Source organism: Drosophila subpulchrella, unplaced genomic scaffold, assembly GCF_014743375.2.
Source record: "Drosophila subpulchrella strain 33 F10 #4 breed RU33 unplaced genomic scaffold, RU_Dsub_v1.1 Primary Assembly Seq420, whole genome shotgun sequence".
NCBI classification, from domain to species: domain Eukaryota; kingdom Metazoa; phylum Arthropoda; class Insecta; order Diptera; family Drosophilidae; genus Drosophila; species Drosophila subpulchrella.
Window position 1 is genome coordinate 1,209,575 of NW_023665636.1, and position 72,089 is coordinate 1,281,663.

Consider the following 72,089-nt stretch of genomic DNA (forward strand, 5'->3'; position numbering starts at 1 on the left):
TTATTAACCTTTTTAGCACCCCCAACTGTAAAGCAATTTTCTCAAAATCGTTGGGATTGATTTTGATAAAATTTTCACAGAACACTCCTTAGATTATCCCCTATCTACCCATATACCGTGCATGTTGGCACAACCTCTAGGAGTGGAGCCGTAGGTAATTTAATTTTTACCCTCCTTTTTGTATGGGGATAATCCGAGGTTGCGTCACTGTTGGGCGATTTTCTCGAAAATTGTGGGTTTGATTTTCTGACTTTCAGACAAGAAGCTTGAACTAACCCTCGACAGCTTGGCTTATCGTGCATATTGGCACAACCTCTGTAAGGGGAGCAGTTAAAAAAATTGTGGAGACACGATTTTTTAAATGCATTTTTGAAACATTAATAGGAACCGGATGTGTTCTAAGCCTACCAAAATCGATAGATCTTTTCCTTCTAAACAATTTTGCTTATAAGCCTAGTACTCAGATCGGCTAAGAGTTTCACTAGTCGAAAAATCTTAAGTTTTCAAAGTTCACCCGCAATGCATGTAGCATGGTCCTACTGTCAAGCGGCTGGGTTTGTTGCCAAACGGAAAACAAATCAATTGGAGGAATTTAAAAAGGAGGAGTCTGCTGGTACTCAAAGAAAGTAAAATAAAACTAAATAGAATGTTTAACGAACGTTTTTATTTATGTAAATTAGTAGTTTAAAGCTTCCTTCACGTCCCACAGATGCTTCGCCCATTTTTCCGTGCCATCGCAGTCCAGCTCCGAGTCCCAATGGGAATATTGGACCTTGAGGAAGTGGGAGCCGGATTGGGAAAGGGGTTGATCCGCTGATGCTACAGAAAGTCGCCCAGCATCCTGGCAGTAGCTGGCCATGGCTTCTCCAACTGTTCCTTCTCGGGCGCCCTATTTTCCTCCTCCTTATAGAAGACAGCGCGTCCTCCAGCTCCGCTTAAGCTGCCTATAAGCTGGTGGTTATGGTATTCATTCATTGCGAGCACACGCCCGGCAGGATGTCCATGTAGAGAGCGAAGTCCCACTCGGCATGTTCCTTCCCACTGAGATTCTCTAGTGGATCTCCTCCAGTGCTTCAACTATTCTGCGGATTTGCCCCTGTTGTGGTATTGCTTCCTGTCGGTCAAGTCCCACAATAATGGGCAACAGCTTGGATTAGGCGTCCATTTTCATCTGCACTGACCTCCTTTAACCGTTTTTGGGGTTTTTCTTCCATGTAAAATTTTTAAATTCCCCACCGCTTCTGCACCAACACCGCCAAAGATTAAATTTCTTATTCTTTGGGCCGCGGCTAACGGCGTTCATCGAAAATTCACTCCCGAAATCTGGTATTTTTTCTGGTATTTCCTTAGCTCATCTGAGTACCGCGCTGAAAAGCAGACCCGACACAAAGCGTTAGCCGTGTGTTTGCCCCTCGCTCACTCCTATGGTTAGCTCGCGGTTTTCGTCGATGTGAGTACTAGGCTATAAGATTTTTCGATTTGGTCCCCAAATAGCGAAAAAAATTTAAAAATAAAGAGAGCCCCCATGCTCCAATTTCCACCGTTTCACTTTCGTTGCTAACAGGACGACGCTAATTTTACGGACATTATTTATCTAAAGAAAAAGCCATTTGAAGACGCATCCATCTCCCAAAATTGTTGTCCAAAAAAAGGGTATATAAAGTCAAAGAACTGTATGCGAGGAAGGTGTTATAAACAGCGTCCGAACGTTTCTTACTTGTGAAAATTCTCGTGGCGTCCCATTTGGCCCACAATGGTCCCTATTCAGTTTTCACTACGCTTGCCTGAATGGAAATCTCATTCTTCATAAATTTGCTAATAACAATAAATTAATAATTTGGCGCAGAAAACAATTCACTTGCTAGCTTTCAAATTCTATTTAGTTTAGCGTTGTCTTGCATTTTTTTTCGGAGCAACTGAATTTGTACGTCCTGTCCCTGCGGATACAATTTGCTTATCCCTATCAGCTGTTCGCCTCACACCGTTTCACATTGGAAAATGGAAGGCGTCAGGTCTGCAGATCAGCTGTTATAGGGTGTTAGGTGGTGGATGTGCTTTGTGGGAATCGGAGTTTCACATATGTCAAGAATCCCAACCGTTTTAAACGGATGGTCTCTAAGAGATCCTGATCAAGAATATATATACTTTATGGGGTCGGAAACGCTTCCTTCTGCCTGTTAAATACTTTCCGACGAATCTAGTATACCCTCTTACTCTACGAGTAACGGGTATAAAAAGGGGACGCTAGACGGGTTATATGGTTAAGGGCAATTGTTGGACAGACAGAGGAACATGACTAGATCAAGAATAATTTTATTTATGGGGTTTCAAAGCGCTTCCTTCTACCTGTCGCATACTTTCCGACGAACCTAGTATACCTAGGATACGCAACAACTCGCTGCAGCGGATAATTGGCCCGCACACACAAATTGAGTTGGTATTGCAATGATTTCATTCAGTATTTTTTACGGGATTAGGTAGTTTTTGTTTTTGACGTTTTGCGATTTTTTTTCTAGAAGGGAATGCATTTTAACTGCAATCGCGCCGTTATAAGGAATTTATTGTTGGTGCTGGCCCAAGGAGCCTTCCAACGGCGGGGATCCCAGCAATTGATCTCATCTTGAAAAGAAAGATTGATATGCTCGATTTTAATGGAAATGATAAACCTCCAGCGTATATCTGGAACTATAAGTCTAATCATTTGAACAGGCGAAATTGATCGATGTTTAAAAAAAGGGTATTTGGAAAAATGTACACAATGCGACCAACACCAATCAGAAGGTGAGTTAAAAAGTCTAAAAATTGTAGTAATATTGTTTGCCGATTAAAAAATCGACATATCATATTGAAAATAATTATTGATATGCTCGGTTTTTAAGGAAATAATCAACCTCCAGCGAATGTCCTTCGTGGCAAGTTTAAATACATTTCCTTTTCAAGAAATGCCGAAACGGAAGGTACAGAAATAACCTAAGCTCGAAAAAATTCTGAACAATCACAGTGGAATATTGATTCGATTGTGCTCTAAAGCGATTAGTCGAAAAGCGATTGTTCCCAAGATAGCAGACACAGCAATAGCGCCACCTTGCGTAGATAATATATGGCATATATCGGCCCTGAGAATTCTTCTGTTGACTTGTTCGTTGTCAACAAACAAAGCTTATTGCCAGTAAAACTATTTATAATTCGTTCACCCTACAAATAATAATGTATAAATAGTTCACCTGGCGTTTACATGTTTCTTGAGCAATAGTGGTGGCTGGTGTGAATATGCCGCTACAACTCTTTTGAGCTGTGTGCAAAGGGTATAAGTTGCCTTAGTTGAGGGCCACCAAGCAATATAATGAATATATATAGATATGTGTTATAATGTACTCTTGGTATATATTCCAAGATGGCGGAATATGCGAAGAAGAAAAGACCAAAAGCAAGCGACAAGTTTTTATGAGTGTATTTAAATGTTTGAATGCATTAATCTATGCATTTGTTTAGCCAAAGCACATAGTTAATGTGAATATCAATATCAAATCTACAGCGCAGAATCGCTACGTTTTGCGCCTCCTCCATATCGCAGAGCTTTTCAATAAGCTAAAAATCCAAAATCTTTTATTCACGGACGACGACCTAGTATCTCTGTAAAGCAGAATAAGATCGACGTCCGAGATTATTAGTCTTTTGGTATTGGGGGAAGGGTTGCGGCTGACCCAAGGTAAATATTCATTGTCCAGGAGCTGAGCATCTGCGTTTTCCTGTAAGTCTTTCCATTGAACTGGGTGCACGGATACTTGCGCGCCTCTACGAAACTGAACTGTCGAATCTCGGAATATTTCGACGCCACGCCGCGTTAGTTGTGTGCGTGCATGCGCACCCAGTTGTAGGCTCCAATTTTCCACCATCTCTTATCCAGATAAACGGTATTGTAACCAAATCACCGCCACATCTAACAGCAGACTATGTCTGTCTTTTTGCGTCACCAAAATCCACAAGAGCACACATAGCTATGGCTGCAACGAGAAAACTGCAAGGTAAACAAAACTTCCTTCTGAGAGTGGTTCCAATATCTAAAACTATAAACATAATCTTTTGACCAGGCGAAATTGATCGATGTTTAAAAAAGGTAGCAGAGGGTGTTGAAACGTTTGAGGATATTTGGAAAAAAGTACACAATGCTACAAACACCAATCAGAAGGTGAGTTAAAAAGTCTAAAAATTGGAGTACTATTGTTTGCCGATTAAAAAATCGACATGTCATCTCTATCAGCAAAAACATCTGCAAGAAAAGTACGAGGCAGATCTTAAAAAGGAAATTAAGAAGCTGCAGCGATTGCGCGATCAGATCAAATCATGGATTGCATCGGCCGAAATCAAGGATAAAAGCTCGCTTCTTGAAAATCGTAGGCTCATTGAAACCGTAGGTTTTTCCCTTTGTTTTTGAGTATGCATTTTGAATTATTTATTTTCAGCAAATGGAACGCTTTAAAGTGGTGGAGCGCGAGACAAAAACAAAAGCGTACTCCAAGGAAGGTTTGGGCGCTGCACAAAAGATGGATCCTGCCCAGCGGATCAAAGATGACGCCCGCAATTGGTTAACCAGTTCAATAAGTTCACTTCAAATTCAAATTGACCAGTATGAGAGCGAGATCGAATCGTTGCTGGCAGGTAAAAAGAAACGATTGGATCGTGACAAACAAGAGCGAATGGATGACCTGAGAGGGAAGCTGGACCGGCATAAATTCCATATAACAAAACTAGAGACTCTGCTCAGGCTGCTCGACAACGACGGAGTCGAAGCAGAACAGGTGAACAAGATCAAGGACGATGTCGAATACTACATTGATTCATCTCAAGAGCCGGACTTTGAAGAAAATGAGTTCATCTATGATGATATTATCGGACTCGACGAAGTTGAGCTTAGCGGAACGGCCACGACAGATAGTAACAACAGTAACGAGACAAGTGGGTCCCCAAGTAGCGTTACCTCCGGAGGCAGTCCATCACAGTCACCCGTCACGGTTCAACAAATTTTAAACACACCGTCGCAGCCACTGTCCAGTAGTGGCAGCAGCGCAGCCAGCGCAGCACTGTTTCAGCAGCAGCAGGCGACGACGTCAAATGGCAACAACGGAGGAAGTGCGAGCGAAACAATTTCAGCCACATCATCGGTCACCACGTCTATAGAAGCAGCATGTGGCACAGTTGCTATAAATTGTGGTGGAGGAGGGGTTGGTGATAAACGTAACAAGATCAACGAAAGCAATGCCAACAGCAAATCGAAAGTATGTATAAATATATATAAATTACGCAATAAATGGTTTACTTCTGTTTGCAGACACAGCACCTTATTAAGCCAACACCCGTACGAGCGACGACCAAGCCGCCTTTAAGTAGTGATGGTAAGTTTTTGGAGATAGTATCCGTTGAATGTCCGTTATATTTACCGTAAATCCTTATGCAGTTCAAGTCAATAAGATTGCCAGTTCAACTCCCAGCAAAATCCAGCCACAGCTGTCCACAGCATCTTCACTCATCGCAGCCTCTACACTTCAGCCGCAAAACGGTAGCAGTGGAAATTTCAACTCCACAGGGACGGGAGCAGCACAATCAATATCCAGTGGTAATATTCCTGCGGTACAGCCACACGCTCCAACGCCTGGCCACAGCGGCTCCAGTATCGCAGCCGCCACAGCAGGTGCATCTAATGCCGCCACAGCAGCTACACCTAATGCCGGTTCGGCAACGATCAGCGTCAATCTCCAAGCCCCATCTGTGATCCAAGCAACACCAACAATTGCATTTGCTGCAGTAGCAAAACACAATACATGTAGGACGACAGGCCAGACATACGAAAAGTTCTCACTTAAAAATATGTCCTTATTTCAGCATTACTAGAAAATGGTCCAGTACTACAGCAGCAACCAACAACAGCTCCCACAGTAGCAGCTATCGTAGGAGCTGTAGCGCAGCCTCAGCAGCAACATGGGCCCCAATTATCTAATCTTCAAATGAATTCCCCAAACATGCAAAATGGTAAGATCATGCTTACAAATGAAATTCAAGTAATAAGAGAATATCAGGTTATACTTTTCATAAAAATTAGTAATGGCAACTTAAGAAATGTTTATTTGACAGTTAAAGTAAAAGGGTGAACTTCCGTTTATCTTCAATATCCTTTAATACTTGAAAAATAATGAAAGTGGGCGCAAATATTATTATCTTGAAAATAATATAGTAAAACCGTTATTTGAGTAATTTGAAAATATCTTCAAACATTTTTACTTGTTCATTATTATTATACATGCAAAAATTTAAATGTAAACCACATGGTTTTCAGAATAAAATGTAAATTATATATAATAATAGAGGTACAAGTTGGAAGATAAAATGAAAATACCCTGATAATGATATTATGATTTCAGTCAGAAGTTTGCAACGCAGTAAAGAAGACGTTTCCGACCCCATAAAGTATATATATGTATTCTTGATTAGCATCACTAGACGAGTCGATCTAGCCATGTCCGTCCGTTTCTACGCAAACTAGTCTCAGTTTAAAAGCAATCGGGCTTATACTTTCCCAAAAGTCTTCTTTCTTTTGCACGTAGTATATAAGTCGGCAGCAGCCGGATCAGAAAACTATATCTTATAGCTCCCATAGGAATAATCGGAAAAAAAAAAATGTTAAAAATTATATCTCTGGTGTTTTTTAACATATAACCTCCTACGGTTGGAAATAACATTTTTTAATAGTTCTGAATTTTGAATTTAATTTTATAAAAATCGGACGACTATATCATATAGCTGCCATAGGAACGCTCGTAAAATTGGTGAGAAAATAATATGAAACAAATTATAGCTTCGGTGTTTTTTAACATATAAGCTCCTACGCTTGGAAATAACATTTTTTAATTAGTTCTGAATTTCGAATTTAATTTTATCAAAATCGGACGACTATATCATATAGCTGCCATAGGAACGATCGGAAATTTTTTTTTTGTATTTTTAAGAATTTCGAATTAAATTTTATATTGTTAACTGCAAGGGTATACAAACTTCGGCTTGCCGAAGTTAACTTCCTTTTTTGTTTTAATATCTTTCAGTTATGTGTGAAACCATTTTGACTTTAAGGATACTTTGGGAAAATCAGAAAAAAAAATTATAATTATGATGAAAACGAAATTTGTTAATATATTTGTTGTTCGTAATCGGGATATCGAAAATACGTGGACTTAGAACAAAATCGGAGGGTGAGCTCAACGGAAATGTAGCTATATTGTACTATTCGTATTTATTTTGTTAGATTAAAAATATTAAACAAAAGTCGGGAAAAGTTTTTTTGGTATCTCCATGGGTTTAGTTATATCTCGAGTTGCGCCTAACAAATTTAGTTTATCTATGTTTTAGCTTACAATTATAATGTCACTCCTTAATTTTTCTGAGTAAATTAATCGGCTATGTTGAATGTATTGTAAGCTACAATTCGTCCAACTTTGAAAATGTGGAATATTTTAACAATTTAGTGACCGTAAGGCGTCTGTGGTATATACAAGGGTGGTCAAAAGTATTTTCACAAAAAAAAAGTTAAATATACTCATAATTTGAACTTACATCTTGTTAACTTTGGCATCAAAGGAAAGGTAATTTAAATGCCGTTTGAATGATACAATACATTTCTTAACCCATTCAGTACTTATTGAAAAGGACGAATTTGTGTGAAAATGTCCTTTTTGAACTTTTTTCCTCGCCTTGAAAACTTAAATTTGATGCAAAAAGTTTCTTCAAACAAAAAAAATAGTAACTGCAAAAAGAATTTTTCAAAAATCATTTTGCTTATATTTTTTAAGATTTTTTGAAAATGCTTAGAAACATGCATTTTAGCCATATTTTTCTCTTTTTCATACAAATTTTTTCCGACATTGTCACCTTTAAAAAATCATAAAAAATATAAGCAAAATGATTTTTGAAAAATTCTTTTTGCAGTTACTATTATTTTTGTTTGAAGAAACTTTTTGCATCAAAAAATTTAATTTTTTCAAGGCGAGGAAAAAAGTTCAAAAAGGACATTTTCACACAAATTCGTCCTTTTCAATAAGTACTGAATGGGTTAAGAAATGTATTGTATAATTCAAACGGCATTTAAATTACCTTTCCATTGATGCCAAAGTTAACAAGATGTAAGTTCAAATTATGAGTATATTTAACTTTTTTTTGTGAAAATACTTTTGACCACCCTTGTATATCGTAAAAGATTTGAAAAAGTCCAACAAAAAACAGAGACATGCATAATTTTAAAGTTACCGTCCAAATGAACCAAACAAGACAATTTTGGACGAAATCTATGGAAAAATAGATATAGTTATACTATTTACTCGTAGAGTAAAAGGGAAAGTATGTAACATATAGAAGAAATATTCTTGACCAGGATCAATAGCCGAGTCGATCTAGCCATGTCCGTTTGTCCGTATGAACGCTTAAATATCGATAATACTCGGTAATCTATAAAAACTATTTATACAAATAAATATATAAGAATTAAATTAATAATAATATATAGGTTGTGTAAAAAAAAATTTTTTTTAAAAGGAGTATTTGTAGTTATTCTATGTTTATTTGCTTAAATAAGTGAGTATAGGAAATTGTTATGTCCATCCGTTGCTCGCTCTCTGGTCTTTTTTTCTCAGCTTCGGCGCGCTTTTTTGCTGCTGCGGCAAAGGTTCTCAGTGCAAAGCAGAGAAACGTCAGGCATCAGCGCGCTGCGTGCCAACTTCGTGTTTTTTACACTCACACTAATGCAAGGCAAACTCGTGATGGTATGTGTGTGCCGACCGCTGGTTTAAATAGTTTTCCCAATATTTATACCCTTGCAGAGGGTGTAATGATTTCAGTCAGAAGTTTGAAACGCAGTGAAGGAGACGTTTCTGACCCCATAAAGTATATATATTCTTGATCAACATCACTAGACGAGTCGATTTAGCCATGCCCGTCTGTCCGTTCCTACGCTAACTAATCTCTCACTTTTAAAGCAATCGGGATGACCCCTTCCCATAAATTTGATTTATATTGCAGGTGGTACATAAGACAATTTATAACTTCTGTGTTTTTTAAAATATTTTCTTTTATTCTTATGAATATCATTTTTTTTTAATATTTCTAGAACTTTGAATTTAATTTTTAAAAAATTGGACTATTATATCATATCAATAAAATTCGTTTTTTTTTAAATCATATTCTCTTCTACTCCAGTATATAATTTTTTTTTTTTTACTTCTCAATAATGAAAAAAAATGTACTTAGGAAAATCGTAAAACTAGTGCCAAAAACACATAAATCGTTATGTATGCTTTTTCAAAACGCACTCGCTAATAAATTGAAGTGTACTATTGATCTTGATCTTGATGTTTCTGTGATTATTTTGTATTTTCTAAAAGTCGGAAAGCTCTTTAAATTTCGATCGTACCAATAATTTAGAAGATATTCACCAGTAGGCAAACAAAAGTTAAATATACTCAAAATTTGAACCTGCTTCATGTACAATTTGACATCATTGGAAAAGTCATTTGAATTCCGTTTGAATGGTACAACACTTTTTAACCCATTTAGCACTTAATAAAAATGTCGAATTTTTGTCAAAACAAAACATTTTTTGGTGCTAAACATTTTCTCAAAGAAAATTAATAGTAACTGCAAAATTATTTTTTGAAAATATTAGCAGATTTTCAGTTACTATTAATTTTCTTTGGGAAAAGACTCGGAAAAATGTAGTATAAAAACAAGGAAGAACACTATAGTCGAGCATCTCGTTTAATTAAAAAAAAATTTTTCAAAAAGGCAAAGGGCAAAAAAAATCAAACAAACATTTTTCATGTTAGATAAACAATTTTAACTGAAATGTATTGGTCTCGTCAATACCTATTGATCAAAAAAAAATTGCCACGCCCACTCTAACGCCCATAACGCTTAAATCTGTCTACCGCCGGTAGGTGGCGCATTTCAGACTCGCTTTGCTGCTTGCATATCTCCATTTCCCCTTTGTCCCTTTAGCTGAGTAACGGGTATCTGATAGTCGAGGTACTCGACTACAGCGTTCTTCCTTATTAAGTAATAATTTGTTCATGTTCTTAACAAGTTCTTGGCTATACCAGATTTCTGACAGTATTGCTCCTTTTTTATCTTTAATTATGGTCACCCGTTTAAGTAGCGCTACTCATAGCTGTGATTGCTTTTTCCCTGCGCAAAGATATTTCTGTCTGTACTGACTTCTTGTAGTGACTTGTAGTATAGGTAAGGTTAGGTGTTTTTGGCGAAAGCAAGAAGTTCGCCTGGTTTCCTGCTGGAGGCGTCTCCTAGTGATGCCAGTACTGGGGCACCGAGGTATCTTCTTCTTGCTCGCGAGAGAGCCGGGCAAGTGCAGATCAGATGTTCCAGGGTTTCGATAGCCCCCGTTTCATCGACTTTTCTTCAGGTGCGGCTATTGAGTATTCCGAGTGTGGTTGCGTGTGATGCGGCCAGACAGTGGCCTGTGAGGATTCCCACCAACAGTCTGCAGTCTTTCCGTGGTATATGCAGTACATAGTGACTGAGTTTATCGTTGCGCTCTTTGTACAAATTTCTAGAGATTCGGCAAATCTTGGTATTTCTTCACCTGCTATTTGCTCGCGTGTCCGCCTGTTTCTCCAGGGCGCTTTATAGCGTTCGTAGGGAGAAAGGCACGTTCTCCGTTCTGTCGTTCGTCAGCTCTACGCCGTTTGCAAGAAAGTCAACTGTCTCGTTGCCAGAGATCCGCACTGACTTTTTCGTGCTGAGGCTGTGTAGTGCCTACCTGCTCGCCAGTACATTTTTTGAACTGACCGTTGACGACTGCATGGATCTTATCGCCGCTTGGCTGTCCACGAACAAGTTGACCACATCATGTGGTCGGCTTATATTTTGAGTCTCTTCTGCCGCTTTTCTTATGGCAAAGGCTTTTGCCTGGAATATGCAGCAGTCTTTGCACCAAATTGTGGCGTACCTTTTACCATTGCCCCACTCTGAATGTACCCGCCTGCAGCTGAGCAGGTTTCTTATCCAGAGGCTTATTGCGGGGTACGTGTTGGTCGCTAGGCGATCCATTATAGCATCCGTTTTGACATTGTTGAATGCTCCGGATATATCTACGAATACTCCAAGTGCATATTCCTTAATGTGTAGGGCTCTATCAACGGTTACTACTAGCGAGTGTAGTGCCGTTTCCACAGATTTCCTATTGGTGTAGGTGTGCTGGTTGGATGACATAAGTTTTCCTACATCGTTCCTGATGTGTAGATCCAGCAGCTTTTCCAGTGTTTTGAGTGAGAAAGATGTAAAGCTTTTCGGCCTGTAATCCTTGGGGCTTGCGTGACGGCACTTTCCCGCTTTTGGGAGGAAGACAAGCCGAAAGGTCCTCCACTGGATTGGGATATAGCCCGTGCTTAGACATGCCGAATATATTTCTTATAGTCATGGGGTGATCCTTTCCTTGGTCACCTGTAACATGGCTGGAAATATTCCATCTAGTCCTGGTGCCTTAAAGCCTGCAAAGAAATCTATGGCCCAGTTGATTTTCCTAGGTGTTATTAGATTGTTCGGGGGCGCTCTTCGCCAGTTGCTATGTCCTGATGCGTGCTGGCGTCTGGGACATCCGTGCATCCTGGGAACTGCGATTGCATAAGTGCTGTTAGGGCCTCTTTACTGCCCTCAGACCACTGTCCGACTCTGTATGGTAGGTTGCTTCGAAAGCAGCCCCCGGAGTCTGTCTGTTTCCGGGACGTTCTCGATGCTGGAGCAGAAGTTTCTCCACGACCTTCTTTGTGCCCTGCGTGATTCCTCCTTGTCATCTCTGAGTAGAATCTTGTATTCCTCGTTGATGATCTCATTGTCTGCCTTTTTGGCGATTTTGAAGAATTCTCGGAGGTTATTTCTTTTGAGTGTCAGTTCCCGATTCCACCATGGTGGCCTGGCCTTTTTCCTTGTTCTTGAAGTCGGGCATGATGCGTGATACGCATCCAGTAATTTCTTGGACCGGGTCTATAGGGACGTTTCTTTGTCTTTCAGGGATTTTACTACGCCCGGGCTAGTCACGAGTTTCGAGGTAACTGTCCTTAAAAGCTTTTCCCAGTTCGTGTTCCGGGGGTTTCTGTAGACAGTTACCTTTGGAGTACTTTTAAAAACATACCTGAACTGTATATACCTATGGTCTGAAAAGGATGGTGTTTTTAGGACTCTCCATTCAAAGACCAAAGTACTCTGTCTCCTTACGAGCGTTATATCTAGCACGTTTGACGAGGAAGGACCTACGAAGGTCCACGTTTGCTATATATAAGTTAGTAGATAGAATAAAGTCTAAGAGTGCCTCACCTCTGTCGTTGATGTCGGAGCTTCCCAACACGCGGTGGTGTGCATTGGCATCTGCGACAATAAGAAGTTAGTTATCCTTCGAGCCGAATTCCACCAAGCTGCTCAGCTCGTCTGGTGGCGCCGGTCTGTCGTGTGCCATGTAGCAGGAGGCTACCACCAGGCTCTGCTCCTCGCTTTCTAGCATCACGGTAGTCAAGCCATCAGAGCTGTAATGAGGCATAAGGTTAGCATGGATACCCTTCCGCACAAGTACGGCGCTTATGTTCCTGATTACCGTTGGTGAGTAGAATGTACTGCAGTTTAAGGACCATAGTCCGGCCACGATATTGCCCGAGGCAATTCATGGCTCTGTGAGCCCTTGCTCCAGGACAATCAATAGCTCCGCCGACGCAAGTCTGCTTTAATGGAGATTGAGCTGTGGCTGCTCATCTCCGCTCGACGGGTGAGGTCACCATGTTCTTCGTCCTCCGAGTCGTCTAGCGCAAGGTCCTGGGCGGCTTCCACGATGGCTTCTAGACCTAGGTCTTTCTACACCTCGCCTGCCTGCAGGATGTGTGCGCCTTTGTCGTCGGGGTGGCGCTTCTTAAGACTCAGATAGACACTACCCATGCCCCACGTCATCTTCCCGAATCTTGGGTACAGCAGATCCTCCGCCTCCTTGGTGATTCGCCTTAGTTAGACACTGCACTACTACTACTGGGGTATTGAAGTAATGTCGATAAAAGTGTTGATTCAATTTTTCGTTGATACACACAGGCAGACAGCCAACATGTTCCACAAACTATTTCTAATTTTCCTTGATAATTTGATCCTCCTGAGTAAAAGACCAATACAAACTTGTGTTCCATCACCTACTGGTTCCGCGGTATAGCTAAGAATAAAAAAAAACGGATGAACGCGGATATCTCGGAAACTATCTCAGTTTTAGATTCCGTAGCCTTGTACGCAGCGCAAGTTTGTTACGCGAATATGCCACGCCCACTCTAGCCTTGTCAATATCTATCGATTGATCCAAAAAAATATTGCCACGACCACAAGCCGACCAAACCTGTGGCGCCCATATATTGAGATCACGGGTAGGTGGCGCATTTCAATCTCGCTTTGCTGCTTGCATATCTCCATTTCCCTTTGGTCCCATAAGCTGAGTTACGGGTATCTGATAGTCGAGGTACTCGACTATAGCCTTCTTCCTTGTTATATTTTAACCGGTTGGTTCTGTGCGACGTCAGCCTAAGGGGGTGATCTGTAGTTTTTGTGCTTTGACGAATGGTTTGACAACAGGTAGAAAACCGCTTTGGCGCTTATTATATTGCGGGGAATGTTTTTTGTCACCGCAAAGTCTATTAGGTCTGGAACTTTCCTGGGGTCTGTTGGCCAGTATGTGGGGCTGCCAGGGGAAACATAGTCTAATTTGTTGTTTGGTTTTATGATTGCATTGTATAATTGTCTTCCTTTGGGAGTCACAAGGCGTGATCCCCAGTGCGTGTGTTCGGCGTTATAATCCCCTGCAGCTATAAAGCGATCTCCAAGCAAGTTGTATAAGTCCATGAATTGTCCTTCAGAAATTGTAAAGCGAGGCGGGCAGTAGACAGCGGCAGAAAGTGTAGCCTCTTATTTGGAAGTGGAAGGTGAAAGGTGCGTCTCTACCAGTAGCATAATGTCGATATAATTATCATTCAGGAACTGTGTTACTTCAAGGTTATGCCGTGAAACGCCATTGGCGTTCCACATTGTTATTCGTAGATTTGCCATCTGTTATTTGGACTGCTTAGCTGCAAGTAGCTGTAACACCATGTTCTGGTTTTGAACCAGTGCATGGTCGTTTTCATGAATGACATGAATTCCATCATACTTTGTTGCATGGTGACCATCATAGATTCCAGAGTGCTTCGTGAGTTACTTGGATCTGCTGAGCGTTTCCTAGATTAGACTGGAGTGGGTTTTCCGTCCCCGATCGAAGGGCATCGGCGTATAAGAAGCCCTTCTGGGTATTTAGTTGACCAAATGAGGATCTTGCAGCCGTGCCGAAAAATACTTCCGGCGTCGTACGCGAGTAAGTGTACGCAATTTGGGTATTCTGATGACGCGTTGCTGTCACTTTTCGCATGCGGTTCTTCATCTTCTTGTAGTTTTCCGTGTGGTTTTCTTGGCAGTTTACGCATTTCTTCTTTTTGGGGTCTTCCTTGAAAGGGCAGTTAGCCGAGTTGTGAAAGTCTCCACAAACTACACAGACTGTTCGAAGTAAACAGTATGCCCTGGTGTGTCCATACTCCTGACAATTTGTGCATTGCACTGTGCCGTTCCTTCTATGTGGCTCTTCCACGTTAATTCTTCGGTGCAATAAGTATTGCAGGTTATAAATGGGGTGTACTTAATTTTTCTTCAAGACTCTGCTGTCTGGCTCCAGCTCGACCCAGAAGAGTGGTTGCGGCTCTTTTTTCCTGTTTATAATGTTACTAACGTTCTTTGCAGAAAACCCTTTTTCCTTGAGAGCATCGATAACTTCCTTGACGGTTACGTCGGGCTCGATTCCTTTTAGTACCACTTGCAGGCCCTTGCTGCTTTTTAGTTGGTACGTGTAGTAGCTTTTCCTAGCTTCCTCCAGGTATTTGGATACTGCTCGGAAATGTTCTTCAGATTTGGTCTGAAGCTTGGTTTCATGGATATCCCCTTTTGTGACCGGAACGACATGCAAGTTTCCGTCCCCGGTCAGCGCAACAATTTTGTTGACCCAGGGCGTTCGAGATTTTCTCGGGCTCTAGGGGCTTAGGTTTCGGTTGGGTCTCCTGAGCCTGTTCTGGTTCATTTTCTGCTAGAAGCGCAAATCTATTGCTGTTGGATCTCCCGGGTAATTTATTTTCTATTTGGACACGGTTTATTTTTGACTTGTTACCTACCGCGGTATTCTGCGGGCTAAGCTTACGCTTGATATGGATGTACCGGTCTAGTCCGGTCTGTATGGCCGGACCCGCTGGCTGAATTTTGTTTTGGTTTTGATTTGTTGTCGTGGTTTTTGTTGCCGTTGTATTTAGAGCTGCGGTTGCAGTCGATTCCGAAATAATAGCCGTAGCTGTGGTTGAAGTTTTACCGTTGCATGTTGTTGGTGCGCCAGGGGTCGAAACTGGTGGTGGGGGGTTTTGCATTGTTGACTTCACGCCGTCGGAGTAGGGGTAGCCGTAAGTAAGCATGGTGAGCAAGATCGTGCTCTTTGGCTATCGACCGACTGTAGGGTCGCCTTTTGCACTTTGCTATCACGCGTTGACATACGAAAAGTAACCGTCTCTTCGGCTCGCGGAGCTTAGTCTCTCTTTATTTTGTTCGTAGCTCATTGAGCTTTTATTAGCATGGCACTTATTTATTATTATAAGATAAAATAATTGAAACCTAAATTTCTTTGGGTTTTAGCGTCTTTTCGCTTACTTGAAATTAACCAGTTTAGTTTTTGTGTTTTGTTTGCATTTAATTTATCAACTTTCTTGCACTTTTCGCGGAGCTCGCGCGAGACACGTCCGCTCTCTTTAGCTGTCACGATGATGAATGTGAATGTGACGAATGTGTGTCTTCGGAACTTGACGACAAAGTTGAAACTCCTAAATTTGTTACAATTTCTGTGATGGAAAACCGCCCCTAAGCTATACATTTTAAATGGAATTAATTTTTATTTTTCTTGGAATCTATTGTCCACTGTATGCTTTTGTTTCCTTTTAAAGCGATTTCATAAGTATATTTTATTGGACTTGTTAGAGCATTAAAACAGTTAATTTTTTTATTTTTATTACCTGCTCCTATATGTTGTTAACTTTAAAATATGTCATGGGATCCTATAAAATGCGAGTAAACAAGAAAATTGGAAAAACTTTGGAGTATAAGCAAGCATCGTTTTGTTGTATTTTAGCTATTATTATATGCTAATTTTGTTCAGGAGCAAAAATTGTCGAAATCGGGTTATCCATTAAAAAGTTATAACCAAATAAAGAAATCGACGCTAGGTGACGCTGTTTCGGGGTGTGTAGATGTGAACAGTCGCTTTGTTGCATATCTCAATCTCACTCGCACTCCCCTTAGCTGAGTATCGGGTATTTGCTAGTCGATGGCATGGACTATAGCGTTTTATCTTGTTAAATTTGGAAATCAACATTGAGATGTTAGTCCAATGTCTACTTGATAGGTTATCTCTATGCTCGTAGATTATGCGGCGTGCTTCACTAAAGCTTTCTACTTGCTTCTTGCACGATTCTATTTAAAAAAAAAACATTTGTAAGATTTCTTTTTTTCCTTTTTCTTTTAGTTTATCGGAAAAGTTTACCAATCCGTTTAGATTTATTTGGAAACTACTTTAATAATAATTACATTGCCTATTAAGGAGTTTTGATCGTAAACAGAGTAAACTTTACAATTTCCTATGGTGGAGGTTACAATGGCAGAGATATTTTTCAATGTACTCATGTCCATGTTGGTAAATGGAAATGGAAAGAGCTGTTTAGTTCCGACACAAACACAATTTTTTTAATTTAACGCATTATTATTATATTATATGCTTGTTCAAGAAAGCTTGTATTTTTATACCCTTTCAGGGGATATGATTTCAGTCAAAAGCTTGCAAGCTTCTTGATCAGCATCACTAGACGAGTCTTTCTAGCCATGTCCGTCTGTCCGTCCTTTTATACGCAAACTAGTCTCTCAGCTTTAAAGCTATCGGGCTTAAACTTTCCCAAAAGTCTTATTTTTTTGCAGGTAGTATATAAGTCGGAACCAGCCGAATCGGACAACAATATCTAATAGCTCCCATAGAAAAAATCGAAAGAAACATTTTTTTTTTTAAATGATACCTTTGGTGTTTTTATACCCGTTACTCGTAGAGTAAAAGGGTATACTAGATTCGTCGGAAAGTATGTAACAGGCAGAAGGAAGCGTTTCCGACCCCATAAAGTATATATATATTCTTGATCAGGATCACTAGCCGAGTCGATCTAGCCATGTCCGTCTGTCCGAAGGTCCGTCTGTCTGTCCGTCCGGATGAACGCTGAGATCTCGGAAACTATAAGAGCTAGATTGAGATTTGGCATGCAGATTCCTGAGCTTCTTACGCAGCGCAAGTTTGTTTCAGCAGAGTACCACGCCCACTCTAACGCCCACAAACCGCCCAAAACTGTGGCTCCTACAGTTTTGATGCTGGAATAAAAATTTTAACTGAAATGAATTTTTCTCATCAATACCTATCGATAGACCCAAAGTTTGCCATGCCCACTTTAACGCCCACAAACACAAAAAATCGTACATATGAACGTGGATATCTCGGAAACGATAAAATGTAGAGAACTGGGATCTAAGATTTAGATTCCGTAGCCTTGTACGCAGCGCAAGTTTGTTACGCGAATATGCCACGCCCACTCTAACGCCCACAAAATTCAAAAAATCGTAAGTATGAACGTGGATATCTCGGAAACTATCAAAAATAGAGAATTGGAATTTGAGCCTAAATTTGAGCCTGAATTTCGAATTAAATTTAATATTTATAACTGCAAGGGTATTCAAAATTCAGGTTGCCGAAGTTAATTTCCTGTCTTGTTTTGACTTTCCTTAGTTTGAGAAACATTTGAAACAATATTTTAACATTGATCGATTTTCTCATTTTTCTATTTCTAAATTTGAGCCTGCTGTTCCGCTAATTTTTTATTTTCTTCCCAACTATTGCCATTGGGGATGTTAAAAATTTAGTGGCAATCCTTTTACTAATTTTTTTTTTGCCTCCACCCTTACTTTTCTTTTTCTTTAATTTTTCTTTATAAACTTTTCAAATTTTCTTTATAAATATAAAAAAAATGTCTCGTTTTGGCTACGAAAAAGGCAGTTCCGCTGTAAATTTGTATACCCGTTACTCGTAGAGTAAAAGGGTATAACGCCCACAAACCCCCCACAAACTTAAAAAAAATCGTAAATATGAACGCGGATATCTCGGAAACTACCAAAGTTAGAGAATCGGGATTTTAGATTTAGATTCCGTAGCCTTCTACGAAGAGCAAGTTTGTTACGCGAATATGCCACGCCCACTCTGACTCACAAACCGCCCAAACCTGTGGCGCCCCCATTTTTAAATAAACAATTTTAGCTGAAATGTATTAGTCTCGTCAATACCTATCGATTGATCCAAAAAAAGTTTACACACGCCAAATCTAACGCCCACAAACCGCCTAAGCCTGTGGCGCCCACAAATTTCGTGCTAGCAAAAAATTTGAACTAAAATGTATTAGTCTCGTCAATACGTATCGATTGACCCAAAAAACAGTTTGCCACGCCCACTCTAAGGCTCATAACGTTTAAATCCGTCTACCGCCCACATAAAATTTATCGATAAAAGCTACATACAACTTTTTTACGTGAGACCTCTTTTGATATCGATTAACTATTAATCAAAAACTTACCTCGGCAGAAAAATTGAATAAACTCGTGAACATTTTCGTGCAATCATTTTTAGCAACAAAGGTCGTAAAGGTCCTCCCAAAACAGTCGTTGTCCCAGAGAACTTCGATGCCGTGCGTGAACTGATAATGCGAGATCGTCATAAGGCATACCGTGAGATAGAGGCATCCTTGGGATTTTCTTCCACCAGTATATATTCGATATTTCACTTAACTTCTTGGACGTTGATGCACTATGGTCAGTACAAACAAGTGGCCCTACGACACCAAGCAAAGCTTGTTACGCGCGGAGCCCATCACCGTTTTGGGCGAGTAAACATAATCGCGGACAAAGAAAAGGACAATGTAACAATAGACAATTAAAAATACAGGTCAATACACGAATAGACAAAATACATCAAGTAAAACTAATTAGTTACTAGGGAGGATAGTATTATTGATTTAAAGATAGGAAGTGAGTCAGTAGTAGATATTAGATGATATAGTCTATTATAATCATTGCAAAGTACTCTAAAAGGTTCATGCATTGCGTAATTAGAGATACAGTGATTTAATACTAAAGGAATATAGTTTCTAGTGAATCTATTTGGCACATTGAAATGCAGGAGACCCAGTAACTCGGGACTCTCTACATCACCATGAATAAGATTTCTAATAAACGTAATACCAAGCATAGTTCTACGGTTAGCTAACGATGGTAAGTTAATTAGAAGTAGTCTACTAGAGTAGGATGGTAGTATTAGGCTTGTATCCCAGTTAAGTCTCCGTAAGGCAAATATTAAGAAGTTTTTTTGCACAGACTCAATCCGGTCTATATGCACCCCATATTGGGGACTCCAAACAGGAGCGCAGTACTCAAGAATTGGTCGGACTAATGAAATAAACAAGGTCTTTGTGACATAGGGATCATCGAATTCCTTCGACCACCTTTTGATAAATGCAAGCACGCCCCTGGCTTTATTTACCATAGTAGTAATGTGATCGGAAAATTTAAGTCTAGGATCCATGTAGACTCCAAGGTCGTCAGCATGCGTTATCCTATCTAACGCACAACCACTCAAAGTATACGTTGAGTAGTGGGGGCTGACACGAAAAAAGGTCATTAGTTTACACTTAGAACCATTTAAATTCAATTCATTATCCATGCACCATGTTTGAAATGCATTTAGATCCGATTGTAAAGCTAAACTTTGTGCGGGGTCATTATATTGCAGGCACAACTTAACGTCATCTGCGTACATAAGAACCCGTGACTTCGTTAAGACTAATGGAAGGTCATTTATAAATAATGTAAACAGGAGCGGACCAAGATGACTTCCTTGTGGTACACCGGAAGTAACTCGGATTAGGGATGACAAAGAGTTTTTAAAAATGACCCTTTGAGTCCTATCATTCAAATAACTTAAAATCCACCTAAGAAGATCACCTGGAAACCCTAAAAGGTCCAATTTCCGGACTAAAATCGGGTGATTTACAGAATCAAACGCCTTACTAAAATCAGTGTAGACCACATCAGTCTGACGATTCTTTCTAAAACCTCCTATAACAAATGAAGTAAACTCCAAAAGGTTGGTTGTCGTTGACCTACGTTTTACAAATCCGTGTTGACAAGAGGAAATAAGGGACCTACAACTGTGTTGTAAATGAGGCGTAATAATGTTCTCAAAGAGCTTCGGTATTGCTGATAGCTTTGAAATACCTCTGTAATTACTTGCGTTCAATTTACTCCCTTTTTTATGAAGCGGGATAACAAACGATTCCTTCCATCTGTGTGGGGAATCGGATGTTTCTAAAGACAAAGTAAACAGTTTGTGCAATGGTCTACACAAAGTCTCAGCGCAATACCTAAGCACACATCCAGGGACTCCGTCAGGACCCGGAGAGTAGACTGGTTTGACCCTTTGCAAATCTAAAAGAAGTGAGCTTTTACTTATAACAGGACAACAAATAAAGTTTGATTTAGGAATGACATATGGGTAAGACTGATCTGGAGAACTTGATGTTGAATAGGTGGTTTGAAAAAACTGTGCAAAAAGATCGGCTATGGCTTGATCAGTGCTAGCAGCCGAATTTTCAAATTTAAGTGATGATGGGTAACTAGAAGATTTACGCTTTGTGTTAACAAAATTATAAAACTGTTTTGGATCCAGTGTAAACTGGGTCTTGCAACGAGCTAAATAGTTTTTATAACACTGGGCGTTAAGCACGGTGAAATCAGACCGAGCACTTAAGTATCGGGAAAAGGCAGCTTGTGAACCTGAAGCTCTAAACTTTTTGTAGAGTCTAGACTTTACATTTTTAAGTCGTGCCAGCTCTTTGTTAAACCACGGAGGTTGGTTTGAAATTTTAGGATAATACGTAGGAACGCATGTATCAAAAACTTCGTTTAATATGTTATAAAATATATTAACCGCTTCATTTATATTAGTACTTAAGTACAGATTGGACCAATCCGAGCAAGCTATAAGGCTATTAATGAGTGCAAAGTTCGCTCTACGAAAGCAGGGGATGCGTTTAGCTATTTTTTCAGATACTTCATACACTTTTGTACCCGTGTCAATAGTCAGCTCTAGCGTTGGGTGATAAGGGTCTTCTGGTAAAGTAATTGCAGAGGTTCTAGCTATGCAGACACAATCTGGACTGGAAACAAAGCATAGATCCAGTAATCGTCCTAAGAAATTTAATACATGATTTACTTGAGACAATGAAATATCAAGCAAACCGTCAAGAAAATCATGCTGCGTTGAAGGTAACAATATATTTGAGGTTTCGACGGTGGACCATGTCGCCCTAGGTATATTAAAGTCACCTAAAACTATTAACTGATCCCTATCTGATAGTTTACTTGAAATAAACTGGATAGCGAACAGATGATTCGCATATGTCGGGAATTCCGATGATGGCGGAATATATGAACATGTTATGTATATAGAAATACCCGGAAGGGATAGTTTTATACACAGAAATTCAATGTCATTTATTTCGTCGGACGTTATTACTTCAGACGTTAATTCTGAGTCAACTGCAATTAAAACTCCACCTCCACGTCGGGACGGACGATCAAGCCTGTAAGTTGTGTACTTACTTGGAAAAACTTCGGAACTTAGAACTTCCGGTTTTAACCAGGTTTCAGTAAAAACAATAACATGTGAAGACAAGGAAAAACTATCAGTATACAATTTGGTCAACTTACTTTGTAAACCTCTTGTATTCTGATAATAAAGCTGAAGAAAAGAATCTAGTTTTTTGAGATAGATGAGGATGTAGATGTGGATGGCTCTTTAAAGGGATTTCCAACTTCCTTTGAACGAATTTTCTTTTTTTTAGCTTCGTACTCTTTAACAAAAATGCCAACAGGCCAAAAATTGGCTGAGCACATAGTTGCAAAATGAGCACAGGGAACACCGATCTTAAAAGATGATACTTCCCTAGCATATCGAAAATTAAATCGTTCAACCTTTAGATCATCAATCTGAACTTTGTTACGGATATAGGCCGTAATGTCCAGGGATGAAAGGTCAGGATTTAGCCGAGAAACAAAAATTTGTTTCCGCTGCGGTACACAGGTGACTGTTTTAGGTACCACACATGTGACAGGTTTTGGTACTACGGCATTTACGGCTGCACTACCAGTTTCATTCGGTACTCCGGACGTTAAGTCAACATGCGGCGTTGGAATTATTAATGTATTGTTTATAGCAGATTTTTCGGGCGTCTCATGCGGCAAAATCTCGCGTCCTTTGCATTCGGAAACCGAATCTTTTTTAGCTTTCGATCTCAGTACCATTTGTGCGGCGGCTGAGATCGACTGCTGTCCTACTTACTATTACATCAAGACAATTACTTTTTACTAGTGGAATGACCGATCGCGGCTTCAATCCGAAATAGACTGACTTTATAATTATAATTTCTTATCCATCGGCCCTAACCTAACCTCGGCCAGAAGCTTTTCCTTTTTAATCGATTTAGCGTTCTTGTGTTTGTTTTTTAACAAAGCTTAGCCTAATAGTTGTGTTAGTGTTTTTGACTTGATCCCCCATTAAACGGGTATGTGGTTTTAGATATTTTAACATTTCTATTAGATTTGTTTAATCTCCTAGCTTTGTTAGTGTAATTTTACACTCACTAATCTTGCTAAAACTCTTTTATTCCCACTCTCTCTCCCGCTCTATATTACAACTTTAATTTAAACTCTCTCGGAACCTGCCGATTTTCTGGTAGATTTTTGGTGTGCTTTTCTCTTATTCTCTCTCTCTCTTGCTTGCTTTACATTGTAACTGTTCGTGTGTAAAGTTGTCAGTGTCCCACAAGCAACGCTCAGTCGATAGAAGATTTATTCTCTCGTGCTCTCTTACATTTCAACTAAAACGCGATCTCGCGCTCTTATTTTTTTCGTGTTTTGTGCCTTTGTGGTTTTGGAATTTGATCCCAGTGCCAAATTTACTTAAGGTATTTTTCATATTTTATTTTATTTTTATTGTATCTCTTTAAATGGCCCTTGTCTGCTGTAAGAAAAATTGTACTCTTTCGGCTTCAACTAAAGACCCTTTTATTTTCTGCTGGCTCTGCGAATCGATGATGCACGTTAAATGCGCAGGATTTACTGGCAGAGTCAAAGACTTCATTGATCTGAATTCTGGTCTCATGTGGTCATGTGGATCCTGCAAGGAAATGGTAGTTGAGATGAGCGGCTTTATGAAGCAGACTCGAGACAGCCTTTTGAATCTCTCAGGTGCTTTTAAACAGCTCAATGAGGGGTTCAATTCCGTTTGTGCCCAATTTAATAATAAAAAATTACTAACTGAGTCGCCTAAACGCAAAAAAGCCAGCTTAGCGGCAGTTAATACGGCCACGGTATCCTCCCCTAATCCGAACTTGGTAGCTGCAGCAGTTTCTGTCGACACTGGGATAAGCGAACCAACTGCGCCTAGGGATACAGCTGATTCAGGTGGAGTCACTGTTTCTCGAAGTCTGGTGGTAAAAAAATCTTCAGTGCCGGCTACGGTGCCGACCGTACCTATAGGGACAGTAGGAACCGATTCTGCTGCTGGGGGACGTAAGAAACTGTCAGTTGTTCCTCATAGGAAGCAATTATTTGTTTCTAGATTCACCCCAGATACTACATCTGAGGATGTTTTGGAATTTATACGTGAAAAATTCCCATCCGAGAATATTTCAGTTGAACAATTTCGATTTTCATACGCTCTTAGTATATCCTCTTTTAAAATATTTGCACCGCCTGATGTGTTTAAGGTACTACTTTCTGAAAGCTTTTGGCTTAATGATGATTTAGTAATAAAAGAATTTGTTCCCAATAAACCGAGAACAAATAACAGACCCTCCACTGCGCCAAAAAACTAAAAAGTTTATTTTTGGCTTATCAAAATGTTAGGGGACTAAATATGAAGCTACCCAAGCTTTATGCTGACTCCTCTGCATTTACTGCAGATATTTTGTGATATTCTGCAGATATTCTGTCAAATAACTTTAATGGAGGCGGTGTGCTGATTGCCGTTACCACTAGCCTCACATCTGAAAAAATTTACTATGATACATAACGAAGTTGAATTTGTTAGAGTGAAAGTTTCCTTGCAATCCATATCTATTTTTGTTACATGTTCCTATATTCCACCTGGCTCTGATTTAATAATTTATGAGCACCATCTGCCTGCCATAAAATCTGTTCTATCCCTTATTTCTAACAGAGACCTTTTGATTGTTTTGGGTGACTTTAATCTTCCTGATATCTCTTGGTCTTCTCCTACTGACTCACTTGTCGCTATACCCTTATCCGTCCATGATTTTGTAGATGGTCTTTTAGAATTATCGTTACAGCAAGTAAGCTTTATACGGAATTCATTAATTAGACAACTAGATCTAGTGTTTGTTTCAGACCCGTCTGAAGTCACGGTATCTAGAATTGACGCTCTTGTTGTACCTGAAGACCGATATCATCCAACAATGGAATTGACAATCTGCCTCCCATGCGTTGATACCCTCTCTCCTTTAGTTCCTCAAACTAAAATGAGATGTTTTCGAAAATGTGACTATAAAAAACTTAACGATATGATTTCTCAATATAATTGGACAGACTTGTACAATTGTATGGATATTGAAAGTGCCACTGAACTATTCTATATAGTGTTAAATACTTTTTTTAATGAATGCGTTCCTGATAGGCTTCCTTCAAAGCTAAACAGGCCTCCTTGGTTTACCAATGCGCTTCAAAGACTTAAAAACCTTAAAACAAACACCTATAAAAAGTATAAAAAATCGGGTAAGCCATCTGATTTTTCGAAATATGTGGTGGCTCGATCGGACTTTAAGCTGAAACTTTCGTATCCCATTGTGAAATGAAATTGTGCTGACCGATGCAATTTGATAGAAAATTGGAACGCAAATTGGGCTTCGAATGTGAGAAATTGGGCTTCGATCGGATTGGTTTATTTATCTTAGCAGGACAGCTAAGCGCGGCCCTCAAAGTTAATGGCAAAGGCAAAATTATGTAAGGTGGAATTTACTATATTAATATAGTTACTAAGCTTTTCAAAAACTTCCAGTTACCAGTTGTATACATCCCCGTTGTTATTAACAATTGTCGTTTGAACGGATGTAACGGCTTACGGGTCTCTTACATTATCAAAACTTTTTTCAGAAGAACGCTGTGTCTTGACTTAAGCTTGACTGTACAGATATTCAGGTATTTGTGATAATGCATCTCAACCACATATGTTGTTCCGGGTTTATATATTATTTTTAGGGTATTTGTATTTCTATGCCAATTACTACATATACATTATTGGAATCGTAATTCCAAATCAATTGTTGAGAAATATTTAGCCTTTCTTAAATTAGCAAATATTACAGACGACGGGTATTTCATCGGGTAGATACCCGTTTAGTTTTTGGTAATTTATTACAAGTCTATGTTTAGGACTCCCATCTTCATTTTGATCTTTTTTGGGAACCACTAACACTGGTGAATTATAAGGGCTATTACTTCGACTTATTATACCTTCCTTTAGCATTCTATTGATTTACTATAAATTCCCCTGTCATTGTCGGTATTTATTTAACTTCGATTATCGGTTCAAAATAGAATTTGTAAGTTTATTTTTAAATTATTCTCTTCTATTATGTCTATTATTTTCTTTTCAAATCGTATTCGATTAGTAATTGACATTTTAATATTATTTATTTTATTTCGGTTGGACACTTTAGCTAAAAAATGGTTATAACTTATTTTATTGACGGATAAATCGACGTCAAAATATTTGTATGCCCGTTACTCTTACTCTACGAGTATGGGTATACTAAATTCGGCGGAAAGTATGTAACAGGCAGAAGGGAGCGTTTCTGAATCCATAAAGTATACAGCTGTGTTCATTAAAATAGCAGTGCTACAGAAGCGAAAATATATAACGGCTTATTAGCATAGTCCTTTTTGTTAGTTGTTAGTAGAATGGATCGTAGAGATACAAGACAAGCAAAAACCCCATTAGATTTGGCCTGTTTTTGGGTTATTTGTATATTTTTGCACACGGTCACAACATTTTGGCTGTTCACTGAAATAGCTTCTTTTTGATTTTCTTCCAGGAAAAGTCCCGAAAATGTTTGTTACTTGGGTTTAATGAAGACCATTATTATAAATTGAACCATAATACACTATAACTATGGAAAAAGATTAATTTAGTGGGTAGAGGACCTCACTGCTTCAAGGGAGAAAGGAAAAAATTATTGAGCTTAGAAAGGAGGGCAAATCGTATCAATATATTCAGTGTCCCTTATAATGTCCAGCCAATATGGTTTACAATGACATAAATTATGAACCGAAGCCCGAAAAGCGTTATGCGATACGGAAAACCACAATTGTAGAGGACATACGCAAAGTGCGCTTCATCAAAGCTCATCCTTTTGCATTCTATATGACTATAAAGGCGAATCTGAGCTTGGGAATCAGTGATGGCAATATTCTCCGAGGTTTGTTAGATGAAAATGAATGATGAATGATGATGAATGAATGATGAATGCTAGAAGTCCACGAAAAGATCCATTACTTGGTAAAAGACACCCCAAAGATAGGTTGAAGTTTGCCAAAAGCCACTTGAACTAGCCACTTTAAAAAGGTCGATTTATCGTTTGGACAGATGAGTCTTAGCTGGTGTTTTTTGGTGGAACAGGTTCAAAACAGTATGTTTGTCGACCACAAAACACCGAGTACCACCCAAACCATACGCTCAAGACCGTTAGGCAGGTGGCCTTAAAATCATGGTATGGGCATGTTTCTCATACAGCCGTGTGGGCCCCGTACGTTCGATCGACTCCATGCCACGTAGGTGTAAGTCTGTAATAGCCAATAAAGGCTATACAACAAAATATAAAGTCGTAATCAAATCGTTATTTAGTATGCTACTGCTATTTCAATGAACATCATAATTCAGTCTTTCTTTTTTGTTATTATCCATATTTGCTAAAATATTGAAGTACCCAACAGGACAAAACAGTTAAATTATTTTAAAATAAATAATTAAAACTGTTGTATCTAAGATTTGTCTTAATGTTGTGTTTATATTAGTGTTTTTGAATTTTATACGTGCAGGTCGTATGCACTGCTATTTTAATGAACACAGCTGTACATATTCTTGATCAGGATCACTAGCAGAGTCGATCTAGCCATGTCCGTCTGTCCTGTCCGTGAGAACGCTAAGATACCCTTCAGTTCTGCATTAGGGACGCGGTGACATGGCTCAAGGCAAAAAGCTTTTTTGTTTTTTTTTTGTGCCTAAAACGCTGTGCCGCTGTTGACATCAGCAGAGAAGTCGGCGCAGCGTAGAAGACTGCCTAGGAAAACGATTGTGCAACAAAGAGAGGCAGATATTCGGTGGTTCCCTCTCTTTCTTTGTCTCATAATCAGCCTGCACTCCGCGATCGCAGAGACAAATTTCGGCCGATCCGTTATTTCTTTTGCGTCTCTCCGTTATGTTCGGTTAGCGACTAATATTTCGGGGAAAAAATTTTCGTAGAGCAGCGACATGTGAATGCCCTAATATTTTAGGAGCATTATTGTATGTCGAAAATAAACAACTTTATTGTTTTTTAAAAGTATATTATATGATTATAGTAAAATTAAGTAAATTGAATTTACTTATAATGTTATGTTTACTTATTATACATTTTTATTACAACATTATTTTTTAGTTTAGTTATAGAAATTTAGTCCGTTAAAATTGATTTAAATATTTAAAACATTTTAGAATTAACATTTAAAAAAAATTCATATTGTGTTTTTTACTCAAGAAGTCAAAATTATGTAGTCGGATATTTTTCGCTTTAGAAAGGGTATAGGTGCAGTGGCACGCGCCAACAGCAGAGAGAAAACAAAAGAAATCAAGTAAAGGGGTGAGAAGAAGACTTGGTGCATTCTGTTTGAGTGATTGAAAGGGAAGCATCCATTTTAATTGTGCGTAGGAGAGTTACTTTAATAGTTTCTTAAAGTTATTATAATAAAGTCACAAAAATTTTGTGACGTTTTTTTAATGAACTTTTTGGTTTTTGGACGACTTTTTGTTAGGTTGAATACTAGGCCTAACCTTAATAACACTATTTAATTAAAATAAATTTAAAAGTAAATAAAAATGTATGTATTTTAAATTCTATTTTTTCATAAGTGAAAACTCATGGAAAAATTCTGATTTTCACAAGTGATTTCACTTGGGACGTGTCACTTGCAAGTGATTTCATAAGTTAAAACTCCTGGAAAAATTCTGATTTTCACAAGTGATTTCACTTGGGACGTGTCACTTGCCAGTGATTTCATAAGTGAAAACTCGTGGATAAATTCTGATTTTCTCAAGTGATTCACTTGGGACGTGTCACCGGCACGTGACAGGCCATACGAAAAATGAGTATAAGGAACAAGTGAAATCCCGTAGGACTTCGACAAATTTTAATTTTAATTTTCACTTGTGAAAATGCGGACATCCCATTAAATTTTCTATATGGAGCGTCACTTGTTCTTCACTTGTGCAAGAGGACATGTCCCACGTGATTCCCAAGGTGATTCACATGTGAAACTTTTTTTTGGAACTGAAGGGTATATTTAGACCAGCGGTCGGCACACACATACCATCACAAGTTGGCCTTGCATTAGTGTGAGTGTAAGGAACACGAAGTTGGCGCGCAGCGCGCTGAAGCGTGACGTTTCTCTGCTTTGCACTGATTTCTGTCGCTCCCGACAAACCCCTGCCGAAGTCACACGAACATCTACGTTATACGTGAGCGAGCAGCGGATGGGCAGAACAATTCCCTATGCTCACTTAATAGGGCGGTGCGACCGCTATAAGAGCTAGAATGTTGGGACTTGACATGCAGATTATAAGGCTTCCTGTTTGTTTCAACAGGGTGCCATGCCCACTCTAACGCCCACAAATGACCATAACGCTGAAACCCGTCGTAAATTTAAAAGAAATTATGTTCTTATTATCAATACCCATCTACATGCCAAATACTATTGAGCAGACGTCATTAAAAAGTTGTAACCAAATAATTATCCATATTTTGCAATTCAATCGAGATTGCAAACCACATGCAGCAAATTAACTGTTTTCATTAATACGCCACCAAGCCACCAATAAGCTAGGTGTGTTATTAAAAAAAACAGAGTTGGTTTAAGCATATCTCTTGTTTTATAATAAATCCTTTTGATTAAAGAATATTATTAACTTAAATTAACCTTTCGTTCTTTTTTTATTATCATAATATTTCAACTTTTCTTTCCCCTCTTTATATTCCAAGACTCTGTTTTTTATATTTGTTATAGCTCCCATGTCAATCCATCGATTTCATAAAACAAATGACTTGTTTCAAATATATTTATTAAGTGGTAATATTTAATAATGGAACAATGAACTGTAGATTCTTTTTTGTATAGTGATAACTCATTTTAATTTAAAAAATTACCTTTTTAATGTAACAAGAAGTGGCTCCAGTGTCTATTAAAATGTTTAACTCATTGTTTGTTTTTCTGACTACTCTTTTTCAATAAAGCATTCCCCTGTAGGGGTCTGATCTAATCTTGTTACCTTATAGCTCGATGCATCGATGTTTTTTTACATCACTATTTTGTGGTCAATAATTCTTTTAGTATTATTATTTTGTTGGGATTTGCTGGATTAAATTATAAGTTAGTTAGCTCCCTGATTTGTATTTTCATTTTTAAAACCATAATACCTGTTTGCAAATTGAGCACGAAAATTGTTAATTAGAATTATAATCAATTTCTGGACCTTTTGCAAAGCATTGCCACCTGAAGAAAAATTTGGTGAATGTTCGGTTGCCATTATTATTTTCTATTTTTCAAACAAATCTATTACATTTTCAGATTGTTTTCTTTAGTTTAATTAAGAAACTAACTCACTCTTTTTATAAATTTTTAATCTTATTTATTTTTATTTTTTTTTATTTATTTATTGAAGATGTTAAACTAACATTAGGGGGTTGTAGTGCTAGCTGCGGGGCCTTCGACTACGTATTTTTAATTTAGCAATATTTTAAATTTTTGGTTTTAGATTAGATTATATAAATTTGTTTTTTTTTTTTAGGAAATTTATGATAGTTGTTATATTTTCTGCTGTTGGGTGCTTGAGGTGGTCGGTTGCTTTTAGATTTTTAAAAAGTAGTTGCTTGTCATGGGTTATTTCTGGGCATGAGTCTAGGATGTGTTCCATGTTTACTGGAGTTGATTGGCAGAGAGGGCAGTTGCGTGAGGTGTTTGGATCGAGAAGGTGTTTGTGTGTTATGTTTGAATGTCCAAGGCGGAGTCTTATCAATTTAATTTGATCAACTCTGATAGTTTCTTCTTGAATTATGTTAGAGAGTGTTGATATGTGGGTGTTATTTGTGTTAATGTTTTTGTACCATGGTGTTGCATTTGTTTATTAGGGTTTCCTTTTCTTGCGTTAGATGATTTTTTAGAAGTTTTTTTTATGTCTTTTATATTTTCGTTTTTCGTATATATAAGTGACATTTTCGTTGCTTCTTTTGCCGTTTTGTCTGCGAGTTTCCTTTGATGTTGGAGTGTCCTGGGGTCCATAAAATTTTTATTTTAGGTTGCTTTGATTGTATTTGTGATCTGATGTGTGCTGGGCACTTGTTGAGGTTTTATGGATTGCGGATTGCTTCGATCGCTCCTAAGGAGTCAGAGCAGATTACAAATTTTCCTCTACTACTAATTGCAATTTTATTGCCTTCGAGGAATCCAATTATCTCTGCTGTTAGGATTGATGAATAAGGTGGCAGGTTTCCGTAGTGCAATGTTTCTATTGGATATAGCAAAAGCTGTGGTTGAATTTTGTTGAGATCCGTCCGTGTATATAAACGTATGGTTTTTGTAGATTTGTTTTGTTTCATTGAAAAGTTTTTGGAATGTTTCAGGTGAGGTGTTGTTTTTTTGTAGTTGTGCAGCGAGGTGTTGATTATATTTTGTTGTAGTTGCCATGGCGGTTTTGTTTCGTACAGTTTTGTTGGTTGGAAGGGTATGTTAAGAAGTTGACAATTTCCTATAGCTCGTCCTAGTGTTGAGGTCCATTTTTTTCTTCTGGTTACTGGTTTGATAAATTTGTATAATGGTGTATCTTTGGAGCGAATGAGGTTTTAGAAGAGTTTGATGCTGGATTCTTAAAGTAAATTATATGTTGGTGTTGTGCGAAACGCACCTAGGACTGCTCTAAGAGCTGCGTTTAGTGTGGGTTTTAATTTGTTTAGTATATTTTTTGGGGCGTACCCATATGTGTGAAGTGCATAGTCAATTTTTGATATAAGTATGGCTTTTGTGATGTGTAGTAGAGTGTTTGTGTTGCAGTTAAACTTGGGGCTGGCCAAGCATTTTATGATGTTAAGTTTGTTGGAGAGTGATGGTAGGAGTGTGTCAATATGTGAGTTTCAGTAATGTTTTTCTTGTTTTTAGATCTGTTTTATATTTTGCCAGGATGTTGGCTAGTTTATAGAAGGCTATTAGAAAGAGTACTAGAGATTTGGGGGATCCTTGTGGGATTCCGTTTTCCAAAGGGTGTATGTTTGAGTTGTGTCCCTATTCGGACTGTTATCTTTCTTTTTTTGGTGAAGTTTATAATGTAATTTATTATTTTGTGGCCACATTTCCATTTTGTCAGTTGGTCAATTATTGAGTGAGTACCTACTCGATCGAGAGCTCTTGCAAAGTCAAGAGAGATGAGTAAGGTATGTTTCCTAGTATTAAGCGACTTCGTGATGAAGTGATTTGCGTAGAGCAGATTATCCGAAGTCGATTTACCTTTTTTGAAACCGAATTGATGTGGGTGTAGAAGTTTGTCGTTGTTAAGGAACCACCATAGTCTGTTCGCTATTATTTTGTCCATTGCTTTACTTAGGCAGCAGTTAAGTGAGATGGGTCGGTATGATGAGATGTCGGTTTTATCCTTTTGAGGTTTTAGAACTGGTATGGTCAGGCTGGTTTTGTATGATTGAGGTATGCAGTGGTTGAAGATGTGGTTGAAGTGAGAAAGTATTCCATTTTTTATTGATGGTGAACTGTTTTTTATCATGGGGTATGAGATTCTATGGATTCCTGGTGTTGTGCCTTTAAGTGATTGGAGAGCAATGGTTAATTCGATTTTGGTTATGGGCTTGTCACCTTCCATAGCAGATGTGGTTGGGATGTGACTGAGGGTTATTGTGTTGTATTTATGGGAGGTGAATTCCTGGCTGAAGTTTGTGTCTTTTGAGAGATGGGACCAGTGTTGTGCGAGCATGTTAGCGATTTGGTTTTTGTCGTTGGTAGTCACGTTATTGTTGGTTGTTATGTAGTGTATTTGTTTTGCTGGGTTAAGACCGCAAAATGTGAGTGGTGTGAGTGAGGGAGAACAAAAGCTGAGGTCGATGTGTGTGAAGGTGTTGTGTGTAGTAAAGTGTGTTGGTGATTTATCATTTAGTAGGGTATGTTGTGACTGTTCAATGAACATAGTTATTGTTTTTATACCCTTGCAGAGGGTATATTGATTTCAGTCAGAAGTTTGCAACGCAGTGAATGAGACGTTTCCGACCCCATAAAGTATATATATTCTTGATCAGCATGACTAGACAAGTCGATCTAGCCATGTCCGTCTGTCCGTTCGTTTTTACGCAAACTAGTCTCTCAGTTTTAAAGCTATCGGGCTAAAACTTTCCCAAAAGTCTAATATCTTTTGAAGGTAGTATATAAGTCGGAAACAGCCGGATCGGACAACTATATCTTATAGCTCCCATAGGAATAATGGTAAAAACAATTTTAAAAAATTATATCTTTGGTTTTTTTTTAACATTTATCCTTCTAAGCTTGGAAACTACATTTTTTATTAATTTTGAATTTCGAATTAAATTTTATCAAAATCGCACAACTATATCATATAGCTGCCATAGGAACGACCGGAAAATTGGTAGAAAAATATTATGAAACAAATTATAGCTTCGGTGTTTTTTAACATATAACCTTCTACGCTTAGAAATAACTCTTTTTAGTTAGTTCTGATTTTCGAATTTAATTTGATCAAAATCGGACGACTATATCATATAGCTGCCATAGGAACGTTCGGAAAATTGGTGGAAAAATAATATGAAACAAATTATAGCTTCAATGTTTTTTGACATATTATCTTATACTATTGGGAATATCATTTTTATACCCGTTACTCGTAGAGTAAAAGGGTATACTAGATTCGTCGGAAAGTATATAACAGGCAGAAAGAAGCGTTTCCGACCCCATAAAGTATATATATTATTGATCAGGATCACTAGCCGAGTCGATCTAGCTATGTCCGTCTGCCCGTCCGGATGAACGCTGAGATCTCGGAAACTATAAGAGTTAGGCTATTGTAAATCGATTGTAAATCGTAAGTATGAACGTGGATATCTCGGAAACTATCAAAGATAAAGAATTGGGATCTCAGATTTAAAATCGCAAATATGCCTCGCCCACTCTAACTCCCACAATCCGCCCAAACCTGTGGCGCCCACAATTTTCATGCTAGATAAAAAATTTAAACTGAAATATTTTGGTCTCGTCAATACCTATCGATTGATCCAAAAAAGAAGTGGTCACGCCCACTCTAACGCCCATAACGTTCAAATCTGTCTACCGCCGGTAGGTGGCGCATTTCAATCTCGCTTTGCTGCTTGCATATCTCCATTTCCCTTTGGTCCCTTTAGCTGAGTAACGGGTATCTAATAGTCGGGGTACTCGACTATAGCGTTGTTCCTTGTATGTATTTTTAAATTTAATAATTATAACTGCAAAGGTATACAAACTTTGGCTTGCCGAAGCTAACTCCCTTTCTTGTTTCTTCTGGGACATTCCTAAGCAAATTGCAATAAATAACTCCTTTGTTGGCCACGCGAGTTCCGTAATAAACTTAATTTATTTTTTATTGAACTATTATTTCTTGGAACTTTTAATGAGGCGGCCCACGTTGGCCGCCAATAATTTTTATAATTATTCGTTATTTGTATGACCGATTGCGGCTTTAATCAGAAATAGACTGACTTTTTAATTTTAATTTATTATCCATCGGCCCTAACCTAACCTCGGCCAAAAGCTTTTCGTTTTCTAGTTTATAGAACTTTCAAACAAAAACAAAGGCAAAGGCAATATCGGTGAAGGCAAAGGGAATATCGCTGAGATTGAATTTCAAAATTATTTTTATTAATTCCTTAAGTGGAACAGTTAACATGAATGTAAAAGTGTATAAATCTTGCTCGAGAATACTTTGAAAAACAATAAAACCATTTTAGATTATAAGTACTTGCATTTTCATTACTAGGCCAGAAACATATATAGCAAGCCTCATAATATACCATTTCTTAATTCTCTTGTTATGTTCTTCGTAGACTCTCAGGAGTATTTCGCCAACGCTTACAACTGCAATGGTTATAAATAAAATACGCAGATATTGTACATTTTCTGTGTGGTCTACTTTTTTCACGTTCTTTACGACGTTAGCCGTATAACCCATTTTAGGAGAATAAAAAAAAAATACTTTTATCGCAAAAAAGGAATAAAATTTTTGACGCCGACTGGCGCTCCGCAGCGGGTAACTGCCTGACCTTTACAAACATTTCTTTTTATACCCGTTACTCGTAGAGTAAAAGGGTATACTAGATTCGTCGGAAAGTATGTAACAGGCAGAAGGAAGCGTTTTCGACCCCATAAAGTATATATATTCTTGATCAGGATCACTAGCCGAGTCGATCTAGCCATGTCCGTCTGTCCGTCTGTCTGTCTGTCCGGATGAACGCTGAGATCTCGGAAACTATAAGAGCTAGGCTATTGAGATTTGGCGTGCAGATTCCGGAGCTTCTTACGCAGCGCAAGTTTGCTTCAGTAGAGTGCCACGCCCACTCTAACGCCCACAAACCGCCCAAAACTGTGGCTCCTACAGTTTTGATGCTAGAATAAAAATTTTAAATGAAATGTATTGATCTCATCAATACCTATCGATTGACTCAAAAAAAAAATTGCCACGCCCACTTGTACGCCCACAAACCGCCCACAAACTTCAAAAAATCGTAAATATGAACGTGGATATCTCGGAAACTATCAAGGATAGAGAATTGGGATCACAGATTTAGATTCCGTAGCTTTGTGCGCAGCGCAAGTTTGTTACGAAAATATGCCACGCCCTTTCTAACGCCCACAAACCGCCCAAGGCTGTGGCGCCCACAATTTTCATGCTAGATACAAAATTTTAACTGAACTGTATTGGTCTCGTCAATACCTATCGATTGACCCAAAAAAAATTTGCCACGCCCACTCTAACGCCCATAACGCTTAAATCTGTCTACCGCCGATAGGTGGCGCATTTCAATCTCGCTTTGCTGCTTGCATATCTCCATTTCCCTTTGGTCCCTTTAGCTGAGTAACGGGTATCTAATAGTCGAGGTACTCGACTATAGCGTTCTTCCTTGTTACAATTCATTTTGGGGACTTAATATTTTCTGGACATATATATTAAAAAAGATGATTAGTATTACTATTAATCTATCACTGTTTTTTCAAGTTCTTATCTTTTCTTTAATCTAACTGTTGCGCACTCTTAAAGTGCTGTCGGTCATCTTTCAGGGGTGTTAAGCTATTTTTTAAATCGTTGGCATAGTAGGTGGATTGCCTACCATGCGCTTTATAATAAGGTGCCGGTGCTGGCTACACGGTTCATGTGCTGCAACAATATTTTCTGTTTGGCTGCACCAATTGATTTATAAATTTAATTTTTCGTGATTTCCGCGCACTTATTGTTTTTTTTTTAAATTTTTTTTTTTTCTGTTTTATAAATTTATCCTGTCACGGTCGCCATGTTACGATTGCCCTTTGACACATAAAAAAACGACACTGTTAAATTTGTGTTTTTCACTATTACCTACAATTAATAATGATTTCAAATCTTATATTTATAACAATGAGGGTCTTTTACGACACTGCATACAAAGGGAAGTCGGGAGAGAGCTTTACAAAAGTCGTTCAATGTATATACATAGCCTTAACATGAGGCGATAATAAGGTTTAGAAATGCTGAGAAAGCTTAAATTTGGAAACCGCAGTTTTGGACGACGTATGAATGTGTGTGGACGATCATGTTGCGAGAACTCTACTGCAGCCGTATGTATGTATGTACAATGTAATTCGAAATTGTAACTACAGTATTACCTCAATACAGTCTGCGATCGAAGGGGTGACATGCATCAAAAGTTGGCATTATAAGTTGAGCAAGCCCCTTTGTGTGTGTTTTGGTGTCTTTATTCTGGAAGCAGTTTTATTAAGGTTATTTAAAAATTGCATATAGCATGTTTGATAAGATTAGTTTAGTAGGGACTGATACTTAAACTCCTTCTCGCTGCATCGAACTTGGTAGCCCAGACACCTCACAATTTAGCACTTTATAGTCGTCCAATAAGACCCCTATGTACTGCTTATTTATCAGTTGAACGCTACCGACTTAACCATCGCGATCAATTTTCATTCCTCGGAAATTTTTCAGGATACCGCAATCTACGATTTTAACCTCTTCGATATTGGGTACTTGATTTCGTCCATGTCATTTTTCGTGTCGCTCGCTGAGGTCATCCACACAGACTACGATGAAACTCATCCGGGCTCCTTGACCACGTGGTAGATACAGGGTTCGTTCGGGCACCCTACCCTTTGTTTCATCACGTAGAGCGCAGCTTGTGTACCTTTTCTGGATGCTTGTCGTCAAGAAACCCCTGAGACTGCCTCATAAACACTACGTCATTGAGGTTACTGTTGAGATAAACAGAAGAAACGCTCCACTGCTACAGCAATAATTGGCCATTTTATGTCTCTCTGGTCACTGTTGAAAACGCCTGTTGTTGATGTCTACAGCCCTTTTGCGACAAGCTGTGACTTCAAGCGCCCATGTTTATTTCGCCGTCAGATAGCCCGACAAGTTTTTCTTTCTTCCAGACTAGCAATCTCCCGTTCCATCCCTTACACTTGCTGGAACTTTAAAATCGCTTTTCGTAATTACATTTATAGTTTGGTACTCTTTCCTTAGCCTCCCACGCCGTCCAGTTCTGCCTAAACCTCGTTTGTCTTCCGACAGCTCCACTGCTTCTGGGGGAACCCCTACTTCTGGCAGCACCTTGTATATGCCAGGCTCATTCTCTTCATGGACAGCTTCATGGTATGAGATAAACATCATTAATGCCTTGCTTCTGATAGTATTATAGTAGTAATAGTATTAATAGAAGTGTTATTAGAAATATTACTTGCCGAGAATCTCCCAGTTTTCCTGTACATGGGTAAAAAAAATGGTATTGTAATTTACGATGCTGTTTCTTGTTCAAGTCAGTCGCATTTACTCCAAATACTTTGAGACGAGATACACTTGGCTTCAGTCTGAACGAAGCATCGAACGGCTTCATATTCGCCAACGATTATGCTTTTGATCGATTCCGGAAGAATTAGCATACTGCAACAAGTGATCTGTTAGCTCGTTTGGTTATATCGTTTTGTTGTGGTGAACTTTCTCTTTATACCATTCCTAACCAAGAACTGCGTAAACTCTCCACTCATATATTCCCGTCCGTTGTCGCTGCGAAGGGATGTCAGCGGGTCTTCCAAAGTCTTAGAATTCCTAATCTTCTCAAAAACTTCATCCCACGTCTTCAGGAAACAAACATGCATGTATGTACAATGTATGTAGTTACATATTTATAAAAATGTTACGAGAAACCGAGATCCTTCATTTGAGGTTTTACTTATTGTACCGCAAATGTTTGTGTGTAAACGTTGCTAAATATTGTTTGCTCGATTTTCTGCAACAGCTTCGCAGTTAACTTACACTTAGCGCACGCATTGCACACATCATCACTTTATTATTTCCGATTCATTCGTCTCAACCGCAAAACATAAACTTTCCCTGTTTTCAAATATGAACAAGTAATTTTTCTTATTGGCACTTATATATTCATTAAACCCGTTACTCGTAGAGTAAAAGGGTATACTAGATTCGTCGGAAAGTTTGTAACAGGCAGAAGGAGGCGTTTCCGACCTCATAAAGTATATATATTCTTGATCAGGATCACTAGCCGAGTCGATCTAGCCATGACGTCTGTCCGTCCGGATGAACGCTGAGATCTCGGAAACTATAAGAGCTAGGATATTGAGATTTGGCGTGCAGATTCCTGAGCATCTTACGCAGCGCAAGTTTGTTTCAGCAGAGTGCCACGCCCACTCTAACGCCGACAAACCGCCCAAAACTGTGGCTCCTACAGTTTTGATGCTAAAATAAAATTTTGACCTAAAAAAAAAGTTTGCCACGCCCACTTTAACGCCCACTTTAACGCCCACAAACCGCCCACAAACTTCAAAAAATCGTATATATGAACGTCGATATCTCGGAAACTATCAAAGATAGAGAATTGGGATCTCAGACTTCGATTCCGTAGCCTTGTACGCAGAGCAAGTTTGTGACGCGAATATGCCACGCCCACTCTAACGCCCACAAACCGCCCAAGCCTGTGGCGCCCACAATTTTCATGCTAGATAAAAAGTTTTAACTGAAATGTATTGGTCCTGTCAATACCTATCGATTGATCCACAAAAAACTTTGCCACGCCCACTCTAACGCCCACAACGCTTTAATCTGTCTACCGCCGGTAGGGGGCCCATTTCAATCTCGCTTTGCTGCTTGCATATCTCCATTTTCCTTTGGTCCCTGATCGATAGTATCTTTCATCCAGCGTATACGCATATTTCCAAAACCTTCCGCCATGATCCTATTACTGCCGGACCACATTGTCTTGCTCTGTGTACTTTTATGTTTACTTTCCAAGCACCAAATGCTCTCTCGACACTCTCACAACTCACTCGCTCCGTAAGAGAAAACGGAATAGTTGCAAGGAGGCTTTTTCCCGAAGAACGCTACAGTCGAGTACCCCGACTTCAGATACTTATTACTCAGCTAAAGGGAACAAAGGGAAATGGAGATATGCATGCAGCAAAGCGAGATTGAAATGCGCCACCTACCGGCGGTAGACAGATTTAAGCGTTATGGACGTTAGAGTGGGCGACACAGGTTTGGGCGGTTTGTGGGCGTTAGAGTGGGCGTGGCATATTCTTTTAACAAACTTGCGCTGCGTACAAGGCTACGGAATCTAAATTTGAGATCCCAATTCTCTATCTTTGATAGTTTCCGAGATATCGACGTTCATACTTACGATTTTTTGAAGTTTGTGGGCGTTAAAATGGGCGTGGCAAACTTTTGTTTGGGTCAATGGATAGGTATTGATAAGAACAATACATTTTAGTTTAATTTTTTATTCTAGCATCAAAACTGTAGGAGCCACAGTTTTGGGCGGTTTGTGGGCGTTAGAGTGGGCGTGGCACTCTGCTGAAAAAAATTAGCTCTGCGTAAGAAGCTCGGAAATCTGCATGCCAATCCCAATAGCCTAGCTCTTTTAGTTTCCGAGATCTCAGCGTTCATCCGGACGGACGGACAGACAAACATGGCTAGATTGACTCGGCTAGTGATCCTGATCAAGAATATATATACTTTATGGGGTCGGAAACGCTTCCTTCTGCCTGTCACATACTTTCCGACGAATCTAGTATTCCCTTTTACTCTACGAGTAACGGGTATAATAATCACAGAAATATTAGAATAATGTTTTAATTTCAATGTTCTTTACTATATGTATTGCCGAAAAAGAAATATGACTTTTTTTTTTTTTTTTTGACGTTATTTTTGCTATCTTTCCTATGACACCTATTTGACATCCGATCGTTCCTGTAACAGCAATATAATATAGTCGACCGAATTATTACAAAAACGATATTCCTAAGAGTAAAACATAAAATGTCAAAAAACACTGAAGCGATAATTTAAAATAAATGTTGTTAATTATAGCTAGATCGGCTCGTCTAGTGATGCTGATCAAGACCTTCACTGCGTTGCAAACTTCTGACTGAAGTAGGTTTCGTCCATATGTACTAAAATACTTTTTGACCATTGTGAAGGATCCCCTAACGGCCGACAGGTTATCTGGGTACAAGCTTTGTAGGACGTTTAAACATGTCGTTGATATGCCGATATTGCTGAGCTTGTAGGTTAGGGTTCTTTTGTCTATAGAGTCAAAGGCAGCTCTGAAATCTACAAAGAACGCGTATAACTTTTTCCCGCTGTCGATATAAAACCTTGCTATACTTGTAAGACTGAAAATGTTGTCTACTGCTAAATATCCTTTTCTAAAACCGGCTTGGAATTCAGTAAGAATATTGAAGTTTTTACCCAGTTTTTTAGCCGCTCGAGTAGCAACGCAGAGAAGACTTTAGCCAACGCATTTTGAAAAGAGATTCCTCTGTAGTTAGATGTCACTTTCGGGTCGCCTTTCTTGAAGATGAGAAAAATTATAGCTTTTTGAAAGCTCTTTGGGACTGTTTCCGATTCCAAGAACTTGTTGAATGCAATGACAATGCTGGCTTTAAATTGAGGAGTAGCGTACTTTATGAACTCCGATGGTATCCTGTCAGGCCCGGGTGCTTTTCTTTCCTTTAACATTGCAAGTACATTTCCACTTCTACTCCTGATGGATGTGTACATCTAAAGAATGATTTTTTACCCACGGCATTGCAAAGTGCAGCGATAGCGTCCAATCTGGAGGCGCTAGATGATTATAGAAATGTATTCCTAGATCATCTGCATTAACTTCCATTGATTTTACAAATGAGTTTCCTTATAGTACTCTGTTATGGAGTCCAATGATCTCTCTAGGTTAATGTAAATTTGCGTCCAAGCGTTTTTACAAGTTAACTTGTATGCGGTGTTTACTTCATGATACATTACCACTGCACTTGCTGAGTTTGTTGATTTGGCCTGCCTTAGCAAGTTGAAAGAAAGTATTCGAGCTGCCGAAGAAAGCCTAACACTGCTCCGTGTACCACTCTTGCTTAAAGTAAGAGTGGTACACGGAGCAGTGTTAGGCTTTCTTCGGTCCCGATTATTAACGGCATTGGTAATGCACTTTGTAAGAAATCCTTCAATTTCGTCAGGGGTTATCAAATCTGCCACACAATTTGTTGCCAGGTTTCGGTCCAACTTTGTCCTACAGTTTTCACTCTCTCGATTTCGCCAAATAAAACTTGGCGCTGTGATTGCGTTCGATGTTGTGGAGAGAATGACTTTAACTTCCTGTAAATTGTAACTTACTGTAACTGGTCAAAGAATATTTGACTGCTCACTTGGAAGTCTTTGATAGTTTCTATCCATGTACCGCGTGGATGGTGGACCTCTCAAAAGTGTAATCGCCCAAAGGATCGCTTGACGACCTTCCATTGACCACCGTGAAGCCAAACAGCTCGATTAAGTCCATTAGGTGCCAGCCATTGGCGTCTTTCACGTTGTCTTTGGCTTTATTAAAGGAGCTTGTGACTAACTGTTGGACGAATCCATGAAGTAGAGCTTCTCCCAGCCTTACGTTAGAATCTCCTGAGATCAGTGCACTTTCATTTAGCTTGCTTAAAGTAAAAGTGGTACACGGAGCAGTGTTAGGCTTTCTTCGGTCCCGATTATTAACGGCATTGGTAATGCACTCTGTAAGAAATCCTTCAATTTCGTCAGGGGTTATCAAATCTGCCACACAATTTGTTGCCAGGTTTCGGTCCAACTTTGTCCTACAGTTTTCACTCTCTCGATTTCGCCAAATAAAACTTGGCGCTGTGATTGCGTTCGATGTTGTGGAGAGAATGACTTTAACTTCCTGTAAATTGTAACTTACTGTAACTGGTCAAAGAATATTTGACTGCTCACTTGGAAGTCTTTGATAGTTTCTATCCATGTACCGCGTGGATGGTGGACCTCTCATAAAAGTGTAATCGCTCAAAGGATCGCTTGACGACCTTCCATTGACCACCGTGAAGCCAAACAGCTCGATTAAGTCCATTAGGTGCCAGCCATTGGCGTCTTTCACGTTGTCTTTGGCTTTATTAAAGGAGCTTGTGACTAACTGTTGGACGAATCCATGAAGTAGAGCTTCTCCCAGCCTTGCGTTAGAATCTCCTAAGATCAGTGCACTTTCATTTAGTCGAGCATGGTTTAAAACCTCGTATAACTTCCCAGAATCTCTTTCCCAATGATTGCAATTAATATAAACTGGCAGCAGGTGCAGGTTTTCATTTTCTTCAGTCCTCAGTTGAATAATACTGGTCTCATCTACATTTATGAAACTTATTATATTCCGGTCGTGAAGTTATTTGTTTATTCCAAATAACATTCCACCACTTGCTCGTCCTCTGGCGCTGGTTCGGATGGCGGGCACCCATCTAAGCACAAAGTCTTTAAATTTGACTTCGACAGCATCCAATTTGGCTTCAAGGAATGTTTAAGATAGAAGGAAAATTTGAAACCACGTACTGAAAGAAATCATTGAATATAAGCTTATTTGTTATTCCTGCCACGTTTTAGGACAATATTCTGATCTCCAGTCTCTTAATGGTGTCGGCCTCTTCATTCGCATTTGCACCTGCAACGTTACTACATTCTAACATAGGACTACATCTACTACATTTATTCTTGTTTCTTTTTAGTTTTTGACTTAGGCTTTTGGCTTAGGAACGCATAGTTAATGTAAGACATTTCCAAACGGTTTACGTATATTTTCTTTAATTTTGTTTCAGCTGGTTTACCTTGCCACATAAGCACCTTATTATTATTAAAGGAAACCAATTTCCGTCTACGTTGATACTGTCGATTTGGACTTTTACTTTTGTTTCCTTACGAATAGCCAGATGAAGCTTTTTTAGCTCTAGAAGAGCCACTTTATTCGCTTGTTTTTCCACAGTCAAACCCTTGTCTAGGAACACCTGACTTCCACGCAATTTATGGTCATTCTTCTCCTTGGGATTCACAGTCCACTAGAACCATCATTTTGCCACCCCGCTCATTAAGCTTTCGCACATCGGAAACCCTTGAACCCTTTAATTGTAGTTTCTCTTCAATCAGAGTTTTGACAGCCAATTTCCAGTTTTTTTCCACCTTCAGACCTTTTACAACTACATTTTTTTTTCTTTTGTTGTTCTAGCAACGTATTTATGGTTCGCTTATCAGCTTCTCTATCTGAGCGAAGGCTTATAACCTCTTCTTTGAGCCGCGTGCTATCGTCGGTTAGCTGTTTGACCTGCGGAGAAATAGCCCCAATATCGCTTTTCAGATCTTGTTTAAGCCCTTCGACGTGCGATTTAGTTGGCAGATTTTTATACCCTTGCAGAGGGTATTATGATTTCAGTCCGAAGAGACGACCCCATAAAGTATATATATTCTTGATCAGCATCACTAGACGAGTCGATCTAGCCAAGTCCGTCTGTCCGTCCGTTTGTACGCAAACTAGTCTCTCAGCTTTAAAGCTATCGGGCTTAAACTTTCCCAAAAGTCTTATATCTTTTGCAGGTAGTATATAAGTCGGAACCAGCCGGATCGGACAACTACATCTTATAGCTCCCATAGGAACAATCGGAAAAAAAAATTTAAAAAACAAAAAAAAATTAATCTTTGATATTTTTTAACCACCTACGCTTGGAAATAAAATTTTTTAATTAGTTCTGAATTTCGAAGTTAGTTTTATCAAAATCGGACGACTATATCATATAGATGAAATAGGAACGATCGGAAAATTGGTGGGAAAATAATATGAAAGAAATCATAGTTTCGGTGTATTTTTTACATATTATCTTATACTATTGGGAATAACATTTTGTGTATTTTAAAAATTTTTGAATTAAATTTAATAAAAATCGGACGACTCTAACATATAGCTGTCAAAGAAGAAACGGTCAGAGAATTAATGAAATAATTATTTTTAAAAAAAATTGCTTTGTTGGTTTTGATCGAATTTTTTTCTACTCTGGGATATAGAATATTTTAACTTTTCGGCATTACGAATTTAGTTTTACACAAATATCACTGAAGCTAGCAACAATCCTTAAAAATTTAACATGGTGTTACTAACATTGACTATTTCTTATCACAACGTCTCCTTCACTGCGTTGCAAACTTCTGACTGAAATCATTATACCCTCTTCAAGGGTATTAAAACACCAAAGATATAATTTTTTTTTTAGTTTTTTTTATATTTTTTTTTCCGATTATTCCAATGGGAGCTATAAGATATAGTTGTCCGATCCGGCTGGTATATACTTTATCATTATTATTACTTCATAATACCCCTCTGCAAGGGTATAAAAATCGATTTGTAATCGTTATTCATGACCTTTTATTTATATCGTCTTGCAGGTCTGACGATCTCGGAAAGTAATACTGACAATAACAACAGTGTTGCCGATACAATATCCCTGAAAACAATGGCACAGGAAGCCATTAATAGATCAGCGACCGATTACAATTCATTAAATCAGCAGCAAACAAGCCACACTGACACAAGGCAGCAGCAGTCGCAGAAATTACTCCTCCAACATTTCAGCACGGAAACAAAACCCAATCAACAGCAATTGACACCGCAGCACCAACAGCAGCTTCAGAATACCACCGGTTCAATTGTGGGAACCACTGGAACCGGAAACGGACCTTCGACCGGTAGTGGACTTATAAATCTGGCGAACGCTGCTGGTCAGCCCATCAGCGGAAATGCCAAATCGCAGGCATGCGCGCACCAGCAGGTGGCAACAACGGAAGCGCACATTCCTACTCTGCTTGGAGTGACACCGTTAGGCCCAACGCCACTCCAGAAGGAGCATCAAATGCAGTTCCAAATGATGGAAGCGGCGTATTATCACCTGCCACAGCCCATGGACACTGAAAAGCTGCAAACTTACTTTCATCGCGCACCAGTGCCTACGCCAGCGCATTATCCACAGGTGAGTTATTTTATTTACTAGACGTTATCTAGTCATCGCTTATGCATAGATTACTAAATCTAATATAAATTATAATCAAGGCACAGCTGCCAATATATGATACCGTTGAATTCTATCAACGACTCTCAACGGAGACCCTTTTTTTTGTATTCTACTATATGGAGGGCTCTAAGGCGCAATATTTGGCGGCCAAGGCCTTAAAAAAACAAAGTTGGCGTTTTCACACAAAGTACATGATGTGGTTTCAAAGGCACGAGGAACCCAAAATTATCAACGATGATTACGAACAGGTAAGCAAGGCAACCCATCAGGGAAAGAGCTAGTTTGTAAAAAGTATTGTTACCATTCACAGGGTACGTACATCTATTTTGATTATGAAAAGTGGAGTCAGCGAAAGAAGGAGGGATTCACTTTTGAATATAAGTACTTAGAGGACAAGGAGCTGAATTGAAAATGTTGCGATGTGTTTTTCTTCGTTCGTCTATAAGAAAATCAATCCATTAAAATAATAAAATAAACAAATACCATTTTAATACGAAATCACACATCCACAATCAAAACATAAACCCAAAAACAGTAAGCGAGAAAGAAATCAGGTAAAAACGCAAATATGCCGCTGTAAACATAAGTTAAAAGGAAAATGAACTATGATACTTATTTGAAATGCATGTAAAAATAATTTTTTATATAAATGCTTTATTGGTTACGACTACGATTAGTTTGTACATTCTCGCTGAACTTAGGAGGATGTTATGACGTGAGATTCATACAAAACTTTTATATAAATTACGAGTAGGTTTTTTTTTATCACTCAAGCTAAATAGCTAAAATTTAGTTTCGTTATTTTCATGAGCTCTCCCGATTCGCATATTGTATAAACGTAGCAGCCGAATGCAGAACACCCTTATAAATAAAGTCAAAAAACAAAACATCCATTAGCAAAGTTTGTATGCGTCTAGAAAAGGATGCAATTAAAAATTTAACAAATTTCAGCTGATCTTATTTATATTTAATAATATATTTATGGTTACTAAGATCATTGATTAAGTTGTTTAAACTTTATGCAAATTTAAGAATAAATAAAAACATGAGTATCTACATGAACCTATTTGTATTATTTTAGTTTGGTTTAATCACCTACATAATTTTTAATGTTGTATATTTGGTCAGAATTAGTATGGAGTATATATGTTTTTGATCAGCATTAATAATGGAGTCGATAAAGTAAGTCCTTTCCTTTCTTTTATACCGTTTTTAGATCGCTGGTTGTGTTGCAACGTGGTTGTGGGTTAGTTATTTTTTAACTTTAATAATAATTCTTTCCAAAACTGTTTAGCATTTCTTGTATTCTTTAAACTGTGTGGTAAAATTCTCCAAAGCTTATCAGCCCACGCAAAGAAGTGATTTTCGCTCGAGGAGTAGTGGTTTCTTGTTGGTATTATATTATTAGTTCTGGTTGACTGTACAAAGTTCAGGAACAAAAACAAGTAATTCGGTTCCTTGCTCGTGACTATTTTGTGTAGGAGAATTAGTGTCCTAAATTCGACTAATGCGGAAAAGTGTAGTCCAAAGATTTGTTTAGCATGACTCGAAATTGAATCGAGTGGTTTAATATTAAAAATAAATCTTGCTATGTTGTTGTATGCTACGGCCAATTTATTCGACTTTGCTAATGCCATTTTACAATGGGTTTGTAAAATATTCTAAATCAGTTTTATTTGCCGTAGTTAACAACACGTCTTACCAACTATATAATTAATATGGTTGGACCACGAAAGGGTACTGCTGAACACAATTCCAAGGTTATTTGCTTGACTTACATATTCAATTTCATCAGAATCAACCCTGAGCCTTTGCATTGGTGCGTTAATTTTTTTTTTTTAAATAATCAAACATTTAGATTTTTTTGGATTAATTTGAAGACCATTGTTTTTTACCCATTTGCTTACTAGTTTAAGTTCACTATTAATGACATCAATACATTCAGATATACAGCTATAGGGACGACTCACATACACTTTACAATAAGGCAAGACATTTGGAAGATCATTCACATATATCGAAAACAGTAATGGTCCAAGGACCGACTCTTGGGGGACACCACGCTTAGTGAATAAAAAGTCGGTGGTCTCAGACTCCGTTACAACACATTGAGATCGGTCCATTAGGTATGTTCTCATCAAGCTGGTAGCTGGGTTTCAAAAACTACATAGTTTTTCTAACTTAGTGCACAGAATAAAATGGTCTACAGTGTCGAAAGCCTTACTATAGTCTAGCAGTGTAAGAAATGTAACTTGCCTATTATCAGATTTCATCCGAATATCCTCTGAGACTTTTAAAATTGCTGTTATACAACTACGGTTTTTCCGAAAGCCATGTTGACGTTTATTTAGAGTAACTTTAAGGTTAAAGCAAAGGGTGTGAAACAATGCCCTCACATCTTCGCCTTTATTAAATGGTACCCCATGAAGGCGGAGATCACAAGCTACCCTTTCATTTTGCTGCAACTCAGATGCAGACTTTACGCGATTGACTGGGTCTCGCAAGGCCCGGGTTTCCGCGACCTCACTCTCTAAACATTGGACTCTTTTCATTAGTTACGACATATCACTGTTAATAGCGTCCAGCGTAACAGTAATTTTGGTCGTGATGCGATTCTCCAGTTCAGCCATATAATTTTTAAAAAGTCAGTTTGCTCAGCAAAAAAAGCTAGCTGCTACAGGACGAACTATTTTAACAGTCACAGTCCTGACCTGGTCCAACTCTAGTTCTTGGCTTTGCCGTTTTCCACCGTGTTTGCGACGCTCTGAGCGGTCTTCAGTGACTTAAGTGGTTTTTTTGCGACGCGAAGAAAATAGTTTTATTTTACCCAAGTCAGCAACGATACGGGATAAACTTCAGCATGTGCAGTCCAATCAGGCTCCTGCGCGATTTGTTGACATTAATTGTTGGCGTATGCGCAATATTTTAATGTTCTGTTTTTTGCTGTTCCTCCACGTGTTACTTGCTAGCAAATGTCTCCTTGTTTTTTATCCGGTGAAAGGTATGGAAAAGGTAGAAGAAATAGTTTCCGACCCCTGATATATTTGTGATTTTCATCGGCGAGACACATGTGCCTTAATAATGATTTCAAATTTTTTATCTACATATGTACATGCATCTGCATACAAAGATAAGTTGGGAGAGAGCTTTATATATATCGTTCAATGTAGCCTTATCATGAGGCAATAATATAAATGTTGAGACAGCTTAAATTTGGTTCCTGCGGTTCTGGCTGACGTAAGTATGTCTTTGGCCGACCGTGTTACAAGAACTCTACTGCTGCTGTATGTATGGATGTACAATTAAGTTTATAGTTGTAAAAACGGCAATACCTTCCTACATCTCCTTCCATTTAAAAAATTAAGTATTTTAATAAATTTGGTATCCTATCCCTCGCTTTGCGTCGGGGATACGTTCCAAAAAATACGACGCAAATTGAAACGACGAAAAGTGAATTACGATTTTCTATAGCAAACCATGTATAGTTCGAATATGGGTTCCAGGGTTACAAAAATACTACTTTTTAAAAAGAAAATTGAGCTAAGTGATCATTAAAAAAAAACAAAAATAACATATCATTTTATTACATATTATACATATAAAAACAAAAAGAAACTAATTCATTTAAAACAAAATAAATTCTTCAATTACATACTCAATTATGAAAAATAAAATTAGAAATAATCACTCTCTGACGAGTCTTTAATGTCTGTTGTCGTAGGCCGGCTTTCTTTAAAAAAAATTGGTCCAATGTTTGCTGAACATTTTTTTAAGCGTGAAATACATTTCCTTGTAGCAAATGAATAAGTGAGCCGTAACAAAAAAAGGGAACTCCCGCGTTTTAATTGCGTACCGCAATTAAGGTGTTGTCACCCTTTAAAAACATATTAACGACTTCATCCCAAAACAACGCAACATCGAAAATCTAACGACGCACAATGAAAATTAGTTCTAATTAAGAAGCGAAGCAACTTCGAAAAAACGCAAGACAAAACGACCCAAAGCGAGGGATTGGTGTATATTAAAAACGTATTAAATGGCAAAATGTTGTTTTTGTTGGCTTTTTAAAATTTGATTTGTCAGATATAGCTTTAAGTTTATATTGGTAAATGTTTAATCTAAGAATTTTGAAGAGTCTAAAGGGGAACGTAATATATGGATAACTCTAAGCAATGCTATATAGGCTGGCTGACCACTTTTTGTGGCCAAAAATCCATTTTTCGAAAGTGGTTAATAATACAATCTACATAATACAATACATAGTGTTTGGAAAACATCAAACTTCAATGTTACGTAGCAGAAATTTTAACAGAGTCACGATCTGTTAAAATATCGGCTGTTAAAACAGCTGTTTGGTGTCACGGGTGCACAAAAGCTACTTTTCAAACAAATGGCATCGAAAGAGAGCGGTTTGTACTATATGTTTGTGGTCGTCACAAGTTGGATTTGTTTGTGTTGTACCTGTAATTGAGTCTTTTTAATAGTCGCTTTACGTGTACATATTTACAATAAAAACTAACTTTAAATAGAGATATAAAGTGAGTTTCACCTAGTTTCACCTTAATATTTACACTGTGTTGTCGGTAGTTCAGTTCTTGTTCATATGAATGCAATCCTAGAGTGCACTTTTGCGCACTTTCGTCGCAATTTACCTTTTTAGGTCACAACCTCAGGTTGGCCAATACAAAATTGTTTGGGGATTGAAGTTCTAGAGAGACAAAGCAGGCAATATTTGACAGATTTAGATCTTCGATAGCTGGTTCAGATGCTTATGAGGATGTTTTAAAAAAACAAAGCGAAGCTTTTTGTTATAGATTGTGCCGCAATTGGACATCTTGCAAAAGAAATTTGAATCATTTCAAAAGTACTCAACTTGGCTTACATCCCACACTGAGGCTTGCATAAATAGGCTCAGATTGACAGGCAGGGCAAAATTGCCTTATTTGTTGTCGGGAGCAAGGGCTCAGAGAAGAGCAGCTTCAAATTTAATCAGATCCACGGCTGGAAATATTAAATTATTTATAAATTCACCTAGTGCGACTGCGCGTTAGGGCGGTAACATGTAAAAAATGAGCGGAACCACACCTTTTTTCTAAATATATGTTCATTATATCAAAATAAACCCAAATCAAAACAAGGAAAAACGCTATAGTCGAGTGCCTCGACTATCAGATACCCGTTACTCAGCTAAAGGGACCAATGGGAAATGGAGATAAGCAAGCAGCAAAGCGAGGTTGAAATGCGCCACCTACCGGCGGTAGACAGATTTAAGCGTTATGGGCGTTAGAGTGGGCATGATTTTAGATCAATCGATAGGTATTGACGAGACCAATACAGTTCAGTTAAAATTTTGTATATAGCATGAAAATTGTGGGCGCCACAGGTTTGGGCGGACTGTGGGCGTTAGAGTGGGCGTGGCATATTCGCGTAACAAACTTGCGCTGCGCTCAAGCCTACGGAATCTAAATCTGAAATACCATTTCTCTATCTTTGATATTTTCCGAGATATCCGCGTTCATATTTACGATTTTTTGAAGTTTGTGGGCGGTTTGTGGGCGTGTCAAACTTTTTTTGAGTCAATCGATAGGTATGGATGAGAACAATACATTTCAGTTAAAATTTTTGTTCTAGGATAAAAACTGTAGGAGCCACAGTTTTGGGCGGTTTGTCGGCGTGGCACTCTACTGAAACAAACTTGCGCTGCGTAAGAAGCTCAGGAATCTGCACGCCAAACCTCAATAGCCTAGCTCTTATAGTTTCCGAGATCTCAGCGTTCATCCGGACGGACAGACAGACGGACAGACGGACATGGCTAGATCGACTTGGCTAGTGATCCTGATCAAGAATATATATACTTTATGGGGTCGGAAACGCATCCTTCTGCCTGTTACATACTTTCCGACGAATCTAGTATACCCTTTTACTCTACGAGTAACGGGTATAAATATACACCCTTATATTGAGTTTTGTTTTTAGGGTAAGTATTATCTTATCTATTTTTATATTACTTTTAATGATATAAAAAAAAATTTCTATCAAAGATAGAGAATTGGGATCTCAGATTTAGATTCCGTAGCCTTGTGCGCAGCGCAAGTTTGTTACGCGAATATGCCACTCCCACTCTAACGCCCACAAACCGCCCAAACCTGTAGCACCCACAATTTTCATTCAATATACAAAATTTTAACTGAACTGTATTGGTCTCGTCAATACCTATCGATTGATCTAAAAAAAACTTTGCCACGCCCACTCTAACGCCCACAACGCTTAAATCTGTCTACCGCCGGTAGGTGGCGCATTTCAACCTCGCTTTGCTGCTTGCTTATCTCCATTTCCCTTTGGTCCCTTTAGCTGAGTAACGGATATCTGATAGTCGAGGCACTCGACTATAGCGTTCTTCCTTGTTTTGATTTGGATTTATTTTGATATAATAAACATATATTTAGAAAAAGGTGTGGCTCCGCTCATTTTTTACATGTTACCGCCCTAACGCGCAGTCGCACTAGGTTAATTTATTAATAATTTAATATTTCCAGCCGTGGATCTGATTAAATTTGAAGCTGCTCTTCTCTGAGCCCTTTCTCCCGACAACAAATAAGGCAATTTTGGCCTGCCTGTCAATCTGAGCCTATTTATGCAAGCCTCAGTGTGGGATGTAAGCCAAGTTGAGTACTTTTGAAATGATTCAAATTTCTTTTGCAAGATGTCCAATTGCGGGACAATCTATAACAAAAAGCTTCGCTTTGTTTTTTTAAAACATCCTCATAAGCATCTGAACCAGCTATCGAAGATCTAAATCTGTCACATATTGCCTGTTTTGTCTCACTAGAACTTCAATCCCAAACAATTTTGTATTGGCCAACCTGAGGTTGTGACCTAAAAAGGTAAATTGCGACGAAAGTGTGCAAAAGTGCACTCTAGGATTGCAATCATATGAACAAGAACTGAACTACCGACAACACAGTGTAAATATTAAGGTAAAACTAGGTGAAACTCACTTTATATCTCTATTTAAAGTTAGTTTTTATTGTAAATATGTACACGTAAGGCGACTATTAAAAAGACTCAATTACAGGAAAACACAAACAAATCCAACTTGTAACGACCACAAACTTATAGTACAAACCGCTCTCTTTCGATGCCATTACAACTTGTTTGATAAAAACTTAGTTTGGTGCTTTATTTTTATAATTTTAAACCTAGTCTTTTTTCGCAAAGTAGCTTTCGTGCGCCCGTGACCCCGAACAGCTGTTTTAAGAGAAGATATTTTAACAGATCGTGACTCTGTTAAAATTTCTGTTACGTAACATTGAAGTTTGATGTTTTCCCAACACTTTGACGTCATTAGATTTTAATATTAACGACTTTCGAAAAATGGATTTTTTGGCCACAAAAAGTGGTCAGCCAGCCTATAGTGCGCTACCCGCTACCTGAGTCCGCTGGTTCTCCGAAATTACGTGTCTGAGAAGATCTGTTCGGCGCAATCAGGATTTAAATAATTTTCAAACATGGTTGCTCTGACAATTTGCTGGCACTTAGAGCCAGTGTAAGGTAATGACTTTTTGTCGAGTCAATCCTCAATGTGCGACATACACGCAGAGTGAGGACTCATTGAAAAGAATAACTTTAGTAAACGATCTTGCCGTTCTTTTGGACCCAAAACTAAAATTTGCTGATCACATTTCGTCCAAAATGAATAAAGCTAGGGGGGCGCTTGGCTTTATTAAAAGGTGATTAAGGGAATTTGATGATCCTTATATTACAAAGACCTTATTTATTTCGCTTGTCCGCCCGTTACTTGAGTATGGATCTCCCGTCTGGAGTCCCCAATACGGAATTCATGTTGATCGTATCGAATCTGTACAGCAGAACTTTTTGTTTTTTGCTTTAAGCCGCCTAAACTGGGATGCGAACCTTATTTTACCTTCTTATTCTAGTAGATTACTCCTAATTAACTTACCCTTCCTAGCCAACGTAGAACGATGCTTGGAATAGTCTTTATGTATAACCTTATTCGAGGCGAAATTGATAGCCCCGACTTGGTTAGCCAACTAAACTTTTCTGTTTCATGCAGATTAACAAGAAATTACATTCCCCCAATTTTAAATCATTGTAGATCAAACAATTACTTGCATGAACGTTTCAGAGTATTATGTTCTGAGTATAATAGACTATCCTATTATCTCAAAATCTGACTCTATGCCTCTCTTAAAACGATTAATATTAAATTTTCTAGCACTGATTTAGATCCTACCTGTTTCCCTAAAACTATATCTAAATTTTTCTACGAGTCTATCATCTCGCGAATTCGTGCTGTACGACACACGGCAAAGCCCCTCGGTCGGTTGGGCGGTATTCCACGGCCATACCGCGCAAAACAAAATAAATAAAATAAAAATTAGAATCTGGGCATATTATATGTCAATGTGTAAACTTTCGCCATGTTCTCCAATTGCAATTATTATTGCTATATTTATTATTGCAAACTTTAAAATTTTTATTTATTCTTTTAATTTTGTACATAACTTGGCCAAAAATCTAGTGAATTTCTAATTTTCGTCTAAACACAAAAAAAACGATTGGTAAAATTGAACATTATTAATGCGGCGGGTCCGTGCCAAGAATTTTCCAAGTTTTTTCCAAAGAAATAAAACAGGGTTGAGGGTTTCCTTGCTTCGTGTTTCACTTTATGTTCTAGAATGCCGTCTAACATGGCGTAAGCTTAGTCTATCGGGTCTACTAGAAAAAGAGAGAGCGGTTTTTAACCGGTTCGGAAACATCGACCAGTGATGAAAACACAGCGATGTTGCACTTTGCCTTGTTCGACATGAACGTTTTCCCCCCTCGCAATGAGAAGAAGGCGTATCAGGAAAGGGCGCAAGTGCCCGAAAGGAGCCACCCCAAGGCTGAGCTTTGCGCTATGGGCAATCCGTTTTGACTCGGGCGGATACCCGGCAGACGTCAGCTCCCAAAACAGCTGAGACTAAAGAAGGGTGGAACCATCTATCATCAGCCAAAGTGATGTCTGGAAATCCATCCCGGACCTTCGCATCCAGGGGCTTGGCCGGATTTCGGGTCTGCATCTGGTCATTAACCAGCATCAGCAGTTGTCGCGCCATCTTCGACGACTTTGAGCGGATTTCGGTGGTGTAAACCCGTTCATCGCCCACGCGGGTGAAGGAAAGGTTGAGGGCCTTTGTCAAGGTCGCGTGAATGCGCCTCACGGGGCAGCAAGGATCCACCAAAGCTCGGACGTCAAACCGTTTATCATTAGACCCGAACAAAATGGACACAGTTGGCAAGATGCTCACACTCGTGCGCTGCAGGATAGAGGCGCACGATGGGTCCGCAGCAGGGCTTCGGGTCGGGGACATCTCCTTCGGTGATGCTGATCGTAGCGACTTCGTCGACGACGATCTCTGCAGCCGCTGTCGGTCTTGGGGTCGCGATGAACGTGGCGATGTGGGTTCTTGAGAGTCCAACAGGGTGTGGTGATTTCCACTGCATGCGTGGCACTTGGCATTACTGCGGCAGCACTGGCCCGAATGCTTGTGAGCAAGGCAGTTCGCGCAATAAGTCGATAATTCTGGAAAAAAAGAAAAGGAGGCATCCATCGGGAGGCGGATCATCTTCGCGATTGGTCGTCGGATGATGCCACGTGCGGTAAGAACATCTGCCACTCGGATCTTGCCATCAGCGCCTGGGCACACAAGTTGGATCCGCCCAAGACGCCATTCATTTGGTGGTAACTTCTTCTTTCCAACGCAAGCAAAACTGCTGATGCAGGGCCTTTAGGCGCTGTCACCGGTGGGGAATGGAAATCGGGTTTTTTTAAACCTCGGGCTCAGTCACGGAAAAGAGCGGCCCACCGACTAAGCAGTGCCCGGCGCTGAGAGCTTCGAGGTCAGTAGGGTCTTCGGACATTGGAGAAATAGGCTTCGAGTTTAAACATTCTACAATTTTCGGTAGGAGGGTAGCTAACTCTTCAAATGTGTACTTCCCGAAAGCCGTACATAAAGTTAGAAATTATTTTACTTGCCAAAGGTTGAAGCACGCTTATGGCCAGAAAGGGTGCACAGTTAACCCCGAAAGTAACAGTGTTGAGCTCATAATCACAGAGTTTTCCGTCTCTATCGCGGAACTGAAATTTTTGGAAACGTGTTTGTTCGGAATGGACGAGAATCTGCCGACACATCTTGGTAATGTCAGAAATGCCATTCCAGAATCTGGGTGGTCAAATCAGATTGCAGTACCGGACCTGCATAAAGCAAAGCCCGCAAATAACTCTTACCCGTCTTTTGTTTTGAGGTCTGCACTCTAACACAACCGAATAAAACGATGCGCGTGTGCTCTCGCTCTGAACAGAACTTTTCGTTTCTCCTTGTTTTGGTTTTTGGTTAACTGTTCTCAGTTGCGTGGTTCTTGTTATGCTCAATCAACAACAACTTAGAGAGAGCGATCCAACTGAACGCTCGCTCATTGAGGGTCAGCAAAAGAGCGAAAAAACGAAAGACTCATTGTAAACGGTCTGTTGTCTTCAGTGTAACAACGCTTAGCAACAACCTTAACATATTTATTAGATCTAAACATTAAAGTTATTACTTATTCAGTACTAACCTTTACAACTTTTTAGAATTTCTGCACTTAAAGATCTTCGTCGCTCGCTTAAGATGTAATGAAGCGATGAAATGGCCCTCTTAACAGACACCTGAGTCGCCGGTGTATACAGTACAACGTGTGCGAGCGCATTCAGGTGTGGCGACTGCAGCTTTATATCGGTAAACTGCAAAATGTTCGCATTTAGTGGCAAACGTCCATGCATAAGCTCGAAATTTTCTATGTCAGTATAAATTTGGACCAGTTTTTTAGATGCAAGCTCTTCTTTAATTCCGGAGATTGTCTGTACGCCATCCAAATAGGCGGAAAACAGAGACTCTTCTTTGTCAACACATTTATCATCGTCGGATGTGAGCTCCTTCTTCTGGTCTTGGATATCAACCGCGCATGATGGCGCACTTTGTGTTGGGGAATGCGCCTTAAATAAAAACAAGGAAGAACGCTATAGTCGAGTACCTCGTTACTCAGCTAAAGGGACCAAAGGGAAATGGAGATATGCCAGCAGCAAAGCGAGATTAAAAAGCGCCACCTGCCGGCGGTAGACAGATTTAAGCGTTATGGGCGTTAGACTGAGCGTGGACAAATTTTTTTTGGATCAATCGATAGGTATTGACGAGACCAATACATTTCAGTTAAAATTTTTTTATCTAGCATGAAAATTGTGGGCGCCACAGGTTTGGGCGGTTTGTGGACGTTAGAGTGGGCGTGGAATATTCCCATGACAAACTTGCGCTGCGTACAAGGCTACGGAATCTCCATCTAAAATTCCAATTCTCTATTTTTGGTAGTTTCCGAGATATCCACGTTCATATTTACGATTTTTTGAATTTTGTGGGCGTTAAAGTGGGCGTGGCAAACTTTTTTTTGGGTCAATCGATTGGTATTGACGAGAGCAATACACTTCAGTTAAAATTTTTATTCTAGCATCAAAACTGTAGGAGCCACAGTTTTGGGCGGTTTGTGGGCGTTAGAGTGGGCGTGGCACTCTGCTGAAACAAACTTGCGCTGCGTAAGATGCTCAGGCGAATCTAGTATACCCTTTAACTCTACGAGTAACGGGTATAACTTAATTAGAACATATTTTTTGCAATGTTAGTTTAGTACAAGTGTGAGTTTTTTAAATGGACAATATACTTTGTTAAAACATTTAATAGCAATTAACAAAAATAAAACAGGACCTAAACTTCAAACACGATTTAGCTTTGCTAAGCATTTTTGCTGGTCATTTAAGATGCAATTAACGCGTAGATCAATGTAGATTGCAGCTGACATCGCATCTCGTTCAAGTAACTTACATTTCCGAATTATGATCTGTCCCAGTAATTGTTATACTCGTAGAGTAAAACGGTATACTAGATTCGTCGGAAAGTATGTAACAGGCAGAAGTAAGCGTTTCCGACCCCATAAAGTATATATATTCTTGATCAGGATCACTAGCCGAGTCGATCTAGCCATGTCCGTCTGTCTGTCCGTACGGATGAACGCTGAGATCTCGGAAACTATAAGAGCTAGGCTATTGAGATTAGGCGTGCAGATTTCTGAGCTTCTTACGCAACGCAAGTTTATTTTAGCAGAGTGCCACGCCCACTCGAACGCCCACAAACCGCCCAAAACTGTGGCTCCTACAGTTTTGATGCCAGAATAAAAATTTTAACTGAAATATATTGTTCTCATCAATACCTATCGATTGATAAAAAAAAAAGTTTGCCACGCTCACTTTTACGCCCACAAACAAATCGTAAGTATGAACGTGGATATCTCGGAAACTATCAAAGATAGAGAATTGGGATCTCAGATTTAGATTCCGTAGCCTTGTGCGCAGCGCAAGTTTGTTACGCAAATATGCCACGCCCACTCTACCGCCCACAAGCCGCCCAAACCTGTGGCGCCCACAATTTTCATGCTATATACAAAATTTTAACTGACCTGTATTGGTCTCGTCAATACCTATCGATTGATCTAAAATCATGCCCACTCTAACGCCCATAACGCTTAAATCTGTCTACCGCTGGTAGGTGGCGCATTTCAACCTCGCTTTGCTGCTTGCTTATCTCCATTTCCCATTGGTCCCTTTAGCTGAGTAACGGGTATCTGATAGTCGAGGCATATATGGAACATATATTTAGAAAAAAGGTGTGGCTCCGCTCATTTTTTACATGTTACCGCCCTAACGCGCAGTCGCACTAGGTGAATTTATTAATAATTTAATATTTCCAGCCGTGGATCTGATTAAATTTGAAGCTGCTCTTCTCTGAGCCCTTGCTCCCGACAACAAATAAGGCAATTTTGGCCTGCCTGTCAATCTGAGCCTATTTATGCAAGCCTCAGTGTGGGATGTAAGCCAAGTTGAGTACTTTTGAAATGATTCAAATTTCTTTTGCAAGATGTCCAATTGCGGCACAATCTATAACAAAAAGCTTCGCTTTGTTTTTTTAAAACATCCTCATAAGCATCTGAACCAGCTATCGAAGATCTAAATCTGTCAAATATTGCCTGCTTTGTCTCTCTAGAACTTCAATCCCCAAACAATTTTGTATTGGCCAACCTGAGGTTGTGACCTAAAAAGGTAAATTGCGACGAAAGTGCGCAAAAGTGCACTCTAGGATTGCATTCATATGAACAAGAACTGAACTACCGACAACACAGGTAGGTGAAACTAGGTGAAACTCACTTTATATCTCTATTTAAAGTTAGTTTTTATTGTAAATATGTACACGTAAAGCGGCTATTAAAAAGACTCAATTACAGGAAAACACAAACAAATCCAACTTGTAACGACCACAAACTTATAGTACAAACCGCTCTCTTTCGATGCCATTACAACTTGTTTGATAAAAACTTAGTTTGCTGCCTTATTTTTATAATTTTAAACCTAGTCTTTTTTTTCGCAAAGTAGCTTTCGTGCGCCCGTGACCCCGAACAGCTGTTTTAACAGAAGATATTTTAACAGATCGTGACTCTGTTAAAATTTCTGTTACGTAACATTGAAGCTTGATGTTTTCCCAACACTTTGACGTCATTAGATTTTAATATTAACGACTTTCGAAAAATGGATTTTTTTGGCCACAAAAAGTGGTCAGCCAGCCTATAGTGCGCTTCACGCTACCTGAGTCCGCTGGTTCTCCGAAATTACGTGTCTGAGAAGATCTGTTCGGCGCAATCAGGATTTAAATAATTTTCAAACATGGTTGCTCTGACAATTTGCTGGCACTTAGAGCCAGTGTAAGGTAATGACTTTTTGTCGAGTTAATCCTCAATGTGCGACATACACGCTGAGTGAGGACTCATTGAAAAGAATAACTTTAGTAAACGATCTTGCCGTTCTTTTGGACCCAAAACTAAAATTTGCTGATCACATTTCGTCCAAAATGAATAAAGCTAGGGGGCGCTTGGCTTTATTAAAAGGTGATTAAGGGAATTTGATGATCTTTATATTACAAAGACCTTATTTATTTCGCTTGTCCGCCCGTTACTTGAGTATGGATCTCCCGTCTGGAGTCCCCAATACGGAATTCATGTTGATCGTATCGAATCTGTACAGCAGAACTTTTTGTTTTTTGCTTTAAGCCGCCTAAACTGGGATGCGAACCTTATTTTACCTTCTTATTCTAGTAGATTACTCCTAATTAACTTACCCTTCCTAGCCAACGTAGAACGATGCTTGGAATAGTCTTTATGTATAACCTTATTCGAGGCGAAATTGATAGCCCCGACTTGGTTAGCCAACTAAACTTTTCTGTTTCATGCAGATTAAAAAGAAATTACATTCCCCCAATTTTAAATCATTGTAGATCAAACAATTACTTGCATTAACGTTTCAGAGTATTATGTTCTGAGTATAATAGACTATCCTATTATCTCAAAATCTGACTCTATGCCTCTCTTAAAACGATTAATATTAAATTTTCTAGCACTGATTTAGATCCTACCTGTTTCCCTAAAACTATATCTTAATTTTTCTACGAGTCTATCATCTCGCGAATTCGTGCCGTACGACACACGGCAAAGCCCCTCGGTCGGTTGGGCGGTATTCCACGGCCATACCGCGCAAAACAAAATAAAAATTAGAATCTGGGCATATTATATGTCAATGTGTAAACTTTCGCCATGTTCTCCAATTGCAATTATTATTGCTATATTTATTATTGCAAACTTTAAAATTTTTATTTATTCTTTTAATTTTGTACATAACTTGGCCAAAAATCTAGTGAATTTCTAATTTTCGTCTAAACACAAAAAAAACGATTGGTAAAATTGAACATTATTAATGCGGCGGGTCCGTGCCAAGAATTTTCCAAGTTTTTTCCAAAGAAATAAAACAGGGTTGAGGGTTTCCTTGCTTCGTGTTTCACTTTATGTTCTAGAATGCCGTCTAACATGGCGTAAGCTTAGTCTATCGGGTCTACTAGAAAAAGAGAGAGCGGTTTTTAACCGGTTCGGAAACATCGACCAGTGATGAAAACACAGCGATGTTGCACTTTGCCTTGTTCGACATGAACGTTTTCCCCCCTCGCAATGAGAAGAAGGCGTATCAGGAAAGGGCGCAAGTGCCCGAAAGGAGCCACCCCAAGGCTGAGCTTTGCGCCATGGGCAATCCGTTTTGACTCGGGCGGATACCCGGCAGACGTCAGCTCCCAAAACTGCTGAGACTAAAGAAGGGTGGAACCATCTATCATCAGCCAAAGTGATGTCTGGAAATCCATCCCGGACCTTCGCATCCAGGGGCTTGGCCGGATTTCGGGTCTGCATCTGGTCATTAACCAGCATCAGCAGTTGTCGCGCCATCTTCGACGACTTTGAGCGGATTTCGGTGGTGTAAACCCGTTCATCGCCCACGCGGGTGAAGGAAAGGTTGAGGGCCTTTGTCAAGGTCGCGTGAATGCGCCTCACGGGGCAGCAAGGATCCACCAAAGCTCGGACGTCAAAACGTTTATCATTAGACCCGAACAAAATGGACACAGTTGGCAAGATGCTCACACTCGTGCGCTGCAGGATAGAGGCGCACGATGGGTCCGCAGCAGGGCTTCGGGTCGGGGACATCTCCTTCGGTGATGCTGATCGTAGCGACTTCGTCGACGACGATCTCTGCAGCCGCTGTCGGTCTTGGGGTCGCGATAAACGTGGCGATGTGGGTTCTTGAGAGTCCAACAGGGTGTGGTGATTTCCACTGCATGCGTGGCACTTGGCATTACTGCGGCAGCACTGGCCCGAATGCTTGTGAGCAAGGCAGTTCGCGCAATAAGTCGATAATTCTGGAAAAAAAGAAAAGGAGGCATCCATCGGGACGCGGATCATCTTCGCGATTGGTCGTCGGATGATGCCACGTGCGGTAAGAACATCTGCCACTCGGATCTTGCCATCAGCGCCTGGGCACACAAGTTGGATCCGCCCAAGACGCCATTCATTTGGTGGTAACTTCTTCTTTCCAACGCAAGCAAAACTGCTGATGCAGGGCCTTTAGGCGCTGTCACCGGTGGGGAATTGAAATCGAGTTTTTTTAAATCTCGGGCTCAGTCACGGAAAAGAGCGGCCCACCGACTAAGCAGTGCCCGGCGCTGAGAGCTTCGAGGTCAGTAGGGTCTTCGGACATTGGAGAAATAGGCTTCGAGTTTAAACATTCTACAATTTTCGGTAGGAGGGTAGCTAACTCTTCAAATGTGTACTTCCCGAAAGCCGTACATAAAGTTAGAAATTATTTTACTTGCCAAAGGTTGAAGCACGCTTATGGCCAGAAAGGGTCCACAGTTAACCCCGAAAGTAACAGTGTTGAGCTCATAATCACAGAGTTTTCCGTCTCTATCGCGGAACTGAAATTTTTGGAAACGTGTTTGTTCGGAATGGACGAGAATCTGCCGATACATCTTGGTAATGTCAGAAATGCAATTCCAGAATCTGGGTGGTCAAATCAGATTGCAGTACCGGACCTGCATAAAGCAAAGCTCGCAAATAACTCTTACCCGTCTTTTGTTTTGAGGTCTGCACTCTAACACAACCGAATAAATCGATGCGCGTGTGCTCTCGCTCTGAACAGAACTTTTCGTTTCTCCTTGTTTTGGTTTTTGGTTAACTGTTCTCAGTTGCGTGGTTCTTGTTATGCTCAATCAACAACAACTTAGAGAGAGCGATCCAACTGAACGCTCGCTCATTGAGGGTCAGAAAAAGAGCGAAAAAACGAAAGACTCATCGTAAACGGTCTGTTGTCTTCAGTGTAACAACGCTTAGCAACAACCTTAACATATTTATTAGATCTAAACATTAGAGTTATTACTTATTCAGTACTAACCTTTACAACTTTTTAGAATTTCTGCACTTAAAGATCTTCGTCGCTCGCTTAAGATGTAATGAAGCGATGAAATGGCCCTCTCAACAGACACCTGAGTCGCCGGTGTATACAGTACAACGTGTGCGAGCGCATTCAGGTGTGGCGACTGCAGCTTTATATCGGTAAACTGCAAAATGTTCGCATTTAGTGGCAAACGTCCATGCATAAGCTCGAAATTTTCTGTCAGTATAAATTTGGACCAGTTTTTTAGATGCAAGCTCTTCTTTAATTCCGGAGATTGTCTGTACGCCATCCAAATAGGCGGAAAACAGAGACTCTTCTTTGTCAACACATTTATCATCGTCGGATGTGAGCTCCTTCTTCTGGTCTTGGATATCAACCGCGCATGATGGCGCACTTTGTGTTGGGGAATGCGCCTTAAATAAAAACAAGGAAGAACGCTATAGTCGAGTACCTCGTTACTCAGCTAAAGGGACCAAAGGGAAATGGAGATATGCAAGCAGCAAAGCGAGATTAAAAAGCGCCACCTGCCGGCGGTAGAAAGATTTAAGCGTTATGGGCGTTAGACTGAGCGTGGACAAATTTTTTTTGGATCAATCGATAGGTATTGACGAGACCAATACATTTCAGTTAAAATTTTTTATCTAGCATGAAAATTGTGGGCGCCACAGGTTTGGGCGGTTTGTGGACGTTAGAGTGGGCGTGGAATATTCCCATGACAAACTTGCGCTGCGTACAAGGCTACGGAATCTCCATCTAAAATTCCAATTCTCTATTTTTGGTAGTTTCCGAGATATCCACGTTCATATTTAAGATTTTTTTAATTTTGTGGGCGTTAAAGTGGGCGTGGCAAACTTTTTTTTGGGTCAATCGATTGGTATTGACGAGAGCAATACACTTTAGTTAACATTTTTATTCTAGGATCAAAACTGTAGGAGCCACAGTTTTGGGCGGTTTGTGGGCGTTAGAGTGGGCGTGGCACTCTGCTGAAACAAACTTGCGCTGCGTAAGATGCTCAGGCGAATCTAGTATACCCTATACTCTACGAGTAACGGGTATAACTAAATTAGAACATATTTTTTGCAATGTTAGTTTAGTACAAGTGTGAGTTTTTGAAATGGACAATATACTTTGTTAAAACATTTAATAGCAATTAACAAAAATAAAACAGGACCTAAACTTCAAACACGATTTAGCTTTGCTAAGCAAATTTGCTGGTCATTTAAGATGCAATTAACGCGTAGATCAATGTAGATTGCAGCTGACATCGCATCACGTTCAAGTAACTTACATTTCCGAATTTTGATCTGTCCCAGTAATTGTTATACCCGTTACTCGTAGAGTAAAAGGGTATACTAGATTCGTCGGAAAGTATGTAACAGGCAGAAGTAAGCGTTTCCGACCCCATAAAGTGTATATATTCTTGATCAGGATCACTAGCCGAGTCGATCTAGCCATGTCCGTCTGTCTGTCCGTACGGATGAACGCTGAGATCTCGGAAACTATAAGAGCTAGGCTATTGAGATTAGGCGTGCAGATTTCTGAGCTTCTTACGCAACGCAAGTTTATTTTAGCAGAGTGCCACGCCCACTCGAACGCCCACAAACCGCCCAAAACTGTGGCTCCTACAGTTTTGATGCCAGAATAAAAATTTTAACTGAAATATGTTGTTCTCATCAATACCTATCGATTGATAAAAAAAAAAGTTTGCCACGCTCACTTTTACGCCCACAAATAAATCGTAAGTATGAACGTGGATATCTCGGAAACTATCAAAGATAGAGAATTGGGATCTCAGATTTAGATTCCGTAGCCTTGTGCGCAGCGCAAGTTTGTTACGCGAATATGCCACGCCCACTCTAACGCCCACAAGCCGCCCAAACCTGTGGCGCCCACACTTATCATGCTATATACAAAATTTTAACTGAACTGTATTGGTCTCGTCAATACCTATCGATTGATCTAAAATCATGCCCACTCTAACGCCCATAACGCTTAAATCTGTCTACCGCTGGTAGGTGGCGCATTTCAACCTCGCTTTGCTGCTTGCTTATCTCCATTTCCCATTGGTTCCTTTAGCTGAGTAACGGGTATCTGATAGTCGAGGCACTCGACTATAGCGTTTTTCCTTGTTTTGATTTGGATTTATTTTGATATAATGAACATATATTTAGAAAAAAGGTGTGGCTCCGCTCATTTTTTACATGTTACCGCCCTAACGCGCAGTCGCACTAGGTGAATTTATTAATAATTTAATATTTCCAGCCGTGGATCTGATTAAATTTGAAGCTGCTCTTCTCTGAGCCCTTGCTCCCGACAACAAATAAGGCAATTTTGGCCTGCCTGTGAATCTGAGCCTATTTATGCAAGCCTCAGTGTGGGATGTAAGCCAAGTTGAGTACTTTTGAAATGATTCAAATTTCTTTTGCAAGATGTCCAATTGCGGCACAATCTATAACAAAAAGCTTCGCTTTGTTTTTTTAAAACATCCTCATAAGCATCTGAACCAGCTATCGAAGATCTAAATCTGTCAAATATTGCCTGCTTTGTCTCTCTAGAATTTCAATCCCCAAACAATTTTGTATTGGCCAACCTGAGGTTGTGACCTAAAAAGGTAAATTGCGACGAAAGTGCGCAAAAGTGCACTCTAGGATTGCATTCATATGAACAAGAACTGAACTACCGACAACACAGTGTAAATATTAAGGTAAAACTAGGTGAAACTCACTTTATATCTCTATTTAAAGTTAGTTTTTATTGTAAATATGTACACGTAAAGCGACTATTAAAAAGACTCAATTACAGGAAAACACAAACAAATCCAACTTGTAACGACCACAAACTTATAGTACAAACCGCTCTCTTTCGATGCCATTACAACTTGTTTGATAAAAACTTAGTTTGCTGCCTTATTTTTATAATTTTAAACCTAGTCTTTTTTTTCGCAAAGTAGCTTTCGTGCGCCCGTGACCCCGAACAGCTGTTTTAACAGAAGATATTTTAACAGATCGTGACTCTGTTAAAATTTCTGTTACGTAACATTGAAGCTTGATGTTTTCCCAACACTTTGACGTCATTAGATTTTAATATTAACGACTTTCGAAAAATGGATTTTTTTGGCCACAAAAAGTGGTCAGCCAGCCTATAGTGCGCTACACGCTACCTGAGTCCGCTGGTTCTCCGAAATTACGTGTCTGAGAAGATCTGTTCGGCGCAATCAGGATTTAAATAATTTTCAAACATGGTTGCTCTGACAATTTGCTGGCACTTAGAGCCAGTGTAAGGTAATGACTTTTTGTTGAGTCAATCCTCAATGTGCGACATACACGCTGAGTGAGGACTCATTGAAAAGAATAACTTTAGTAAACGATCTTGCCGTTCTTTTGGACCCAAAACTAATATTTGCTGATCACATTTCGTCCAAAACGAATAAAGCTAGGGGGGCGCTTGGCTTTATTAAAAGGTGATTAAGGGAATTTGATGATCCTTATATTACAAAGACCTTATTTATTTCGCTTGTCCGCCCGTTACTTGAGTATGGATCTCCCGTCTGGAGTCCCCAATACGGAATTCATGTTGATCGTATCGAATCTGTACAGCAGAACTTTTTGTTTTTTGCTTTAAGGCGCCTAAACTGGGATGCGAACCTTATTTTACCTTCTTATTCTAGTAGATTACTCCTAATTAACTTACCCTTCCTAGCCAACGTAGAACGATGCTTGGAACAGTCTTTATGTATAACCTTATTCGAGGCGAAATTGATAGCCCCGACTTGGTTAGCCAACTAAACTTTTCTGTTTCATGCTGATTAACAAGAAATTACATTCCCCCAATTTTAAATCATTGTAGATCAAACAATTACTTGCATGAACGTTTCAGAGTATTATGTTCTGAGTATAATAGACTATCCTATTATCTCAAAATCTGACTCTATGCCTCTCTTAAAACGATTAATATTACATTTTCTAGCACTGATTTAGATCCTACCTTTTCCCCTGAAACTATATCTTAATTTTTCTACGAGTCTATCATCTCGCGAATTCGTGCCGTACGACACACGGCAAAGCCCCTCGGTCGGTTGGGCGCGCAAAACAAAATAAATAAAATAAAAATTAGAATCTGGGCATATTATATGTCAATGTGTAAACTTTCGCCATGTTCTCCAATTGCAATTATTATTGCTATATTTATTATTGCAAACTTTAAAATTTTTATTTATTCTTTTAATTTTGTACATAATTTGTCCAAAAATCTAGTGAATTTCTAATTTTCGTCTAAACACAAAAAAAACGATTGGTAAAATTGAACATTATTAATGCGGCGGGTCCGTGCCAAGAATTTTCCAAGTTTTTTCCAAAGAAATAAAACAGGGTTGAGGGTTTCCTTTGAGAATGAGAAGAAGGCGTATCAGGAAAGGGCGCAAGTGCCCGAAAGGAGCCACCCCAAGGCTGAGCTTTGCGCCATGGGCAATCCGTTTTGACTCGGGCGGATACCCGGCAGACGTCAGCTCCCAAAACAGCTGAGACTAAAGAAGGGTGGAACCATATATCATCAGCCAAAGTGATGTCTGGAAATCCATCCCGGATAGAGGCGCACGATGGGTCCGCAGCAGGGCTTCGGGTCGGGTACATCTCCTTCGGTGATGCTGATCGTAGCGACTTCGTCGACGACGATCTCTGCAGCCGCTGTCGGTCTTGGGGTCGCGATGAACGTGGCGATGTGGGTTCTTGAGAGTCCAACAGGGTGTGGTGATTTCCACTGCATGCGTGGCACTTGGCATTACTGCGGCAGCACTGGCCCGAATGCTTGTGAGCAAGGCAGTTCGCGCAATAAGTCGATAATTCTGGAAAAAAAGAAAAGGAGGCATCCATCGGGAGGCGGATCATCTTCGCGATTGGTCGTCGGATGATGCCACGTGCGGTAAGAACATCTGCCACTCGGATCTTGCCATCAGCGCCTGGGCACACAAGTTGGATCCGCCCAAGACGCCATTCATTTGGTGGTAACTTCTTCTTTCCAACGCAAGCAAAACTGCTGATGCAGGGCCTTTAGGCGCTGTCACCGGTGGGGAATTGAAATCGGGTTTTTTTAAATCTCGGTCTCAGTCACGGAAAAGAGCGGCCCACCGACTAAGCAGTGCCCGGCGCTGAGAGCTTCGAGGTCAGTAGGGTCTTCGGACATTGGAGAAATAGGATTCGAGTTTAAACATTCTACAATTTTCGGTAGGAGGGTAGTTAACTCTTCAAATGTGTACTTCCCGAAAGCCGTACATAAAGTTAGAAATTATTTTACTTGCCAAAGGTTGAAGCACGTTTATGGCCAGAAAGGGTGCACAGTTAACCCCGAAAGTAACAGTGCTGAGCTCATAGTCACAGAGTTTTCCGTCTCTATCGCGGAACTGAAATTTTTGGAAACGTGTTTGTTCGGAATGGACGAGAATCTGCCGATACATCTTGGTAATGTCAGAAATGCCATTCCAGAATCTGGGTGGTCAAATCAGATTGCAGTACCGGACCTGCATAAAGCAAAGCTCGCAAATAACTCTTACCCGTCTTTTGTTTTGAGGTCTGCACTCTAACACAACCGAATAAAACGATGCGCGTGAACAGAACTTTTCGTTTCTCCTTGTTTTGGTTTTTGGTTAACTGTTCTCAGTTGCGTGGTTCTTGTTATGCTCACTCAACAACAACTTAGAGAGAGCGATCCAACTGAACGCTCGCTCATTGAGGGTCAGCAAAAGAGAGATAAAACGAAAGACTCATCGTAAACGGTCTTTTGTCTTCAGTGTAACAACGCTTAGCAACAACCTTAACATATTTATTAGATCTAAACATTAGAGTTATTACTTATTCAGTACTAACCTTTACAACTTTTTAGAATTTCTGCACTTAAAGATCTTCGTCGCTCGCTTAAGATGTAATGAAGCGATGAAATGGCCCTCTTAACAGACACCTGAGTCGCCGGTGTATACAGTACAACGTGTGCGAGCGCATTCAGGTGTGGCGACTGCAGCTTTATATCGGTAAACTGCAAAATGTTCGCATTTAGTGGCAAACGTCCATGCATAAGCTCGAAATTTTCTATGTCAGTATAAATTTGGACCAGTTTTTTAGATGCAAGCTCTTCTTTAATTCCGGAGATTGTCTGTACGCCATCCAAATAGGCGGAAAACAGAGACTCTTCTTTGTCAACACAGTTATCATCGTCGGATGTGAGCTCCTTCTTCTGGTCTTGATTATCAACCGCGCATGATGGCGCACTTTGTGTTGGGGAATGCGCCTTAAATAAAAACAAGGAAGAACGCTATAGTCGAGTACCTCGTTACTCAGCTAAAGGGACCAAAGGGAAATGGAGATATGCAAGCAGCAAAGCGAGATTAAAAAGCGCCACCTGCCGGCGGTAGAAAGATTTAAGCGTTATGGGCGTTAGACTGAGCGTGGACAAATTTTTTTTGGATCAATCGATAGGTATTGACGAGACCAATACATTTCAGTTAAAATTTTTTATCTAGCATGAAAATTGTGGGCGCCACAGGTTTGGGCGGTTTGTGGACGTTAGAGTGGGCGTGGAATATTCCCATGACAAACTTGCGCTGCGTACAAGGCTACGGAATCTCCATCTAAAATTTCAATTCTCTATTTTTGGTAGTTTCCGAGATATCCATGTTCATATTTACGATTTTTTGAATTTTGTGGGCGTTAAAGTGGGCGTGGCAAACTTTTTTTTGGGTCAATCGATAGGTATTGACGATAGCAATACACTTCAGTTCAAATTTTTATTCTACCATCAAAACTGTAGGAGCCACAGTTTTCGGCGGTTTGTGGGCGTTAGAGTGGGCGTGGCACTCTGCTGAAAAAAACTTGCGCTGCGTAAGATGCTCAGGCGAATCTAGTATACCCTTTTACTCTAACTTAATTAGAACATATTTTTTGCAATGTTAGTTTAGTACAAGTGTGAGTTTTTGAAATGGACAATATACTTTGTTAAAACATTTAATAGCAATTAACAAAAATAAAACAGGACCTAAACTTCAAACACGATTTAGCTTTGCTAAGCAAATTTGCTGGTCATTTAAGATGCAATTAACGCGTAGATCAATGTAGATTGCAGCTGACATCGCATCACGTTCAAGTAACTTACATTTCCGAATTTTGATCTGTCCCAGTAATTGTTATACCCGTTACTCGTAGAGTAAAAGGGTATACTAGATTCGTCGGAAAGTATGTAACAGGCAGAAGTAAGCGTTTCCGACCCCATAAAGTATATATATTCTTGATCAGGATCACTAGCCGAGTCGATCTAGCCATGTCCGTCTGTCTGTCCGTACGGATGAACGCTGAGATCTCGGAAACTATAAGAGCTAGGCTATTGAGATTAGGCGTGCAGATTTCTGAGCTTCTTACGCAACGCAAGTTTATTTTAGCAGAGTGCCACGCCCCCTCGAACGCCCACAAACCGCCCAAAACTGTGGCTCCTACAGTTTTGACGCCAGAATAAAAATTTTAACTGAAATATATTGTTCTCATCAATACCTATCGATTGATAAAAAAAAAAGTTTGCCACGCTCACTTTTACGCCCACAAACTTCAAAAAATCGTAAGTATGAACGTGGATATCTCGGAAACTATCAAAGATAGAGAATTGGGATGTGAGATTTAGACTCCGTAGCCTTGTGCGCAGCGAAAGTTTGTTACACGAATATGCCACGCCCACTCTAACGCCCACAAGCCGCCCAAACCTGTGGCGCCCCCATTTTACATGCTATATACAACATTTTAACTGAACTGTATTGGTCTCGTCAATACCTATCGATTGATCTAAAATCATGCCCACTCTAACGCCCATAACGCTTAAATCTGTCTACCGCTGGTAGGTGGCGCATTTCAACCTCGCTTTGCTGCTTGCTTATCTCCATTTCCCATTGGTCCCTTTAGCTGAGTAACGGGTATCTGATAGTCGAGGCATATATGGAACATATATTTAGAAAAAAGGTGTGGCTCCGCTCATTTTTTACATGTTACCGCCCTAACGCGCAGTCGCACTAGGTGAATTTATTAATAATTTAATATTTCCAGCCGTGGATCTGATTAAATTTGAAGCTGCTCTTCTCTGAGCCCTTGCTCCCGACAACAAATAAGGCAATTTTGGCCTGCCTGTCAATCTGAGCCTATTTATGCAAGCCTCAGTGTGGGATGTGAGCCAAGTTGAGTACTTTTGAAATGATTCAAATTTCTTTTGCAAGATGTCCAATTGCGGCACAATCTATAACAAAAAGCTTCGCTTTGTTTTTTTAAAACATCCTCATAAGCATCTGAACCAGCTATCGAAGATCTAAATCTGTCAAATATTGCCTGCTTTGTCTCTCTAGAACTTCAATCCCCAAACAATTTTGTATTGGCCAACCTGAGGTTGTGACCTAAAAAGGTAAATTGCGACGAAAGTGCGCAAAAGTGCACTCTAGGATTGCATTCATATGAACAAGAACTGAACTACCGACAACACAGGTAGGTGAAACTAGGTGAAACTCACTTTATATCTCTATTTAAAGTTAGTTTTTATTGTAAATATGTACACGTAAAGCGGCTATTAAAAAGACTCAATTACAGGAAAACACAAACAAATCCAACTTGTAACGACCACAAACGTATAGTACAAACCGCTCTCTTTCGATGCCATTACAACTTGTTTGATAAAAACTTAGTTTGCTGCCTTATTTTTATAATTTTAAACCTAGTCTTTTTTTTCGCAAAGTAGCTTTCGTGCGCCCGTGACCCCGAACAGCTGTTTTAACAGAAGATATTTTAACAGATCGTGACTCTGTTAAAATTTCTGTTACGTAACATTGAAGCTTGATGTTTTCCCAACACTTTGACGTCATTAGATTTTAATATTAACGACTTTCGAAAAATGGATTTTTTGGCCACAAAAAGGGGTCAGCCAGCCTATAGTGCGCTACACGCTACCTGAGTCCGCTGGTTCTCCGAAATTACGTGTCTGAGAAGATCTGCTCGGCGCAATCAGGATTTAAATAATTTTCAACATGGTTGCTCTGACAATTTGCTGGTACTTAGAGCCAGTGTAAGGTAATGACTTTTTGTCGAGTCAATCCTCAATGTGCGACATACACGCTAAGTGAGGACTCATTGAAAAGAATAACTTTAGTAAACGATCTTGCCGTTCTTTTGGACCCAAAACTAAAATTTGCTGATCATATTTCGTCTAAAATGAATAAAGCTAGGGGGGCGCTTGGCTTTATTAAAAGGTGATTAAGGGAATTTGATGATCCTTATATTACTTGAGTTACTTGAGTATGGATCTCCCGTCTGGAGTCCCCAATACGGAATTCATGTTGATCGTATCGAATCTGTACAGCAGAACTTTTTGTTTTTTGCTTTAAGGCGCCTAAGCTGGGATGCGAACCTTATTTTACATTCTTATTCTAGTAGATTACTCCTAATTAACTTACCCTTCCTAGCCAACGTAGAACGATGCTTGGAACAGTCTTTATGTATAACCTTATTCGAGGCGAAATTGATAGCCCCGACTTGGTTAGCCAACTAAACTTTTCTGTTTCATGCAGATTAACAAGAAATTACATTCCCCCAATTTTAAATCATTGTAGATCAAACAATTACTTGCATGAACGTTTCAGAGTATTATGTTCTGAGTATAATAGACTATCCTATTATCTCAAAATCTGACTCTATGCCTCTCTTAAAACGATTAATATTAAATTTTCTAGCACTGATTTAGATCCTACCTGTTTCCCTAAAACTATATCTTAATTTTTCTACGAGTCTATCATCTCGCGAATTCGTGCCGTACGACACACGGCAAAGCCCCTCGGTCGGTTGGGCGGTATTCCACGGCCATACCGCGCAAAACAAAATAAATAAAATAAAAATTAGAATCTGGGCATATTATATGTCAATGTGTAAACTTTCGCCATGTTCTCCAATTGCAATTATTA

General features: G+C 39.4%; 1 protein-coding gene across 6 annotated transcripts; it reads left to right on the top strand.

Annotated features, from left to right (window-relative positions):
• The first annotated feature begins 2,772 nt into the window (after window positions 1-2,772).
• On the top strand, window positions 2,773-45,710 carry LOC119562313 (CCR4-NOT transcription complex subunit 3). 6 transcript variants are annotated; one of them, XM_037875470.1, is made up of 11 exons: window positions 3,390-3,709; window positions 3,908-4,025; window positions 4,092-4,189; window positions 4,262-4,411; window positions 4,464-5,276; window positions 5,330-5,393; window positions 5,456-5,821; window positions 5,881-6,027; window positions 44,597-45,177; window positions 45,258-45,467; window positions 45,530-45,710. In XM_037875470.1, the coding sequence occupies exons 2-11, from the start codon at window positions 4,001-4,003 to the stop codon at window positions 45,626-45,628; spliced, it is 2,553 nt and encodes an 850-aa protein (XP_037731398.1). In that variant the 5' UTR covers window positions 3,390-3,709; window positions 3,908-4,000; the 3' UTR covers window positions 45,629-45,710. The 6 variants fall into 6 exon arrangements, with proteins under 6 accessions (XP_037731401.1, XP_037731399.1, XP_037731400.1 ...); XM_037875469.1 differs by having other exon boundaries at window positions 3,414-3,510; window positions 3,729-4,025; XM_037875471.1 differs by having other exon boundaries at window positions 3,389-4,025; window positions 45,264-45,467.
• Window positions 45,711-72,089: the final 26,379 nt, after the last annotated feature.

Coding starts and splice junctions, on each gene's coding strand:
- LOC119562313 (XM_037875468.1), top strand. CDS start 4,001: ATGGCTGCAACGAGAAAACTGCAAG. Junction 4,026..4,091: donor TGCAACGAGAAAACTGCAAG/GTAAACAAAACT, acceptor TCTTTTGACCAG/GCGAAATTGATCGATGTTTA. Junction 5,394..5,455: donor GCCGCCTTTAAGTAGTGATG/GTAAGTTTTTGG, acceptor ATCCTTATGCAG/TTCAAGTCAATAAGATTGCC.